Source organism: Loxodonta africana, chromosome 3 (genome assembly GCF_030014295.1).
Source record: "Loxodonta africana isolate mLoxAfr1 chromosome 3, mLoxAfr1.hap2, whole genome shotgun sequence".
NCBI classification, from domain to species: domain Eukaryota; kingdom Metazoa; phylum Chordata; class Mammalia; order Proboscidea; family Elephantidae; genus Loxodonta; species Loxodonta africana.
The window spans coordinates 68,719,678-68,791,563 of record NC_087344.1 but is presented as its reverse complement, the minus strand read 5'-3'; the positions used below and the strand labels follow the sequence as shown (position 1 = coordinate 68,791,563).

Below are 71,886 nucleotides of genomic sequence, written 5' to 3'. Positions count from 1 at the left end.
AATTTGTGCACAGAAAAAAGCCTGGAAGAAAACACTTCAATATGTAAATAGGCTTATCTCCAAGTAAGGAGATAAAGGATAAAGAAATATGGGTGGAGTGTTTCCCCCTCTTTGTTCATTTATGTGTGTTTCCTAAATTTTCCATTAGCAACATTATTACTTCTATATTAGGAAAAAATTACTAAAATGAATGTTTTAAATGGCTGTGGCAAGATCCAAGCTAGATAGGGAGCAGAGGGAGAGAAGGGGATTAGAGAGAGGGACACAGATTAATAGACATTTGCAATAGTGATAAGAGAGGAAGTGAGGTCTGAACCAGGGCACTGACTGTGGAGTGTGGAGAGAGGGTGGATTCAAGTGATTTTAAACAGGAGAATAGAAATGACCTTGTGACTGATTTGAAGTGGGTAAGGGAGCCGACTGGGATCCATCCACTCATTCCACGGATGACTATTAAGGTGCCTACTATGTGCTGGGCACTGTTATAGGAACCAGGGTTGCACAATACAGCAGTGCGCGAGACAGGTAAGTTCCTGGGCTCATAGTTCTTCCATTAAACTGCGACAAGACAGATAATAAAAAGTGCACAATATATGAGGTATTGATGAGTGTTATGGAGAAAAAGAAAGTTGGGCAAGGGAGGTAGAGAGTGCCAGAGTGAGGTGGAGGGCAGCTAGGGAAAGGCCCTCGTTTAAAAATATTTGAGCACTGTCTTAGTCATCTAGTGCTGCTGTAGCAGACTTAGCAGAAGTGGATGGGTTTAAAGAACAGAAATTTTTTTTCTCACAGCTCTGGAGGTTAAAAGTCCAATTCAGGTTCTTGGCCATGTAGATTCCTTCCTTGTTGGTAGCCTCGGTCATTCGTTGGTTCCTTGGCTTGTAGATAGATAACTCTCACACAGCATCTGTCTTCCCCCACGTGTGCATCTCTGTGTCCAATCTGCTCATTTGATAACTCAGAAGTGATTAAGTTTAGAACCCACCCTCTTCAGGTATTGTATTAGTTATCCGGTGCTGCTATAACAGAAATACCACAAGTGGATGGCTTTAACAAACAGAATTTTATTCTCCCACAGTCTGGTAGGCTAGATGTCTGAATTCAGGGTACCAGTTCCAGGGGAAGTCTTTCTCTCTCTGTTGACTCTGGTGGAATGTCCTTGTCATCAATCCTTCCCTGGTCTAGGAGCTTTTCAGTGCAGGGACCCCTGGTCCAAAGGACACACCCTGTTCCTGGCACTATTTTCCATCTCTCTGCTCGATTCTCTCTTTTATATCTCAGAAGAGATTGCCTCAAAATACAACCTAACTGACTACTCTGATGGGGATCACAATAGAGGGTTCCAGACAGAGCAGGAGAAAGATGGAGAACAAAATTCAAACTCACAAAAAAGACCACCCTTACTGGTCTGACAGAGACTGGAGGAACCCCTGAAACTATGGCCCCCGGACACCCTGCTAACTCAGAACTGAAGCCACTCCCAATGTCTACCTTCCAGCCAAAGATTAGACAGCCCTATAAAACAAAAAATAACACACTTGAGGAATGTGCCACTTAGTTCAATCAAGTATAAGAGACCAAATGGGCAAAACCTGCCAAAAAACAAAGACAAGGAAGGCAGGGTGAGACAGGAAAACCTGAAAAACGGACATGGAGAATGTAGGGTGGAAAGGGAAAGGGGAAGAGCGCTGACATATTGCAGAGATTATAACCAATGTCACAAAACAATTTGTGTATAAATTTTTGAATGAAAAATTAATTTGCACTGTAAACTTTCACCTAAAACACAATTTTAAAAAAAAGATACAACCTAATCTTGTAGATTGAACCCTGCCTCATTAACATAAATTCCTCTAATCCTGCTTCATTAACATTATAGAAGTAGGATTTACAACACATTTTACTGGGTTTTTAGGAAAATCACATTGGATGACTGAATGGTGGACAGTCACACAATACTGGGAATCACAGTCTAAACAAGTTGACACACATTTTGGAGGGACACAATTCAATCCATGACAGGTATGATCTAATTAACAAAATAAAGAAGACCCTATTTCCATGCAGGATTACATCCACAGGTACAAGGGCTGCAACTGGGGGGACACAATTCAATTCCTAACAAGCAGTGATGAAAAGGAAGTAAGAAAATGAGCCCTGTGAATAACTTGAGGAGAACCATTCCTTCCAGAGGGAATAGCCATCCCAAAAGCCCTGCAGCGAGAGCACCTTGGGTGTTCATGAAAGAGCAAGAAGGCTAGGGTGAGTGGAACAGAGAGATAGGGAAACAGTAATAGGAAATGGGAGCAGGCAAGGGGGTGGGGAGATCAGATGATGTCAGCCATTGTCAGAACTCTGACTCTTAGCCTGAGATGGGAAGCCAGCAGAGTTTCAAGTAGAGGAGTGATAGGCTTGACTTCCATTTTTAAAGGATCACTCAAGCTTCTGGGTGGGGAAAAGACCTATGCAAAGTTGGAAGCAAGGGGACCAATTAGGAGGTATTTGCAATAATCTGGGAGAGAAATGATGTGGCCTCCAGAGTGGTAGAGTCAAACTGGGCAGTGATTGGATTCTGAAAGGATTTTGAATAGTCAGCAGCATTTTCTGACTTACTGGGTGTGTGATGTGGAAGAGGTGTCAAGGGTAATCCCAAAATGTGTGGTCCAGGCAACTAGAAGAATGGAGTTGACATTTCCTGAGAAGGGGAAGTCTGCCTGAGAACCAGATTTGTGGAAGGCAAGCCAGGAGTTAGTGCTGAATATATCAAATCTGAGATATCTTTGAGACATCCATGTGGAGATGTCAAACGGACAGGTAGATATACTGGGGAGATATTCAGAGGACAGGTCATGACTGGAGATACATATTTAGGAACTGACAATACACAGATGATATTTAAAGACCAAATACTGGATAAGAAGGTCTAGGAGTGAGTATAGAAAGGGAAGGAAAACTGCTGGGTTTCAGAATTGTGTTACTGGAGGGATGGTTTTCCTTCTACGGACATGGAGGACACAGGAGGAAGAGGAGTGGGTTTTGAAGGGAAAATGTCGGGGACACACTGAGCTTAAAGTATTGTAGGACATCACAGGAGGAATGGAATGGCCTGGCAAGCAGTCAGATCTAGAGGTCATTTGCTCAGAAGAGACATCTGGGCAAGAGACAGAGACAAAGGGTAACTGAGGTCCCAATAAATTTATGTAAAACAAGAGCAAATAAATACAAACCTGAGCCCTTTTTCCAATTTCCAGATTCAGGGCAAACAGGTATGAATGCAGGTGTTCTAGAGATTAAAACAGGAATTTGAGCCCACAGGTGAAATCCTCAACTGTGTATAACATGAAGAAAACGCCCGCAGAGAAGAATTGCGTGAAGGGAAAAAGGAAGACTTTTGCCCTCCCCACTTCTGGGCACCATCTGCTTTTCCAGGGCTTCTGACTGAGGGGCCCTTGTGAGACCTGGGAATGGGTCAGGTGGGTTATACTAGGAGTTGCAGAGACAAGAATAGGACGGTGACTCTCTGGTAATCTATTACTGCATGACCAACCACCCCAACATGGTGGTATAAAACAACATTTTTATTATGCTCATGGATTCTGGGGGTCAGGAATTTGGACAGGGCACAGTGGGAACGGCTTATCTCTGCTGCATGATGTCTGAGGCCTGAGCTAGAAAGACTCCAGCGACTGAGGACTGGAATCATCTGGAGGTTCTTTCACACACATGTTCAGCTCCTGGGCTCTGATGGCTGAAGACTGGGCTTAGCTGTAGTTGAATTTTGCTGGAGGGCTTACATGTCACCTTTCAATGTGGCTTGGGCTTCTCACTCACAGCCCAGTGGTTGGGAATGTCCCAAAAGTCAGTGTCTCAGAGAACCAGGTAGAAGTTGCTTAAAGGCCTAGCCTCAGAAGTTATACAGTGTCACGTTCTCCCTCCGCCAAACTCTATTGGTTGAAGCAGTCACAGGCCCATTCAATTCAAGGGAAGAAGATATAGGTCCCATCTCTCCATGGGAGCAGCTTCAAATAATTTGCAGCCATTTTTTAAATAATAGCTTTATTGAGGTATAGTTCATGTATCATACAACTGACACGTCTAAAGTGTACAATTCAATGTTTTTAGCATATGCACTGAGTTGTGTGACCATCACCACAATCAATTTTAGAACATTTTCATCACCGCTCCCTGAAAAAAAAAAAAAAACCCTGTATGCTTTAGCTATCATCCCACCTCTCTCCCAAAGCCCTAGGCAATCACTAATCTACTTTTGCCTCTGTGGATTTGCCTTTTCTGGACATTTCATATCAATAAAAACCGAAACCAAAACCAAACCCAGTGCCATCGAGTCGATTCCTACTCATAGGGACCCTATAGGACAGAGTAGAACTGCCCCATAGAGTTTCCAAGGAGCGCCTGGTGGATTCGAACTGCCAACCCTTTGGTTAGCAGCGTAGCACTTAACCACTACGCCACCAGGGTTTCCTGTCAATAGAATCATATCATATGTGGTCTTTTGTTACTGGCTTCTTTCACTTAGCATGATGTTTTCAAGGTTCATCCATGTTGTAGCATGCATCAGTACTTAATTTCTTTTTATAACTGAATAATATTCTACTGTATGGATATATATTTTGTTTATCCATTCATCAGCTGATGGATATTTGGATTGTTTCCATCTTTTGACTCTTATTAACAATGCTGCTATGACCAAGTTTTGTGGCCAATATTTTAAACCACCACAGCTATAATCAGGCAGGGAAAGCCAGGGGTGGTGGACCTCAAACAGAATTATGACATGTCTTAGCTATGTGACCTTCAGCAAATCACCCAACATCTCTGAGCTTCACCTACAAAATAAGTGAATATTAGTGACATCAAGGATGTGAAGTGACTTTTAAATGATAAACATGGATACTTTATAAAAGTTCCCATGGGGTGGCTCATCCAAAGCTCTTCCTTCCTTGGTAACAGGTATCAAGCAGTCAGCTGCTTCATGGGGGGCTGAAACCTTCCTACCACCACAGACAAATTATAATCAGCCCACACGAATTACAAAAATTCACTGTCCTTGCCTGTAAATCCATTGTCCTTGCTTAGTGATGCAGTCCTCGTTAATGAGACAAGAGGGAGATCTGCTAGGGAGCACTGCAAATAACGGGTATCTTACCTCTTAAAAAAGAGGTGCATAAGAAGAAACTCCCTTTTTAGCAAGTGATTTTCATATCTTCTTGTGAAACTGCATAGCAGTAGGCCTGCTGTATGATAGAATGCAAAAATGGAAAGCAAATTAATGTCAACACTGAGCTGAGAGTGGAGAATATTTATCTCCGGATGACTATTTATGTAAGAAAATAAATGTTCTTGCTCTTTAATTAAGCTGTTTGTAGTTGGGTTTCCTATAACCTGCAACTGAAAACATCCATACTTAAACACATATCAGTTATTATTTATATAGTCTTATTTTACAATAAAAGACAAGGAAATAAATCAAAACAAAGGCAAACAAGTAATGAAGTGGGATTTCTGTTTCTGGGGTAATGACAAACTAAACATTCTGAATGACCTTCCTGATAGAAACAACTGGAGTTATTTCAAAATACATTTTAAATGAATGCCTTGTTTATCAGTTTACCTCTAAGTCAAGGGAGATCAACAAAAAACATTATAAATAAGTATATAATATGTCAGAAGGTGAGAATGTATAGAAAAATATAATTCAGAGAAGAGGGATCAGGAGTGCCAGGAGAAGTAAGTGTGTTACAGTTTTAAATAGGGTGATCAAGGTAGATCTTACTGAAATGGCGACATTTGATAGAAGATTTGAAAATGGTGAAGGCAATAGCCACATAGATAGATATATGAGGGAAGAATGGATCAGATAGAAGAAATAGCCAGTGCAAAGGGCCTATAGTGTAAACGTATCTGAAATGTACAATGAATAACAAGCCAGTATGACTGGAATTGAATGAGTGAAGGGGAAAGTAGAAGAGATGAGATCATTGTAGTAATGGATATAGAATTCTGGATTGGCAGTACTTTAGCAATTTGAGGCTATCACTCATCCCATTGTCCTGTGTTTTACATGGTTTCTGTTAAGAAGTCACCTCTATTAATGTGGATATTTTAAGGTAATATCAATATCCCCACCGTGGTGTAGTGGTTAGGAGCTACGGCTGCTAACCAAAAGGTCAGCAGTTCAAATTCATCAGGTGCTCCTTGGGAACCCTATGGGGCAGTTCTACTCTGTCCTGTAGGGTCGCTATGAGTCAGAATCGACTTGATGGCAAGGGGTTTAGTTTTGCCAGTTTCCTGGCTATTTTCACTTTGTCTTTGATTCTCAGAAGTTTTACTTCTGAGCTTAAATACGGGTTTCTTTCTGTTCATTCTATGTAAGTTCACGCATCCTATGACTTTAGTGTTTGTATATCTTTCTTTGGTTTTGGAAATTCTCAATCATTGCCTCTTCAAATATTGCTTCTGTCATATTTTCTCTTTTCTCTCATTCTTACTCCAATTACACATATTGTAGACATTTTCACTGTGCTTCATATGTCTCTTAAGCTCTTTTCTGTATTTTTTTTAATGCTTCGGTTTAGACAGTTCTCAGTTTACTAATTCTCTCTTCAATTGTGTCTAATCTACTGTCAAATCCATATATTGATTTCTTCATTCCAAATATTATACATTTTAATTTTAGAATTTATTTTTTATAATTGTCATAGTTTCCAGTCTTTGTTTCTCCATCTTTTCATTTAATATGTTGACCACATCAATCACTGTTATTTAAAAGTCTGACAATGCCAATATTTGGGTCTCCTATGGATCTATTTCTTTTATATGTTCTCTTGATTTTTTGGCCAATTCATGTCTTTTTGTATGTTTGGTGTGATCGTTATGGTTGCGTGTCAACTTGGCTGAGCCATGATTCTCAGTGGTTTGGCAGTTATGATGTAGTTTGGCAGTCATATAGTGATGTACATTAAAAGAAGAATGGGGTATCAGAATTGGAGGAAGACCCGTTAATAACCTATGTTATGCAGGTGACACAGCCTTGCTTGCTGAAAGTGGAGAAGACTTGAAGCACTTACTGATGAAGATCAAAGACCACAGCCTTCAGTATGGATTACACCTCAACATAAAGAAGAAGAAAACCCTCATAACTGGACCAATAAGCAACATCATGATAAACAGAGACAAGATTGAGGCTATCAAGGATTTCTTTTTACTTGGATCCACAATCAACATTCATGGAAGCAGCAGTCCAGAAATCAAAAGATGCACATTGCATTGGGCAAATCTGCTACAAAAGACCTCTTTAAATTGTTCAAAAGCAAAGATGTCACCTTTGGTGCAGACTAAGGTGCCCCTGACCCAAGCCATGATGTTTTCAATCACCTCATATACGAAAGCTGGATGATGAAGAAGGAAGACCAAAGAAGAATTGATACCTTTGAATTGTGGCATTGGTGAAGAGTATTGGATATACCATAGACTACCAAAAGAATGAACAAATCTGTCTTGGAAGAAGTATAACCAGAATTCTTCTTAGATGCAAAGGTGGCAAGACTACATCTCACATACTTTGGACATGCTATCAGAAGGGATCAGTCCCTAGAGAAGGACATCATGCTTGGTAGAGTAGAGGACCAGCGAAAAAGAGGAAGATCTTAAATTAGATGGATTGACACAGTGGCTGCAACAATAGGCTTAAATATAGCAACAATTGTTAGGATGGTACACGACTGGGCAGTGTTTTGTTCTGTTGTGCATAGGGTCACTATGAGTCAGAACTGACTCGTCAGCGCCTAACAACAATAACAATAATGATGTAATCAATTCCATGATGTGAGCTGATATAATGTGATCACCTCCATGATGGGATCTGCTGTGAGTAGCCAATCAGTTGAAAGGGAGTTTCCTTGGGGTGTGGCCTACATCCAGTATAGGTAGACTTTCTGGCAAGGCTCATGGGCTTTTGGTCACTCTGGATCCTGCAGCTGGCTCCTGTTCTTCGACCTCCAATTCTTGATACTTGAGCTAGCAGCTTACCTGCCAACTTGCCTGTCTATCTTGGAATTTGTCCATCTCCACAGTCTGTGAACAAGAGCCGGCTGTCTAACCTGCCGATCGTGGGTTTTCTAGCCCCTGCAGCTACATGGGTCAGGAGAAGCCTCCAGCCTGACCCAAGGACTTGGGACTTTCCAGCCTCTACAACTGCATAAGCCACTTCCTTGATATAAATATATATATACATATACATATTTGTATGTTTTGATGGTTTTGCTTCTTTAGAGAATATAGCCTAAGACATTTGGTAACTTTTGATTAAAATTTGACACCGTAGATTAAAAATGTAGAGATAATTTGAAGCTCTGGGTCCTGTTATCTTTCTCAAGAGAGAATACACTTTTGCTTCTCATAAGCAGTAAGGGCAGATCACCTTAATGCAGTCAGGGATTGAGCTGATTCATAGTTGATCTTCAGTCTTTATGATAACTAGTCTATGTCCAGTTCACCCAAAATTACAAGTTGTGAAAGTGCTTAAGGAAGAAGGTACACAGAATAATAGAATAGATTATGATTTGGGTTGGGAGTGGGAAGTGGATGCTGCTTTAGCTAGGATGGTCAAGGAAGGCCTCTACGAGCAGTGACACCTGAGGCCCAGCATAAATGATGAGATAGAAACAGCCATGTGAAGACATAGATTCTTCCAGACAGAGTAAACAGCAAATGTAAGTGCTCTGTGGCAAAAATGAGCTAGGCAGGATTGTTGAATACAAAGAAGGCAAGATGACATTACAGTATAGATAAGAGTCAGATATTAGAATCCCTGGCAAAGAATATGAATTGCATTCCAAGTGAAGTGGGAAATTATTGATGAAATTTAAGCAAAGGAGTGGCTTGGTCTGATTTATGCTTTTGAAAGGTCATTCTGGCTACTATGTGGAGAAATATTTATGAGGGAACAAGGACTGAAGCAGGGAGACCCGTAATAAGACTATTTGCAGTAATCCAGTTGAGATGTGATGGTGGCCTGAACAAGGGTGGCAGTGCAAATGAAGAGAAATAGTTGGAGTTGAGATATATTTTGGAGCTAGAATTGACAGAGCTTGTTTCTGGGCTGGGTATTGAGAGGTGGGTAAGAAAAGGAATTGAGCAACTGTGTGGATGGTGGAGTCATGTACCAAGATGGGGAAAAATGGGAGAAGGCATAAGTTTGGGGGATAAAGGTCGAGAGTTTCAGCCTGAAGCCATTTACATGTTTTTAAATGTTAAACTGGCTCAAGCAGAAATGGGAAATTGTTGTCTGACACCCTTGAGAAAGGCAGATGGAACTGGCCTCAGACAGCTGGATCCAGACACCGGATATCGTCATCAGAATGAACTCCTTCTTTTCTCTCTGTCTCCCTTTTTCTCTCCTCCTTCTCCTCCTCCTTCACTGGAATGATTTAAGCCTGGAAAGACTATAGTCATGTCCCACTCATTTAGGAAGTGGTCTACAGTAGAAGAAAGGACAGCCATCACACTTCTAGTGCTCTTACCCTTGGCATCTTACTGCCCCAACACTCATGCTGTGTAGGATTATCTATCCATTTATTCCTCTAGGAACCGACTGGACACCACTCAATTTAGGAGTAAGGACCAGGTGCTAGTTCCTCTGATCCTCCATCTTAGTGAAATGAAAAGTGAACCAGCTTTGGCATCAGACACCTGGATTCCAGACCTGGCACTGAAATTTAACCATGTGGCATTGGATAAGTCCCTTAAACTCTCAGAGACTTATTTTCCCCATCTATAAGCTAGTGATTTAAATATTGTTGTGTTGTTGTTATGTGCCCTTGAGTTGATTCCAACTCATAGCGACCCTGTAGAACAGAGTAGAACTGCCCCATAGGGAACTGTTGACCTTTTGGTTAACAGCCTGAGCTGTTAACCACTTCACCACCAGGGCTCCGATTTAAATATATATACTTTATTGGGTAGGTTATGAAGATTAAATAAGATCTTGAAAAGAAATGGCTGGTATAGTTTGCCTTAAATCCATGCTTTGATAAACAAGGACATAATGAAGGCCATAGCAATCCTTGAATTTCATTCTGGGGAACTGGGACCAGGGTGGGGAGGAAAGGTGAAGCTGGAAATGAGCCTGATAACAGGGATGAAAAGCCAGCTTAGGGCATGGGGCAGGGCCTCAGATGCCGCTGTTCCCTGTGCAGATTCCTTGGCCAGCCCCACCCCAAACCTGGCCTCAGCCCAAGCCTGCCCTGTAGGGGCCGTCCCTGGGGCCCCCACCCACAGCCAGGACAAGCCTTGGCCCATACCCCATTCCCATGCTGTCTGCTGGGGTTTGCTAAAGACACAAACATTCCTGAAAGACAGATAACTCCGGAAGCCACACCCACCACCCACTGCTACCTCAGGCTGGATAAGAGGGGAGCCCCAGGCCTACCCACCCCAACACATACATACTACTGGGACTGCCTGCCAGCACCCACCCCCTCAAACACACCCACTTCCCTGCCCCTTCTCCACAAAACAACATCTTTAAGGAACTCCCCAGCCCAGCCACCCTCCTGCTGGTCCTCACCCTGCCAGTCTGTGAGGTCTCTGTCATGTTCCCCACCTAGCACCAACCAGTTCCATTCTTTCCTCCCCATGAAACCTTCAGCATTGGGAAAGAGTGGTGAGGGTGAACCTAAAGGTGAGTGAGTGTTCCCATCACCCTCTGGGCATCCTCACTTCAATTATATGGATCCAAGGACTTCTAGGTACCTGGAGCCTCCGGTAGAGAACCACCGACTTTGTTGCATAGACAGGGAAACTGAGGGCCAGAAAGCAGAAGGACTCACTCAAGTTACATAATCAGGATCTGGCTGAATCGTGGAAAACCCAAACCCGTGATGCTGCAGGTCAAACTCCTTAAAGCCTGGCCTCTCACCTTCCCCAGGCCCACCCTGAGGACCAGTATTCTGATGGGCACAGGACATAGTCCAGTGATGACTTGTGGGGCCAGGGGTGGGGTGATGGTGGGGGACAAAGAGACCAGCCCTCAGCATCTGGAGGCTAACAGAGGTCTCTGCTGTGACTCCTTGGTGTGGCCTGAGCCGAGTGACTTAGCCTCTTCAGTGTCCTTATCTGTACAATGGAGATTGACAATAAAATAATTGAGGATTAAATAAATAATTTTTGTAAAGAGTTGAGCAGGAGGCTCGGCATATAGTTCACAAACTGTAAATGGAGCTGTTGTTGCCGTCATAATTAATATAAACAATGGAATGAAAGTCCGAGATCCTGCCTTACTCCTGGGACCACGTTAGAGATGACGGAAACTCCGAGACCACCCCCCCTTCCCCACTCCACCCCCACATTGTGGAGTGCCAGGACCTCACCTCCTCTTACCTGCCCACCTCTCAGGACCCAAAAGCCTACAGCCTCAGGGCCTGGCCCAGCCCCCTGCTCTCCTGCTCTGCTGCCCTCTGCCCTCTGCTGACTCAGATGATTCATCACCCCCAGGCCACAGTTGTGCCCATCAGAAACCCATTTTTCCAGTTTCCCATTCTGAGCCAGGGGCCCTTGGGGCCTGCCTTTCTCCCAGCATGAGGGAGCGGTGGGAGGCCCTGAGCCGGGGAAAAGGGCTTTCCTTGTCCCCCTCTCCGGATGTGGGATCTAGGGAGAGTTGGGGAAACTGGAGGGGGGGGGCAGGCAGGAGAGAAGCAAGAAAGGAGGCAGTCCTCTCTGTCTGTATTAGGTCCAGAGCAGCTCTGCTCTCTGGGTAGGGATAGGCCCAGATTAGTAGGGAGAAAGGGTGTGGAGAAGGGGAGAGATGAGGCCAGAACCAAGATTTCCCACTGCCGGGAGGGGCCTACAAGTCCCTCTAGCACCTCAAACTCAGCTCAGTGCAAGCAGGACACTTCTTTTCTTAGTGACCCCTAGCCATGAATCCTGAGAGGCCCCCTCAAGCATGCCTGTCCCATCGATCACCAGGTACTGGCCCTTTCTGACTTGGAAAGGTGTCCCTCCCACAGTGCCTCCTCCTCCAAGTCTTCCTCCACTGCCCTGAGCAGGTCCTCATAAGCTCTCCCCCTCCTCATTGGTCTCTTCTGCACTCTCCCTGCACACAGTCCAAAGGGGAACTTCCTTAGACATGGAACTGACCAAAGGTAGGGAGAGGCTTGGGAAGGAACGAAACAGCTGTGGCAGCAGGAGTTAATCTTCTCGCTGCTCAGCAAATAAGTGAGTGGCCGATGGGGTTGGGTGGTGGGCTGGGAAGGCCCAACTCGCTGAGCACCTAAAAAACGCCAGGCTACGATGTTCTTCAATTCACTTTACCTTCACCATACCCTGTAAGGTATTATTCTGGACCCATTTTACAGATGAAGAAATTGAGAAGAAGAGAGGTCAAGAAGGTTGTGCCCAACCTACAGCCAGGAGGTGACCTATCTGGATTTTGAACTCTAGTCTGACTTCAGAGCCTGGTTCTCTTCACTATTCAGAGCTGTCTCTAGAGACCAACTCACCAAAAAAAAAAAAAACCAAACCCACTGCCGTCAAGTTGATTCCGACTCATAGCGACCCTGTAGGACAGAGTAGAATGGGTCCCATAGAGCTTCCAAGAAGAGCCTGGTGGATTCACACTGCCCACCTTTTGGTTAGCAGCAGCAGCTCTTAACCGCTTTGCCACCAAGGTTTCCCCTCTAGAGACTTGGAGAAATCATCTGTGTTGGGACCCCTTAAGAGTCAGTGGACCAAGAGTCCCCTGTGACACTCTCTGGAAGGCTTTGTAGGGTGTGTGTCCCTGCGCACGTGTTCAGGCCTGTATATCCAGTCTGGAAGTGAATCTTGCCCACTGCTGCCCCCCACTGACCAGAGGCAGAACAGCTCCAGTCTCTTGGGAATCTGACTTCCCAGATTACATTGCCCAAATCCAGGGACCCTGAGAAACCAGATGATCTCAGGTTAAATCCCTAATATACAAAGAGCACTTAAAAAGCAACAAGAAACAAGCAAATTTTCTCAAGAGAAAAATAAACAAAGGATGTAAATAGGCCATTTCATAAAAGAAAACATCCAAATCGTCAATAAACAATGATCAATTTCACTAATAGCCAAGAAATTAAAAGTGAGACAACATGTCCACCTGCCAGATTAAAAACTAATGACTTCTGTTCTAAAGGGCGTTGGGAAACGGGCACTCACAACAATTCATCTGGACTCCCCAGTAGTGGTGATGGGGGGTGGCCCTACTAGGAAGACATGCTAGTAGCCTAGGGCACTGAGGTAGGACAGGGACACCTGGAGCTGGATCTGCTTCCTGACTTAGAGTGAAGTTGCCTGGAGCGAGTCCTGGGCAGTCAGAGTTGGAAGAACCTGCTGGTCCAACACACTTACTTTGAGGCTGGACTTGGCCAGGCTACATAGTCAGCACTAGAACCCAGGCCTTCAGACCCCAAGGCAGGGAGGGCTCTTTCCTTGCTGCTGTCAGTTCATAAGGTGGGTCTGAAGGTCAGACGTTAGGACATTTTTAGACAGCGTATTTCCACAGATATAAGGCTGCCATGGATTTGCTGAAAGAGCAATTCTCTCCAAATCAGTTATCTCATCTCTAAACTGGGAGAGTTAGATGCCTAGTATTTCTCTCTCTCTCCCTCTCTGTATCTTCTCTCTTTCTCTCTCACCTCTTCACTGAGCCAGGAAGTCACGGCTCCCCAGGAACATCTTTGTACTGAAGGGCCTGTCACTGATGCTGACCAGGAGTTGAACTGCAGAAGGAGTGGGTGTCCCCTTCTCGCCATCCCCACGGCCTCCCCTCAGTCTTCCTCACTGATTCCCTACTTCCAGTACTGCCTCAACAATTCATCTTCTACACTGCCCCAGAGAGATTCTTCCAAAATACTACTCTGACCATGTCACGTCTGCTAGGTTCCCCATCGCCCTCATTCAAGGCATTCAGTGATATTGCCCCAACCTACATTTGCAGCCTCCTGTCCACATGCACTGGGGTCACATTCCATGAGTTAGCTCCACCTTGTGCTTTTACTTTCCTGTGCATTTGCTCATCCAATTTCCTCTATTATAATCCTCCTGCCTTCACTACGTGGGCGCCTTCTGTTCATTCTTTAAAACCACTTTAAATAAATGTCCTCTCCTCCAGGAAGCCTTCCTTGACTCCCACAGGGTTTTTTAAAGTGTGTTAAACTATTCGTACTACCCGTACTGCTCGTACTTCTCATGACTTCAGTGTCTTTCTGTTTACCATACTTTTTCTTTGCTTCTTTTTTTATTATTTCTTATCTTCTTTTGAATTGATATTTTATCTCCTCCCTTTGTTTCTTCACTGCATGAAAAATAAGTATACATAATGCACACTTAACGTCTATTGTTGTTGTTCTTAGTTGCCCTCTAGTTGACTCCGACTCCTGGCGACCTTATGTATGACAAAACAAAATGTTGCCCGGTCTCGTGCCAGCTTCATGATCTTTGGTATGTTTGAGCCCACTGGTGTGGCTATTGTGCCAATCCATTTCATTCAGGGTTTCCCTTGTTTTCGCTGACCCTCTATTTTACCAAATATAATGTCCTTTTTCAAAAATTGGTCTTTCCTGCTGATGTGTCCAAAGCGAGCAAACCATATTCTTGCCATCCTTGCTTCTGTGGAGCATTCCAGTTGTATTTCTTCTAAACTTAAGTAAAACCCCTAGACTTCTCCCAATCAATGCAATGTCCGGCGTTTTCATTCTATCTTGTTTCAAAACCCTCAAAAAGTAGTAATTATTAACATGATTATCATTACTATCAATACTTACTTAGATTCAACATACACCTGCTCGCCATTACTTCTTGCCTCCCATGCTTTCTGTCTGAGATTTTTTTCTAGCAACTTTGAGGTATAATTGACATACAGTGAACTGCATGTATTTAAAGTGAACAATTTTTACAAGTTTTGACATATGTATACACCCATGAAATCGTCACCATAATCAAAATAATGAACATATCCCTCACCCCCCAAAGTTTCCTCTTGACTTGCAGTGAGATAGATCGCCTTTATATGGTCTTTCTTGCCATGCTCTTGTAACTACCACCAAATGATTGGGTGGGACCATGCAAATAAGGTGCTTGTGGCCCACCAAAGGAATTGGACAGCTCGCTAATACTGCAAATAAGGTACATGGGGCCTTTATGGGGGTGGAACCATGAAAATAAGGTGTATGGAACCCTAATGAGGAGTTGGGTAAATTTTGCCATCCTGCTAGGCTTAGAATGAACCATCCCAGAGGTGGAAATGAGGGACCTTATCACTTTCAAGAAAGAAGAGCTGGAGTGGAGCACATCCTTTGGACCCAGGTGTCCCTGCACTGAGATCCTCCTAGATGCAGAAGATAGAAAGGGAGCTGTAACACTGGAGATGGGGTAAGATGGTGAGAGGCAGCAGCAGAAAAATGGCAGCAGCAGAACCAGGAAGCCAATGAAAGACAGTTCAGTGGGCTTCCTGGACTACCTAGCAAGGCAGCTACAGTGGGTATGCCAACACATGGAACAAGAGAGCTGAGCGCTTTTGAGCCGGAGGCTTGCTGGTGGAGTGGGGTGGCTCTGAGCTCTTATTGGCAGAGCTAAAGAGCTTTGTATACTTGCCTAAGCAGGGCAGAGACTGGACCAAAGGGCCAAGAGATAGAGGCCTTCCTTTGGGCAAGGCTGAGAAGCTGTCCTGAGCAAAGAACTGCGTTACTCCTGATCCTGAATTGTAACCTGTTACTTCCCTAATAAATGCCATAACTGTGAGTATGGTCTGTGAATCCTGTGTGACCATTGCAATGGATAATCGAACCCAGCAGAGAAGCAGAGAGTGCCATGAGAGGGACAAATAGTGTCAGAATTGGTAAAAAGGTTGGAGGGTGGAGGTATGTCTGACTTCCACCGCATAACCATCAGTCTTGGGCTGTTGATGCTGGTAATGATGCCTCCACAAAGCCATTTTTGCATGACCTCTTTTAATCCCTCATCCTTCCCTCTACTCCCTGCCCCACAGGCAACCAGTGATCTGCTTTGTGTCACTATAGATTCATTTGCATTTTCTACAATTTTATATAAATGGAATCATTCAGTATGTGCTTTTTTTATCTGTCTTCCTTCACTCAACAGAGTTATTTTTAGATTTAACCTTGTTGCAGGAAACCCTGGTGGTGTAGTGGTTAAGAGCTATGGCTGCTAACCAAAAGATCAGCAGTTCAAATCTACCAGGTGCTCCTTGGAAACCCTGTGGGGAAGTTCTACTCTGCCCTGTAGGGTTGCTATGAGTCTGAATCGACTCAACAGCAGTTGGTTATTGTTGCATGTATCAATGGTTTATCCCATTGTATGAGTATACCACAATTTGTTTATACATTAACTTGTTGGTGGACATTTGGGTCATTTCCAGTTTGCGGCTATTGCAAGTAAAGCAGTGATGAACATTTGTGTATAAATCATATGGACATGGGCTTTAATTTCTCTTGGGTCAATACCTAGGAGTAGAATGGCTGAGTCATATGGTAGGTGTATGTTTAAATTTTTAAGAAACTGCGACCTGTTTTTCACAATGGCTAACACTGGGTTTGACAACCCCGCTAGCAGTGTAAGAATGGCTAACTGCTCCACATCCTCACTAACACTTGGTATGGTTTTAGATGCTGTAATAGACAGGTAGTTATGGTTTAAATTTGCATTTTATTGATGACTAGTGATGATGTGCATTTTTAAATGTGCTTATTTGCAATCTACATATCTTCTTTGATGAAATGTCTGTGCAAATCTTTCACATATTTTGGGAGAAACTGTATTTCCTTATCAAGTTTGGAGAGTTCTTTATGTATTTATCAGAAGTGTGATTTGCAAATATTTTCTCCAAGTCTCTGGTTTGTCTTTTCATTCTCTTAACAGTGGCTTTCAAAGAACAGAAGTTCTTAATCTTGATGACATCCAGTTTATGAATTTTTTCCTTACGTAGTGTCCAATTTTTTATTTCAGTGTTCTATCCAAGAAATCTTTGCTTGATCCAAGGTTATAGAGGTCTTTTCCTATATTTTCTGCTCGGATTGGAGTTTTAGTTTTAGGTTTTAAATTTAAGTCTATGGTCCATTTCCAGTTATGGCTCAAAATTGATGTGGGTTTTTAATTTTAGTTTTAGTTTTTTCCTATTGTTGTTAGGTGCCATTGAGTCAGTTCTGACTCATTGTGACCCTGTGTACAACAGAATGAAACACTGCCCAGTCCTACACCATCCTCACAATCCTTGCTGTGTTTGAGCCCATTGTTGCAGCCACTCTGTCAATCCATCTCATTGAGGGTTTTCCTCTTTTTCGCTCACCCCAAGCATGATGTCCTGCTCCAGGGACTGGTCCCTCCTGATAACATGCCCAAATTACACGAGATGAAATCTTGCCATCCTCACTTCTAAGGAGCATTCTGGCTGTACTTCTTTCAAGACAGGCTTGTTCTTTCTTCTGGTAGTCCATGGTATATTCAATATTCTTTGCCAATACCATAATTCAAATGTTTCAATTCTTTCAGTCTTCCTTATTCACTGTCCAGGTTTCCCATGCATACGAGGTAATTGAAAATACCATGGCTTGGTTCAGGCACACTTTAGTCCTCAAAGTGACATCTTTGCTTTTTGACACTTGAAAGAGGTATTTTGCAGCAGATCTGTCCAATGCAATGTGTTGTTTTGATTTCTGCTTCCATGGGCGCTGGCTCTAGATCCAAGTAAAATGAAATCCTTGACAACTTCAATATTTTCTCCACTTATCATGATATTGCTTATTGGTTCAGTTGTGAGGAGTTTTGTTTTCTTTATGTTGAGATGTAATCCATATGGAAGGCTGTGGTCTTTGATCTTCATCAATAAGTGCTTCAAGTCCTCTTCACTTTCAGCAATCAGGGTTGTGTCATCTGCATATCGCAGATTGTTAATGAGTCTTCCTCCAATTGTGATGCCACATTCTTCTTCATATAATCCAGCTTCTCAGATTATTTGCTCAGCATACAGATTGAATAAATATGGTGAAAGGATACAACCCCGACACACACCTTTCCTGATTTTAAACCACTCAGAATCCCCTTGTTCTGTTCAAACAACTGCCTCTTGGTCTATGTACAGGTTTGTCATGAACACAGTTAGGTGTTCTGGAATTCCCATTCTTCACAATGTTATCCATAATTTATTGTGATCCACAGAGTCAAATGCTTTGCATAGTCAATAAAACACAGGTAAACATCTTTCTGGTATACTCTGCTTTCAGCCAAGACCCATCTGACATCAGCAATGATATTCCTCATTCCATGTCCTTTTCTGAATCTAGCTTGAATTTTTGGCAGTTCCCTGCTGATGTACTGCTTCAACTATTTTTGAATAATCTTCAGCAAAATTTTACTTGCCTACAATGAGATACCATCTCACCCCAACAAGACTGGCACTAATTCAAAAAAGCCCACAAAATAACAAATGTCGGAGAGGTTGTGGAGAGACTGGAACTCTTATGTACTTCTAGTGGGAAGGTAAAATGGTACAGTCACTTTGGAAAAAACGATTTGGCGCTTCCTTAAAAAGCTAGAAATAGAAATACCATAGGATCCAGCAATCCCACTCCTAGGAATATACCAAAGAGAAATAAGAGCCGTCACATGAATAGACATATGCACATCCACATTCATTGTAGCACAATAGCAAAAAGTTGGAAACAACCGAAATGCCCATCAACAGATAAATGGATAAAGAAATTATGGTACATGCACACAAAGGAATACTATGCAACAATAAAGGACAGTGATGAATCTGCGTAATAGTTCACATGGATGAATCTGGAAGGCATTATGCTGAGTGAAATTAATCAGTCATGAAATGACAAATATTGTATGAGACCACTATTATAAGAACTCAGGAAAAGGTTTAAACTCAGAAAAAAACATTCTTTGACGGTTACGAGGGTTGGGAGGGAGGAGAAAGGGAAATCACTAACTGGATAGTAGACAAGGATCAACCTCAGTGAAGGGAAGGACAACACACAATACAGGGGAAGTCAGCACAGCTGGACCAAAGCAAAAGCTAAGAAGTTTCCTGGGTACATCCAAACACTGTGAGGGACAGTGTAGCTTGGGCTAGGGCCTGAGGACCATAGTTTAGGGGAACATCTAGGTCAATTAGCATAACAAAGTTTATTAAGAAAACATTCCACATCCCATTTTGGTGAGTGACATCTGGGGTCTTAAAAGCTTGCAAGCAGACATCTAAGATGTATCAGTTGGTCCCATCTCACTTGAAGCAAAGAAGAATGAAGAAAACCGAAGACACAAGGAAAATATTAGCCCGAGGACTAAACGGCCACATGAACCAGAGACTCCACCAGGCTGAAACCAGAAGAACTAGATGGTACCTGGTTACCAACAATGACTGCCCTGGCAGGGAACACAACAGAGTCCCAGACAGAGCAGGAGAAAAATGTAGAACAGAACTCAAATTCACATAAAAAGACTAGGCTCAGTGGCCTGACAGAGACTGGAGAAGCCCTCAAAACCATGGCCCCCTCATGCACTGTTAACCCAGAACTGAAATCATTCCCAAAGCCCACTCTTCAGACAAAGATTAGACAGGGCTATAAAACAAAAAATACTTCACGTGGGGAATGTCCTTCTTAGTTCAATCGGATATATGAGACCAAATGGGCAGCTCCTGTCCAAAAGCAGAATGAGAAGGCAGGAAGGGAGAGGAACTGGTCCAATACACACAGAGAACCAGGAGTGGAAAGAGGGAGTGTGTTGTCACATTGTGGGGATTGCAACTAATGTTACAAAACAACATGTGCATAAATTTTTGAATGAGAAATTAACTTGAGCTGTAAACTTTCTCCTAAAGCACAATAAAAAAAAATGTTTTTTTAAATTTTACTTGTGTATCATATTAATGATATTGTTCAATAGGTCTTTGCACATTTCATTGTAATAGCTTACTTTGCCTTCTCAAGCTGCCCTTTGAAATCTTCCGTTCAGCTCTTTTATTTCATCATTTCTTTCTTTCGCTTTAACTAGTCTACATTCAAGAGAAAGTCTCAGTTTCTTCTGATAATCATTTTGGTATTTTCTTTCTCTCCAGTCTTTTTAATGATCTTTTGCTTTCTTCATGTATGATGTCCATGATGTCATTCCAGTTTTTTCCCTACAGATATCCAATTGTTCTAGCACTATTTGTTGAAAAGATGATCCTTTCTCAGCTGAATTGCCTTCACATATTTCTAGAAAAATCAACTGACTGTGTGTGAGTCTATTTCTGAAATCTCTACTCTGTTCCATTCATCTATTTATGTTGATACCAGTGCTACATAGTCTTAATTACTGTAGCTTTATAATGTGTTTTGAAGTCAGCAAGTATAAGTACTTCAACTTTCTTCTTTTTCAAAGTCGTTTTGACTGTTTTAGGTGCTTTGCATTTTTATATAAAGTTTTTAATTAGATTGTCAATTTCTACCCCCAAAAAGTTAGCTGGTATTTTCTTTAGGAGTCCATTGAATCTATAGATGAATTCGAGGAGAACTGACATCTTAACAATATTGAATCTTCTAATCTAAGAGCATTCATTTACATTTTCTTTAATTTCTCTCAGCAAAGCTTTATAGCATTCAGTGTAAAGGTCTTGCACATATTTTATCAGATTTATCCCTAAATATTTCATACATTTTTAAAGGGTAAGACAGTACACAATACTGGGAAAGTCAGCACAACTTGAGCAAGGCAAAGTTATAGAAGCTTCACAGACACATCCAGGCTCCCTGAGGGATCGAATTAGTGGGCTGAGGGCTGTGGATCACGGTCTCAGAGGACATCTAGCTCAACTGGCATAACATAGTTTATAAAGAAAATGTTCTACACCCGACTGTGGTGAGTAGCGTCTGGGGTCTTAAAAGCCTGCAAACAGTCATCTAAGATACATCTACTGGTCCTATCCCAGCTGGAACCAAGGAAACAAAAGACACTAGGGAAAGATTAGTCCAAAGGGCTAATGGACCACAACTACTACAACCTCTACAATACTGAGCTCAGAACTACTAGATGGTGCCTGGCTACCATCACTGACTGCTCTGACAAGGATCACAATAGAGTGCCCCAGACAGAGTGGGAGAAAAACTTGGAACAAAATTCAAATTCACAAAAGAAAACCAGACTTGTTGGTCTGACAAAGAATGGAGAAACCCCAAGACTATGGCCCCCAGGCACCCTTTTAGCTCAGTACTGATATCACTCTGGAGGTTCACTCTTCAGCCAAAGATTAAACAGGTCTATGAGGCAAGCAAAACACATGTCAGGAACGTGCTTCATAGTTCAATCATGTGTACAAGACTAGCTGGGCACCCACCCCAAAAGCAAAGACAAGAAGGCATAAAGGGACAGCAAAACTTGATGAATGGAAACAGGGACACCAGGGTGGAGAAGGGGAGAGGGTTGACACATCTCGGAGTTGGCAACCAATGTCACAAAACAATTTGTGTATTGATTGTTTAATGAGAAATTATTTTGCCCCGTAAATTTTCACCTAAAGTGCAATTTTTTTAAATTTCATACATTTTTAAGCTATTGTAAATGACGTATTTAAGTTTTCCTTTCTGATTGTTGTTGTTGTTAGGTGACGTGGAGTTGGTTCTGACTCATAGCGACCCTACGTAAAACAGAACAAAACACTCCCCAGTCCTGCACCATCCTCACAATAGTTGTTGTGCTTGAGCCCATTATTGCAGCCACTGTGTCAATCCATCTCATTGAGAGTTTTCCTGTTTTTTGTTGACCTACTTTACCAAGCTTGATGCCCTTCTCCAGGGACTGAGCCCTCCTGATAACACGTCCAAAGCACAGGAGACGAAGTCTTACCATCCTCACTTCCAAGGAACACTCTGGCTGTACTTCTCCAGAGACAGGCTTGTTCTTTCTTCTGGCAGCCCATGGTATACTCAATATTCTTCACCAACACCATAATTCAAAGGCATTAATCCTTCTTTGGTCTTCCTTATTTGTTGTCCAGCTTTCGCACCCATATGAGGCAATTAAAAATATCATGGCTTGAGTCTGACTGAGACTAGAATGACCTCGGAGGTCACAGTCCCCAGACCTTCTGTTAGCCCAAGACAGGAACCATTCCTAAAGCTAACTCTTCAGACAGGCATTGGACTTGACTATGGGATAGACAATGATACTGGTAAAGAATTAGCTTCTTGGATCAAGTAGACACATGAGACTATGTTGGCATCTCCTGTCTGAAGGGGAGATGAGAGGGTAGAGAGGGTCAGAAGCTGGACGAATAGACATGAAAAGAAATAGAGGAGGGAAGGAATGTGCTGTCTCTTTAGGGGGAGAGCAATTAGGAGTATATAGTAAGGTGTTTATAAATTTTTGTATGACAGTCCAACTTGATTTGTAAACTTTCACTTAAAGGACAATAAAAATTAAAAAAAAAAATCATGGCTTGAGTCAGGTGCACTTTAGTCCTCAAAGTGACTTCTTTGCTTTTTAACGCTTAAAAGAGGCCTTTTGCAGCAGATTGGGCCAAAGCAATACGCCATTTGATTTTCTGACTGTTGCTTCCATGGGCGTTGATTGTGGATCCAAGTAAAGTGAAATCCTTGAAAACGTCAATATTTTCTCTATTTATTGTGATGTTGCTTATTGGTCCAACTGTGAGGAGTTTTGTTTTCTTTATGTCGAGGTGTAATTCGTTCTAAAGGCTGCAGTCTTTGATTTTCATCAGTAAGTGCTTCAAGTCCTCTTCACTTTCAGCAATCAAGGCTGTGTCATCTGCATATTATAGGTTGTTGATGAGTCTTCCACCAATCTGGATGTCACCTTCTTCTTCATACAGTCCAGCTTCTCAGATTATTTGTTCAGCATACAAACTGAATAAATAGGGTAAATAAGTAAGATGACATACACTTTTCCTGATTTTAAACCACTCGGTATCCCCTTGTTCTGTTCAAGTAACTGCATGTTGGTCTATGTATAGTTTTCTCATGAGCACAATTAAATGTTCTGGAATTCCCATTCTTTGCAATGTTAGCCATAATTTGATATGATCCACACAGTTGAATGCCTTTGCATAGCCAATAAAACACAGATAAACATCTTTCTAGTATTCTCTTTCAGCCAAGAATCCATCTGACATCAGCAATGATATCCCTCCTTCCATGTTCTCTTCTGAATCTGGCTTGAAATTCTGGTAGTTCCCTGTTGATGTATTGCTGCAACTGCTTTTGAATGATCTTCAGCAAAATTTTACTTGCTTGTGATATTAATGATATTGTTATATAATTTTTGCATTCTGTTGGATCACCTTTCTTTGGAATGTACACAAATATAGATCTCTTCCAGTCAGTTGGCCCAGTAGCTGTCTTTCAAATTTCTTGGCATAGATGAGTGAGCACCTCTAGCGCTCCATCCCTTTGTTTAAACATCTCACTTGGTGTTCCACCAATTCCTGGAGCCTTGTTTTACGCCAATGTCTCCAGTGTAGTTCGGACTTCTTGCTTCAATACCATCAGTTCTTGATCATATGCAACCCCTGAAATGGTTGAATATCGGCCATTTCTTTTTGGTACAGTGACTCTGTGTATTCCTTCCATATGCTTTTGATGCTTTCTGTGTCACTCAATATTTTACCCATAGAATCCTTCAAAATTGCAACTCTAGGCTAGAATTTTTTCTTCAGTTCTTTCAGCTTAAGAAATGTCAAGTGTGTTCTTCCTTTTTGGTTTTCCAAATCCAACGTTTTGCACATTTCATTATAATATTTCACTTTGTCTTCTCGTGTTGCCTTTGTTCAGCTCTTCTACTTCTTCATTTCTTCCTTTTATTTCAACTACTCTATGTTCAAGAGCAAGTTTCCGAATCTCTTCTGATATCCGTTTTGGTCTTTTCTTTCTGTCCTGTCTTTTTAATGACCTTTTACTTTCTTTGTATATTATGTCCTTGATGTCATCACACAACTCATCTGGTCTTCGGTCATTAGTGTTCAATGCATCAAATCTATACTTGAGACGATCTCCAAATTTAGGTAAGATACACTCAAGGTCATATTTTGGCTCTCATGGACTTAATTTTCTTCAGCTTCAACTTGAACTTGCATATGAGCTATTGCTGGTCTGTTCTGTAGCCAGCCCCTGGCCTTGTTCTAACTGATGATATTGAGCTTCTCCATTGTGTGTTTCCACAGACGTAGTCAGTTTGAATCCTGTGTTTTCCATCCTGTGAGGTCCATATGTATAGTCATCACTTATATTGTTGAAAAAAGATATTTGCAATGAAGAAGTCATTGTTCTTGCAAAATTCTATCATTCAGTCTCTGGTGTCATTTCTATCACCAAGGCCATATTTTCCAACTACCAATCCCTCTTCTTTGTTTCCAACTTTCCCATTCCAATAACCAGTAATTATCAATGCATCTTGATTGTACATATGATCAGTTTCAGACTGCAGAAGTTGGTAAAAATCTTCAACTTCCTCACCTTTAACATTAGTGGTTGGTGCATAAATTGGAGTAATAGCAATACTAACTGGTCTTCTTTGTAGGGGTATGGGTATTATCCTATAGCGTTGTACTTCAGAATAGATCTTGAAATGTTCTTTTTGATGATGAACACGATGCCACTCCTCTTCAATTTGTCATTCCTGGTGTAGTAGACCATGTGGTTGTCTGATTCAAAATGGCCAATACCAATCCATTTCAGTTCACTAACACCTAGGATAACAATCTTTATGTGTTCCATTTCATTTTTGATGACTTCCAATTTTTCTAGATTCATACTTCGTATGAATTGGAGACCATCTCATGTATAGATTTGAGGCATTAAACACTAATGACCGAAGACCAAATTCTGATTATTAATGGATGTTTGAAGCTGTTCTCATTTTGAGTCGTGCCGCATCAGCAAATGAAGGTCCCAAAAGCTTGATTCCATCCGCACCACTAAGGTCAGCTCTACTTTGAGGAGGCAGCTCTTCCCCCGTCGTCTTTTGAGTGCCTTCCAATCTGAGGGGCTCATATCCTGGCACTATATCAGACAATGTTCTGGTGCTATTCACGAGGTTTTCACTGGCCAATTTTTTCAGAAGTAGACTGCTAGGTCCTTCTTCCTAATCTGTCTTAGTCTGGAAGCTCCACTGAAACCTGTCCACCACGGGTAATCCTGCTGGTATTTGAAATACAGGTGGCAAAGTGTCCAGTATCACAGCAACATGCAAGCCACCACAGTGCAACAGACAGATGCATGGTGGATTGTTGATAGTATAAAGAAGCACAATAGATTCTTGCATATTAATCTTGCATCCTTTAAACCTTACTAAAATCTCTTATTCGTTCCAGTAGTGCTGGCAAAAACGTCCTGTACAATGTTGAGTAAAAGTAATGAGAGCTGACATCCTTGCCTTGATTTTGATCTTAGGGAGGAAAGCATTCTGTTTTTCACCATTAAGTAGTTAGCTTTGGTTTTTCATAGATGCCCTTTATTGCGTCGAGGAACTTTCCTACTATTCTTAATGCATTGAGAGTTTTTATTAGGAATGGATGTTTGATTTTGTCAAATGCTTTCCCTACATCTATTAAGATGATCATATGGCTTTTCTTTCTCAGTCTGTTAATATGGTGAATTATACTGGTTGCTTTTTAAATCTTAAATTAACCTCGCATTTTGTTCAAGATGCATTATCCTTTTTTATATTGTTGAATTCGATTTGCTAAAGTTTTTAAAAGAATTTTTGCATCTAGGTTCATGAGGGATATTTGTTTACAGTTTTCTTTTCTTATAATGTCTTTGCCTGACTTGGGTATAAAAGCAATGCTGGTCTCATACAATTAATTGCCAAGTATTCCCTCCTCTTCAGTTTTATGAAAGATTTCGTGTAGTATTGATGTTATTTTTTCCTTATATGTTTGGTAGAATTCCTCAGTGAAGTCACCAGGACCTGGAGTTTTCTTTGTGGGAAGGTGTTTAATAACAAATTCAATTTATTTAATAGATGTAGAGCTATTCAGGTTATTTATTTCTTCCTGAGTGAGCTTGGTAGTTTGTGTCTTACAAAGAATTTGTTTATTTCATCTCAGTGGTTAAATTTATTATTATAAAGTTGTTCATACTATTCCCATATCTGTAGAATCCACAGTGAAGTCACCTCTGTCATTCCTAATATTAATCATTTGTGTCCTCTCTTTTTTTCCCTGATTAGTCTGAATAGAGGTTCATCAGTTTTTAAACCTTCTCAACGAACCAGCTTTTGGTTTCATTTACTTTTCTCTATTGTTTTTGTTTTCTATTTCACTGAATTTTGTTCTTATATTGATCTCTTTTCTTTGGGTTTAATTTGTTCTTTTTCTAATCTCTTAAAGTGACAGCAGATGTGACTAATTTGAGACTTTTCTTCCTAATACAGGCATTTATTGCTACAAATTTCTTCTACATACTGCTTTAGCAGTATTCCACAAATTTTAATATGCTGCATTTTCATTACATTAAAAATACTTTTCAGTTTGTCTTTGGATTTCTTCTTTATCCCGTAGGTTATTTACCCACTGCCATTGAGTCAATTCCAAGTCATAGCGACACTATAGGACAGGGTAGAATTACCCCATAGGGTTTCCAAGGCTATAAATCTTTAGGGAAGCAGACTGATATATCTTTCTCCCTCAGAGGAACTGGTGGTTTCAAACAGCTGACCTTTTACTTAGCAGCTGAGAGCTTTAACCACTGCACCACCAGAAGCGTGTTAGTTTATGAATATTTGGGGATTTTCCAGATCTCTATCTACTAATTTAATTCCATTATTGTCAGAAAATACATGGCTTGAGTTCTCCTAAATTCATGGGCCAGAATATGGCTTATTTTGTTAAGTGTTCTGCGTAAGCTGAAAATTATGTGTATTCTGTTGATGACGGATGAAGTATTCTAAAATGTCTATTAGGTCAAGTTGGTTGATAGTGTTGTTCAAATCTTCTGTACCCTTATTGGTTTGTGTCTACTTTTCCTATCAGTTTTCGAGGGAGGGCATTGGCATCTTCTATAATTGTGTATTTGCCCATTTCTCCTTGCAGTTCTATCAGTTTTTGCCTCATGTATTTCAGAGCTCCGTTATCAGGTGCAGAAATGTTTAGGGTTTCTATGTCCTCCTGATTAATTGACCCCCTTTATCATTATGAAATAACCCACTTAATTCCTAAAAGTATTCTTTGCCCTGAAATCTACTTTCCTTAGAGTGGCTTTCCTTTGATTAGCATGGTATATCTTTTCCATCCTTTTACTTTTAACCTATCTGTGTCTTAATATTTGAAGTGGGTTTCTTGTAAGTAACATGTAATTGTGCCTTGCTTTTTAATCTAATCTGACAATCTCTGCTTTTCAACTGGGGTACTTAGATGTTTTTACATTTAATAGGATTACGGATGTAGTTGGATTTAAATCTACCACCTTGCTTTTTTTTTTCTTTCTGTATATGTCCCACCTGTTATTTGTTCCATTTTTTCTCTTTTTTTTTTTCTTCCTGCCTTCTTTTGGGTTGAATTTTTTTATGATAACATTTTATCTCCTTCGTTGGCATATTAGCTATAACAATTTATTGTATTTTATTAGTGGTTGCTTTAAGCATAGATAGTATACATCTTTAACTTATAGTCTATGTCATGGATTGAATTATGTCCCCCAAAAACGTATGTACCAATTTGGCTGGGCCATGAATCTCGGTATTGTATGACTTTCCTATATGTTGTAAATCCTGCCTCTGTGATGTTAATGAGGGAGGATGGGTGGCAGTTGTGTTAGAGAGGCAGGACTCAATCTACAAGATTGGATTGTGTCTTGAGGCAGTCTCTTGAGATATGAAAGAGAGAAGTAAGCAGAGAGACAGGGGGATCTCACACCACGAAGAAAGCAGTGCCAGGAGCAGAGCATGTCCTTTGGACCCGGGATCCCTGCACCTGAGAAGCTTCTTGAGCAGGGGAAGATTGAGGATAAGGACCTTCCTCCAGAGCCAACAGAGAGAGAAAGCCTTCCCCTAAGGCCATTGTTCCAGCCACTGAGTCAATCATTGAGGGTCTTCCTCTCTTTCGCTGACTCTCTACCAAGCATGAAGTCCTTCTCCAGGGACAGATCCTTCCTGACAACATGTCCAAAGTATGTAAGACGCAGTCTCGACATCTGGGAGATGTGGAGGCAATAATTGAAAGAACTGATGGAGTTTATTGGTTGTTGTTAACTACCATTGATGTGGTGAAGGAAGAAAATTATAGACTCAAACTAGCCAGCCGCTAACTCAGGGCATGGTATAAAAGCCAGAAAACCTCTATGACAGCATTTGGAAAGCCTCTAATCTCCTGCAGCTGGAGGGCAGATAGGGATGAAAATCAAGTTCAGGATCTGATGATGATAATGGGGGAAGTGTCCTACACTGCTTTAATAAAGGATAGTAGGTTCCCTCCCTTTGCCTGGGGATTATGCAGAGGCCTCACTGAAGGCAGTTACCTTGCAAGATGATACTCGTCCTCTTCACAACCTGCTTCTATCTCCTCTTTGACTTCTAGGATGATTGCTAGGGCCAAATCTCAGCACTGCACCACTGAGAAAGTACTATCTCTTCTTAGAGAAAAGGAATTTTTACTAAAAGCTCTGTAGGACCTGGTTAATATGAACCAACAGAAAATTGTCAAACATGCCTGGGAATGGATACTGAGGGTACTGAACCAGGAGGGACGAAAGGAATATAGGGCTGGATAAGAGAAGTTTGTTGATATGGAGACACACTCTTGGGCCTCTCGATTTATCATACCAGCAAGGATATCTGAAGCTGGGATGCTCCTTGAAATTTGGGGAAAAAACAATGATCAGCTTCCAATCAGGAGATAGAAACAACACCATTTACTTAAAGAGAGGGACTGTAATATAAGGTATTACTAAGCAGGTATAAAGTCATTAAGTAACTGAAAAGGTAAAAAAAAAAAAAAGTACTGAGTTATACATATTGTAGCAGGCAAATCTGCTGCAAAAGTCCTCTTTAAAGTTTTAAAAAGCAAAGATGACACTTTGATGACTAAGATGCACCAGACCCAAGCCATGGTTTTTTCAAACGTCCCATATGCATGTGAAAGCTGAACAATAAATGAAAAAGGAAGACAGAAGAATCAATGCATTCAACTTGTGGTGTTGGTGAAGAACATTGAAGATACCATGAACTGCCAGAAGAATGAACAAATCAGTCTCAGAAGAAATACAACTAGAATACTTCTTAGAAGCAAGGATGGTGAGACTTCAGCTCACTTATTTTGGACACATCATCAGCAAAGACCATCACTAGGAAAGGACATCATGTTTGGTAAAGCAGAGGATCAGCAAAAACAAGGGAAACCCTCCATGAGATATACTGATACACTAACCACAACAATGGACTCAAACACACCAATGACCACGAAGATGACACAGGACTGGAAAACAGTCTGTTCTATTATGCATAAGGTTACCACAAGTCGGAGCCAACTCTACAGCAACTCACAAAAATAATAACAAAGTTATCACAAAGGGAGCAATTACAGGAAGCAGATACCATACCCAGTGGTGGTGAAACGAGGTAAGAGGGTGAAATTATGAAAATTTAGGAGCTTAGAAGAGGGATTCCCAGGAACCGAAACTGAGACCTCTGAAGAGGGGCACCAGCTGACTGGTGCTACAAAGTGTTGGAAAAACACAATACAAATTGGATTCAGCTGCTGCTAAGAGAAGCTACTGCTGATGCCAGAGTGAAGAAGCGTTGCTAAGGTGATGCTCACAGGAACAGGAAGCCAACAGGTAACCAATAGGAAGCAAGTTTCTCCTTCGCTTTGCATTCTCCTTCATGTATTCCCTATTGGCAAAGTATAATAAGGAACAACTAACCCAGTGACCCAGTGCCTTAAGGAGCAACTAGCAAAGCTGAAATGTGAGTTTTTGCAATAGGGTGTGGAAGACTAGGTTTGCCACTAAGAGACAATCACTTAACAACTGTCAGAAAGAACAGCTACAATAAACAATGTGGAAATGGCAGAACTGCCAGAACTAGAGAAAATAATTTAAAAATTCAGAGAAGTGGGCCTGCTGGAAGAAATTTATTGCCTAAAACCAGAGAACCCACCAACTATTTTCCCAAAGGACACTCCCTTCACTGAAGCAATAACAAAGGAGCTTGTGAAGGGGGTGCTGACATCATCGAGGAGCTCAGTGGTACTGTCCATCCTAAGCAAGGTGGACCGTAGGGAAGGCTGCTATTGAACCAAACCGGACTGCCTAGTATTAATGTTGACAATAGAATTCCAGAATAGCAGAGGCCAGGTGGCAGAACTTAATCATCAGAGGCAAGGTAGATGGAATTATCATAATGGGCAGCAAAGCCGTAAAGTCAGCCAAGGGACCCTTGCCTTCAGGGATCTGTGAGATAGCTAATAGACCTTGGAGTAAGGGTGTGATCAATGGGCAACCAATAAGAGTATCGTTGATCAATATAAACAAAACAGATCATGAGTGTGTGATTTGATGGCTGATGTGAGCCATCACAATGGAAAATCACTATCACTCACCCATTTTTTTATGCTGAAGGTTGTTCCCAGATTCAGAGCCTGTTGTTCAAGGCAGAGGCTGAATTCCTTTGGGAAAGGATCCCACAATGCTATAGCAAGTATATACAGAATCGATTTCCCCCAAAGGAACCTATGGTCATCTACCAGAGTAACTGCACACTGGAGGATGAAGAATATCCAGATATTTTAATGATTTTTGGATTCAGGATCTGGGCTGACACTGAAACCAGGGGATCCAATATGCCACCATGATCCTCTGTTAGAGAAGGAGCATTTAAATGGAGTCTTGGCCAAAGCCCATCTCATAATGCATTCAGTGGGTCTGCAGACCCACCCTGTAATCATTTCCCCATCCCTAAATACCTAATTGGGATGAGTAAACATAACAGCTGGCTGAAGCCTCACATTAGTTCTTTGATCTGTAGAGAAAGATCTATGATGGTAAGGAGGCCAAGTAGATGCATCTGAAATTGCACATATATTACCTAGACAAGATAGTAAATTAGAAGCAATACTGCACACTGCAGTGATTAACAGAGATTAGTTCCACTCTCAAAGATTTAAAGAATGCAGAGGGTGGTTCCATCATATCCCCATTTAATTCACCAGGCTGGCCACTGCAAAAAAAAAAAAAAAAAAAATAGAACATGGTGGTTGATGGTGTACTACCATTAATTTAACTTAGTTGTAACCTCAATTGCAGCTGCTGTGCCAGATGTGGTATCTTTACCAAAACAGACCAAGACACCCTCTGGCACTTGGTATACAGCAATTGTTCTGGCAAACGCATTTTTCTTTTATTTTTTTCCCGATGCTTTTCAGGAAGGAGGATCAGAAGCAGTTAGCATTTACTTAGGACAGCAGTATACATTCAAGGTCTTGCCCCAGAGCTATGTTAACTTTCCTACTCTGTCACAATATCGTGCCTGATATTCCTTAGACATCAAACTGGTTCTCCATGTTTATGACATCATGTTAATTAGTTTATGACATCATGGGGAACAGGAAGTGCCAAATACTCTGGTTGCCCTCTCAGGCACATACACAAGAGGGTAGGAGATAAACAGACTCAGGAGTGTGACCCAACAGTAAAGTGTTTAGGGATTCAACAATCTAGGACATGTAAGGACAAGTAATTGTATCTTTCCAAAGCCATAGACAAGTAATTGTGTCTTTCGCCTCCTAGCACCAAGAAAGAGGCCCTCAGTAGGTTTTTCTGGAATTTGGCAACTGCATATATCTCATGTGGGAATACTACTCCAATCCATTTATTGAGTGATCCAGAAGGCTGCCATTGTTGAGTGGGCCCAGAGCAAGAAAGAGATATACAGCAGGCTCAGGCTGTGTAACAAGAAGCCCTGCCACTTGGACCATATGACTTTACAGATCCCATGGTGACAGAAGTATTTATGGTAATAAGGATACTATATGGAGCCTTTGACAAGGCCTAGTAGGAGAGTTTCAGTGCAGACATCTAGAGTTCTAGAGTAAGGACATGCTCTCTGCAGCAGATAACCATTCAACATTTGAAAAGCAATGCCTGTCATGCTGTTAGGTTCTAATAGAGGCTGAGCCATTGACCATAGGAAGTCAACAGACCATGTGACCAGAGTTGCTCATTGTAAGTCATGTGCTATCAGACATATTAAGTCATAAAGTCAGGAAGTTGCAAAAGCAATCCATTGTGGAATGGAAACGGTACACTCAGTATCAGGCCTGAGCAGGACCAAGGAGCCCAAATAAATTACATAAGTAGGCCCAGTTCCTCATGTTGAAAACTCTGTTTGCATTGGAGCCTCTCCCTTAGCTTACATCTAGAGATTCATGGGTGATTCCTTCTGACTAGCTGACAGAGGGGGAATAAGCTTGGGCCTCGTTATAAATGGGTTGGTACAAGTCAAGAATTGACACTTGCTGTACTCTGATATGGAAACCCTGGTGGTGTAGAGGTTAAGTGCTACAGCTGCTAACCAAGAGGTTGGCAGTTCGAATCCACCAGGCGCTCCTTGGAAACTCGATGGGGCAGTTCTACTCTGTCCTATAGGGTCGCTATGAGTTGGAATTGACTCGATGACAGTGGGTTTGGTTTTAGTTTTGGTACTCTGAAGAACAGTGGTGAGGGGAAATTCTCCCAGGAGGCAGAACTTCAACCAGTGCATTGAGCCATCAACTTGGTGTAGAAGGAGAAGTGGCCTGAGGTAATGATTCCTGAGCAGTGGTGAATGGCTTAGCTGGTTGATCAGGGACCTGCAAAGTACAAGATTGAAACACTGGAGTTAAAGAGATCCGAGGAAGAAGCATGCAGATTAATCTCTGGGAGAAGATACAAAATATCTTTGTCTTATGTCACTGTGTACCAGGAAGTGCCCGTCGCAAATGAGGCACTGAGCAGCTAGGTTGATGGGGTGGCTCACCCAATGGAAATGACTCCTCGGCTACCCCAGAACTTGCACAACGGGCCCATGAACGAAGAAGGCATCTCCCCCTCACCAAGGCTCATCTATTGCCACTACTAAATGTCCAATCCATCACAGCAGAGATGATGCTGAGTTCTCAATATGGTGCTATTCCTCAAGGACAGAAACCAGACACATGGTGACAGGTTGATTACCTTAGAGCCAACCACCCTGAAGGGGCCATGATTCTTCTATGGCCTCATGGGATTGATACATATTCTGGGTAAAAGTTTGCCTTCTCTGTCTACAATGTCTTGGCCAGCACCACTAGCTGACGTCTCACAGACTATGGAGAATGTGTGACAATGGGTACATGGCCATGACATCCACTGGTCCTACCATATATTGGGAAACCATGGTGGCATAGTGGTTAAGAGCTGTAGTTACTAAACAAAAGGTTAGCAGTTCAATTCCACCAGCTGCTCCTTGGAAACCCTGGGGGGCAGTTCTACTCTGTCCTATAGGGTCACTGTGAGTTAGAATCGACTCAACGGCAGTGGGTTTAGTTTTTGTTTGTTTGTTATGGTTTAGTTTTTTTTTTTTGGCTACCATATATCACCCAGACGCCAACATATTGGGAGAATGTTGGAATGGCCACTTGAAGGCACAGTGATGGTATAAGCTTGAAGATACGATTGAGATGCTGTCCTTGAGACATATGTATATACTCTGAACCAACAGCCATCATATATATGCTATATCCCTAACAGGTAGAATACATGAATCTAGGAGCCAAGGAAGTGTCTCCTCTCACCTTTATTCTCAGTGACCTGCTTGGTCAATTTGTGCTTCCCACCCACATGGCTTTAGTCTCTGTTGAACTAGAGGTTCTAGTTCCCAGAAAGTATGGAGAAAACTACTAACCAGGGAGCAGGTTTTACTGCCACCTGATAATTTTGGGCTTCTCATGCCAGTACTCCAGCAGGCAAAGGAAGATGTTACGAACTAACGTGAGTAGGTGATGTCTCCTAGTCCAGGTGAAGGGCATCTAGAATGGACGGTAGAAAAGGAAGATAATGTGCATCTGTCTTAGTCATCTAGTGCTGCTATAACAGAAATACAAGTGGAGGATGGCTTTAACAAAGAGAATTTTATTCTCTTACTGTCTAGTGGGCTACAAGTCCAAATTCAGGGTGTCAGCTCCAGGGGAAGGCTTCCTCTCTCTGTCAGCTCTGGAGGAAGGTCCTTGTCATCAGCCTCCCCTTGGTCTCTGGGAGCATCTCAGCACAAGAACCTCAGGTCCAAAGGACATGCTCTGCTCCTGGCACCACTGTCTTGGTGTATGAGGTTCCTATGTCTCTGCTTGCTTCTCTCTTTTGTATCTCAAGAGATTGGCTTAAGACACTACTTAATCTTGTAGACCTCATCAATATAACTGCTACTAATCCATCTTATCACATCATAGTGATAGGATTTACAACATATAGGGAAATCATATCAGATGACCACACGGTAGACAATCATATAATCATACAAAGGAACCATGACCTAGCCAAGTCGACAGATATTTTTGAGGGACACAATTCAATCCATGACAGCATCAGTTACAGCCTCAGGACCAACTACAGTAGTGAGGCCTGTAGCCTGTCCCACTACCCTTCCTGTTGTCTTCTTTTTCTCTTTTTTAATATATTAGGACTGGTCACCACCTTGAAGAAGCAGTGACAGAACCCAACACTTAATATGGGGTACAAGTTGATCTGAGTGGGTGCAAGGGCTGGATTGTAACAGATACTGTCAATGCCCCACCTTTGTCCCTTAACCTGTCAGTGCACTCCCAAGACTTCCAACTGCCGCTCTCTGTATTTACGACTGAGGGATCTTTTCCCCAGAACTGAAAAAAGCTGATATGCACATCACAGGTCATAACAGCGAAGGAATCAAATGCCCCTGGGGAGAAGCCTCAACACTCAAAATGGTGTATAAATACTTCAGCTCCCTTGCCCTTTGGATGCAATCATTCTGAGGCATGTTTTTTTGTACCATTTCCTAGAGTTTCCCTGCAGGATAAATCTTCAGTTTCCTTCTGTGATAGCTGACTTAATAGTACACTCTTATGAGGCTGCCTTCCTTTCCCTGTATCACTTTCCCACTTCCCTAACAGCATTACTTGTATTTCCCAAATAAACAATTTTCACTCCAACCCTTATCTCAAGGTCTGCTCCTGGAAGAACCCACGCTGAGGCACATGTGGTTCAAGGACCATGCTTTGGGAAACACTGATTCAGAGAGAAAACTAATTTATACTAAAATATCTCTCTCTTCCCTCTGCCTTCCTCCTCTCCCTCTCTCTCTCCCTCTTTCTATAGTGTGTGTGTGTGTGTGTGTGTGCATATTATAATATGTGAGAAAAGTCTATAAGGATATAAACCAAGTATTAACAATAGATCTTTCTGAGTAGCGGCATCATGAATATCTCAGATTTCCTTTTATTTTTCTCTCTTTTTTTTTTGTTTCTCTACAGCAGCAACCGTGCATTAGACGCTATTTTTAACTGGCAATTAGGAGATCATTAGTGAGTTCAGTGGAGTGGTGGGGACCAGAGCCAGGCTGCAGCGGGCTGATGAATGGCAGGGGAGGATGTGCGGACAATTCTTTCAATAAGCTGGGCTAGAGAAAGGCAAGAAATGAGATGGTAGCTAAACTGGGTGGGGGTGGAGGGGTGGGAAGGAGCTGTACAGAGTGTTGTTTTAAGAGAAACTTGAGCATGTTTATAGGCTGCAGGAAAGTAGCCAATGATGAGAAAGGAGACAAAAATACAGTCAAGAGGGGATAATTGAAGGAGTCAGGTCTCAAGGAGGCCTGAGGGGATTAGACCAGGGCCCAGGAGGAGGAATTAGTCTTGAACAGAAGGCACACTTCATCCTCTGAGACCAGAGGAAAGGGGTGAGGACAAATGAAGTTGTAGATGCATTTACTTCACCCATTTGTTTATTTTACATTCTGCCTCATTTCACAAAGGACTTAAGGCATTTCTATAGCTAAGCAGATAGGCTGACGGGAACTGGAAGTTGAGAAGAACCCCTGGAGAGGCTCTACTTTCTTGATGGAGTGGGGAGCAGGATCACCCACTGAGAAAGGAGCAGGGGTGTCTCTATGGGGCTTGAGGAGAGAAGCAATGGTTTGAAATGCTAGAAGAGAGACTGAGAGAAGGAGCTGGGCTGGGCCGTTTATAAAGACCATTGGATAGAACTGAGGGCCCAGATTTGGCCCAGCTCCAGGCTGCACAACTGTGGAATCTTCGCCAACAACATCACTACCAAACACATCCACACCTAGCAAAAGGGGGCAGACTGCTTTTGAAAGTGAAGAGGCCCTTTCCAGAACCTGTCTCTTTACCCCTCTTCACCATAGGCTTTCCCTCTGGTTTTTCAGGCCAGACCTACATGACATGTCCATTCCCAAACCATTACTGGCAGGAGGAATGGGACCATTGAGATGGGCTCGGGCCAAACAGGACTCACTCCTGGAACTGGTCTGGGATCAGCCTTCTGTTGGCCACATCAGGGAGAGGGACAACTGAACAAAATCACAGCTGCAACTGCAAGGAAAAGTCGAGGAACGGCTGTTGGATGAACAACCAACTTTTTCCTGGCAAGGATGGAGACACTGGACCAGGTGATGGTGTGATAGAGAACATGTAAACAGCAGATGACTAAAGCTTAGAACTGTTTAAGTTGTACAATAATGTTTAACTCGGGGAAGACATTTCTGGAGGAGGCAGAAACTGGGGAGCTACTCTTAATGCCTCTTCTTCCTTACCCCACATCAACCCATCAGTAAATTGTATAGCGTCTATACTTTCAATACCCTGGGCTTCTTTCCTTACCGACTGTCATGGTCCCAGTTCAGGTCTCACTTCCTACAGGGACTATGACAACACCACCCTAACTGGAGCCTACTCTCTCCTGCTGCAACCCTGGTCTTCTCTGCTGTGATTCAGCTACACACCTTTATTGTGTGCCAGGCACTTTGCATATGCAGACACATCAGAAAGGATCCCTGCTTTCACCTTGCTAGGATAATCAGCATTTCTGTGACTTCTTGAAACCCAAATCTGACCAGGTTGTTCCCCTGCTTGGAAGTCCAATGTCTTCAGGAAATTCTTAACTATGGCCCTCAAGGCCCTCCACCTGACCCCAAATCCTTCCCCACCTCACCCCCAACAGTACAGAACTACTTGCATTTCCCCCAAATGTGTCCTCTCCCTTCACACCTCTATGTGTTCACACACGCTGCCCCTCTGCCCAGAAGTCCCTTATCCCCTCTCCATCTGGCACACAAGACAAGGTCTCCTATTACTCTTTCTCCCTCCTGCTCCACCTCCCGCTCACCCCCACCCTCACATAAACATAGCACTCCAGCAGTGTTTGCAGAATGGAGGACACTCCTTGGGTCAGGCATTAGCTAGGACCAGGGCTTTCCAAACTTCTCTCCCAAGGACCCTTGAAGAAAGCAATGAGGAAATGGGATATCAGGGCCTGGGAGTGTACGGTGACTTGAACTTGCTTTAAGTAAGCATTTCTTGAGTTTTTATCTGCATGTTTTATGCAAAAATATTTTATGGAGATTACGCGACATATCCTTGTTTGTTTTAATACGAAATATTCTTTTCCCCACACCTTCAAAGCAACGATCCAGGAAGATGCTCCTTGTTTACTCCTTGTCTCCTCACACTATCAGCCCCCCACCCACCTCTGGGACCCATAAGAGACCTGGATGCAGTTCCACGCGCAGATGCGGAAGGAACAGCTGGGTTTCGGTCCCCAAGAAGGATGGTGGAGGCGGAGACAGGAGGGGGGAGGGTCCCTCGGGCTGGAGGCCCACCCCCGCCCGCTGCGGGGGCGGAGTCGCGCGGGCCCGGCCCACGGGGGCGGGGAGGGAGCCGCGGCCACCGGCTGCTCCCGCTCGGCTGGTTCCGGGTTGGGAGGCTGCGCTGGGGCCGGAGCTGTGGCAGCTGAGTCGGCCAGGGTAAGGGGCCGCTAGGGCCTGGGCCTGGGGCCAGGATCGGGTCACTGAGTGGACTCGCATCCCTCCTCTACTGTGTCCAGCACGGCCGCCGCGCGGCTCGGCCTGGCTTCCCCTTCTCCCACAACCACCCATCTCTGTTCTCTCCCCCTCCCCCCACCGCTCCCATCCTGGGATTTCAAGCCCCCCAAGGCCTCCGCCCCCCTCCTGGATCCCCTTCTCCCAGCACTCATCCCTTCGGACTGTCCCCTCCCCTAAAACCTCCTCGCCAGGAGCCCCATCTCTCAGGCATCCACGGCCCTCTCCCTCCAGCACCCATCGCTCTGGGTTACCCACTACCTCGAGCCCACCCTCCTGGACTCGGGTTCCCGGTAGCCCCTACTCCCCAAGCTCGTATCTCCGAGTCCCCCTGCCCGACAGCACCCCTTTCCACTCCCAAAAGCTCCTGCCCCAGCCTCTCTGGGCCTCTTGCCCGCACCTACCCCTACGTGCTGCCCCGTCCACGCCGCGCTCTCAGCCGCCCCCCGCCTCTCGGGCCCCCCGCTCCGCCGCCCCCGGCGCCATGGCGTGCAGCCTCAAGGACGAGCTGCTCTGCTCCATCTGCCTGAGCATCTACCAGGACCCGGTGAGCCTGGGCTGCGAGCACTACTTCTGCCGCCGCTGCATCACCGAGCACTGGGTGCGGCAGGAGGCGCAGGGCGCCCGCGACTGCCCCGAGTGCCGGCGCACGTTCGCCGAGCCCGCGCTCGCGCCCAGCCTCAAGCTGGCCAACATCGTGGAGCGCTACAGCGCCTTCCCGCTGGACGCCATCCTCAACGCGCGTCGCGCCGCGCGACCCTGCCAGGCGCACGACAAGGTCAAGCTCTTCTGCCTGACGGACCGCGCGCTGCTCTGCTTCTTCTGCGACGAGCCGGCGCTGCACGAGCAGCACCAGGTCACCGGCATCGACGATGCCTTCGAGGAGCTGCAGGTGCGCGGCCCTGGCGGCCTGGGGCGGGGGCGGGGCCGGCCCGGGAGCCGGGTCAGGGCTGGATCGCCGGCGAGACCCAGTCAGAATTGACTGGGGGCGGGGCCGACGGCCGGGTCAGGGCCCTATCAGAGTTAATAGGGGCGGGGCGGGGCGGGGCTGCGACCAGGGGGCGGGCTGCGGCTGGGGGCGGGGCACTAGAGGCGGGGCACTAGAGGCGGGGCCTTGGGCAGTCCCGGTCTGCGATAGACCTGGAGTGGGGGCGGTCAGGGGTGGTTGGGAGCGTGGAGACAAAATCAGAGCTGAATCAGGTACCCGGCTGGGGCTGCATCAGAGCTGTGCAAGAGCAGAGCCACTGTCAGGGGTCGTGGGGGCTGGACCTGGGGACAGGTGCAGCACCAGAATGGTTCAGGATAGAGTTGAGGACACCTCTGCTTTCAGAAATGGAGCTGGAAATACCGTCAGGCGAGACCAAGGGCGGGGCCGCGGTCCGACGGTGGATAGGGACTATACCAGGTAGTAGAGACCTAGCAGACTTGGAGGTAGGATGGGGCGGGGCCTCCATCAGGACCTAGAGGTCAGAATCAGTACCAGGGCAGATGACACCGGGTAAAGCCTGAGAGAGGGGTGTAAGTTAGGGTCAGGAAACTGTGCTAAGAGGGAGGGTCTGGGTGCTAAGGGCTGGGCCAAGGTATATGAGGGGGTTTTTTCTTTTGTTTTAAGGCTGAGATCAAGTGCAGAAGGTGTAAAAACGATATGGGATTTAAACCAGAAGCAACTTGAGAGCAGGGCCAGAACTTGAAGATTTAAGATTGAGGCAATAAGGCCCAGAGGTGAGGTGATTCTCTAGGAGTCTCCAGGGGCTTTTGATGACCTCCTTAGCTCTGCCACCCACATCAGGACCTTTGAGGACTAAGTGAAACACTACATGTTGAGTAACTGGAGAAAAGTCAGCATAGGATTGTAACTGGTCTCCCTTAAGCCCTCCTATTGTCACTGAAGAACTCCTACTCAGCCCTCAAACCAAACCTGTTGCTGTCAAGTCGATTCCGACTCTTAGCGACCCTGTAGGACAGAGTAGAACTGCTCCATAGAGTTTCTAAGGAGAGCCTGGTGGATTCAAACTGCTGACCATTTGGTTAACAGCCTTAGCACTTAACCACTACACCACCAAGGTTTCCACGCAACGCTCAAGGCCCTGCTTAAATGTCCTCTTTGTGAAGCTTTCCACAAGCTCCTCCGGCCAAACGGCATCAAAGCTGCATTTCCTCATATGCTTTCTATTAATAAGTATGACATTTTAAAAAGAAGTGTTCCAAGATCAGCTACATTTGGGAAATATAGTATATTGCCTGTACTCCATTAGAGGACTCTCAGCATATATTTGCATATTAAAGCATTGGAGAAATGTTCTAGCAAAGAAACTGATTTAGCTGTATTTAATACAATGGTTCTCTAGCTTATTTGAGCCTGGAATCTTTTTCTCCAGCTACACTGTTTAAATCCAGCAGCCTTGCATCCATGCCCTTCAGATACCAGCATAGAACTTAGTGCCCCGAGGACAGGGAAAGTCTCTTATTCCCCAGAGCTTGGCACAAGGCCTAGCCCATAGTACACACCAGTAAAGGTTTGTTGAATGAATAAATGAATGAATGACCCATCCTGGCCCAAGCTGGCCTGGACTGTGAACATTTGGAGGCAAAGGTTCTTGGCTCAAATATTTTATGAAAATGGAGTGGGTCAACATGGAAGGTAGTGAGTTTTCCAGTCTCCAAGATGCTTAAGCAGGAGCTAAATAACTCCTTTCTCCCGGTGTTGTAGGGCTTCCCTCCCCCTTATATCTGAATCTCTGTGAGTCTGTCTGTGCCCAGCAGACATCCATGGAGGCAGGTGTTGGTCCCAGGAGAAATGACCCCATGTTCACCATTGCCCCCTTCCTGTCTTTTTCATCCTGAAACCATGACTGATTCCCTTTCAGTCTGGCTCCCTGAGGATAGAGGACCCATCAGAGGGTGGACAATGGTCAGGGGCTCTAGATTCATCCATTTTTGCCTTGCACAAGACTGGCAGCAGCCTTCTACCCCTAGCGTCATCCCTTGTGCCAGGCACTGGTGTCCTCATCTCCCCATCTGGGAAGTCATGTAAACAGGGAGGAGGAGAGAACCTTTGACAGGTTTAAATGTAGGTTGCGAGAGTTTGAAAGGACTCTGTCTGAAAGCATTTGTCCAACTTCTTCATTATATAGATGTGGAAACTGAGATCTGGACAGGTGATGTGACTGACCAAAGCCACACTGCCAGTGACAGAGCCAGGCCTAGAAAGCACAGCCTTAACCCAGGCGAGATCTCTCCCCTGCCGTTCACCCTCTCCTCATCCTGTCTGACTTTCTAACTGGAGTGGCCTTTGCCTTCAGAGCCTTGGTTCCCCTGTCTGCAAGCCAAGAAAGCTGAGTTATTGTGTTTTGTTTTGTTTGCACTCCATTCCACATCCTGGGGAATGCAAGTGAAACTGAACATATGTTTTCTCCAAATATTATTGGAACACTTTTATTCTTAGGGGGAGAGCAAAACAGGACTGCCACTTATCCTCTAGTGCCCCAGCTCTGGGCCCAGACATACCAGGGTTCTGAACTTGCCTTTGTCACTGTCGGCGTAACTTGGCAATCACTTCATGTATGCCTTGATGTGCTCATCTCTAAAATGGGTGTCACGATGATTCCTCCCTACCAGGATTATCATGAAGCTAACCTGAGATGAACCTTCTATTTGAGGTGCCTGGCACATGATACAGACTGGGTCACCACATGTTCCTATCCTTTCTTTTTCTATCTGTGAGAGCTCAGGTGCCCAGCTGGATGGATGGATGCCCAGACTCACCTCTCTTGTCTGAGAAGGAGGCCTTGCTTTTGGGGCATCTGAGGCACAGGGCTTGGCAAGGAGATGGCTGAGAAACCTGCCTCCCTCTGGGGGAGATAAGGCTCCTGGGTGACCTTTGAGGCTCCTCCCACCGGCTTCTCCCTCTTGGTGTGGAGGCAGGGCTCATTAGGTATTTATGCACTGGGAAAGAGGCTGACCCTGCCCCTCTCACCCTCTCCTCCCCCAGCAATGGGTGGGTCTGTCCGCAGGGATCCAGGAGCCTGGACTTGGGCCTTTCTCCTGGAGAATTATAGACTCAGAGCCAGCAGGGCCTTGGGGATTGTCTGGTGCAACCCTCACTTGACAGATGGGAAAACAGCAGTCGGGGAGGGAGGGGACCTTGACCAAGGCCTCAAAAACCAGAGGCGGCTGGGCTTGGACTTGGCCTGGAGTCTGCCAACAGTTGGCCTGCAGCTTTTATATTTATTGTAAACCCTGGAGGCAGCAAAATATAAATTTTATATTTATTATAAACCTTTAAACAGAAGGGTTAAGAGCTCTGGCTTTGTACTTAGGCAGCTCCAATCCTGGTTCTGCCATTTACTGGCTATGTGACCTTGGGAAAGTCATTTACCATCTCTGACCTCAGGTCCCTCACTGGCAGCATGGGAGTAACGGGGTTAGGATTAAAAAAGATGGCATTTGTAAGAACTTAATACTGCACCTGGCACATAGTAAGCACTCAATAAATGACAACTGCAGTGTGTTACATCATACTCAGCACCAGTGACATTTTGGACCAGTTCATTGTTTGTTGTGGGGGGCTGTCCTGTGCATTGTAGGATATTTAGCAGCATCCCTAGCCTCTACTCACTAGATGCCAATAGCACTGACTGCCCTGCCCCCTCGCCCTCCCCACCCCCACCAAGTTGGGGCAACGAAAAATGTCTACAGACATTGCCAAATGTCCCCTGGGGGTCAAAATCACCCCTGGTTGAGAATCCCAGCCTAGACAAGTCCTATTTCTCTTTCAAGGCTTAGTTCAAACATTGTCTCGTCTGTGAAGCTTTCCCTGACCTGCCAGGCAGAATTGCCTGATACTTCAGACTCCAACACTGGGCCAGATCCTGGCATCATCACATATAAGCTGTGTGTCCTTGGACAAGTCACCTCACGTCTCTAAGCCCCCAAGTGCTCATCTACAAAACGGGATAATAGGACGTTCCTGGGAAGGATGTAGTAAGGGTTAGGGATGCTATGTCAGAAGTGCCTAGTACTGTGCCTGGCACACAGTAGGCACTCAGTACATGGCAGCAGGTTTTCCATTTTGTGCCAGGTGCCCTGCTGAGCACTTGGGCCTCAGAGCAAAGGGGAGGGAGGGGCACCCATCTAAGAGGGGCTTGAGGCTTCTGAGTTCTTGCCCCATGCTTGGGACTATGCTGAGCCCTTTCCTTGAAGCACCTCACCTAATCTTCATAGCACCATATCGAGTGGTTACTGTTATTTGTTCATTTTACAGATGAGGGACCAGGCTCAGAGGAATTAAGTGAGCCAGGTAAACAGCAGAGTCAGGATTTGAACCCAGTCTGATTGGGCCCCTCATAACCTCTGAGCCATCTCTGAGGGCTGGGTAGCTGTCTCTCACCCACCCTGCCTGTCTTTGTATCAGGGCTGGGCTAAGGGTACAATCTGTCTGTGCCAGCTGATGTGCCGAGGGCAGGTGGCTGGGATCATCTTGGTCTGGCTTGTTATCTGGCTCTCTGGCCTTCTCAGGTTCCAAACCCCCCAGAGAGGGGATCAGTTTCAGTCTCAGTCCCCTCCTCCAGGCCTCATGTGACCATTGGAGCCTCTCCCAAAGCCTCCTTCGTGCCAAGGAAAAGAGTGGTGCATCAGCCTGGAGCAGAGTGTGTGATCCAGAGACACAAGGCAGCCACAACAGGAAAGAGCAGGCTTCCGGGAACAGGTTCAAATCCTGCATCTGCCTTCTTCCAGCTAAGTGGCAGGCGTTGCCTTCACTGCACCTTTTTCCCAATGCGGGAAATGGAAACAAGAACAAGACTCCCCACTTTTTGCATAAAGACAGGGAGAAACTTGCTGCCTATTCAAATAGATGACAGAGGCGAAGGCACTTTATTTTGTACTGTGAGCAGGCAGGCCGCCGGGTTATCTTTGTCCCAGGGAAGCAGCTTCTGCTGTTATTTTTCCCCAGGAAAGGGCAGGATTTATGGGCAAACAGCAGCCTCCACAGGGGCGAGGCTGGTTGTGGGTTAGACCCAGGGCTGGCTGTTGTCATCTCCACTTCTCTCTTCACAGGTGTCCCTGTTCATCTAGGACACCTCGGCTGAGCACAGGCCACAGTGCAGAAACATGTGGTTGAAGTTGGGGGTCCTGGGATGTTTATTTTATACAGAGAAAAGGATCTGGTAGGGAGTGATAACAAATAATAATAATAACTCTAAGAAAAACTAAAAAATCAGAGCCAGGCACTATGTGATAGGCATTTAACCCTCATGACAGCCTTTTTTCCTTTCCCTACTTCCTGAGTGGGACTATGATCAGCACCATTTTACAGATGAACACACTGAAGCTAAGAGGCTCAGTCACTTGCCCAAGATCACACTGCAAGTAGGAGGCAGAGCTGGGATTAAAATTTGGGTGTGTCTGGCTCAGAACTCAACCTCTTCATCAACGCTGTGACTCAGGGAGCATCCAAGTGAAGAGGGACCTCAGAAACTATCCAGTTCAACCCTCTCCCCACTTTACAAATGGGGAAACTGACTTACCCAAGGTCAGACCAGAGCTCAGGTCTCCCAACTCTTAGCAGCATCATTTACCTGCCTGACCTTGAGCTCTGCTTGGATGCTGACTCTGAGCTCTGCTTGAATGCTCTGGGCAGCTGTGGGGAATCTGGAGGTGGTTTCAGTCTTGAACTCATGGATTCATCCAATAATGTATCCAGTCAATGCTCCTGCTGTGGCTACTGAGGGCCAGGCCCTGTCTTGGACCCAGGAGAGGGCCAAACTAGACCTGGCCTTAATCTAGTAGACTGCTAGGTTGCAAACAGGCTGCTCTGGCTGTAACTGAGTGTTGTCCCAGGCCTTCCTGGAGCTGAGAGTTGAGCTGAGTCCTGACAGATATGCCAAGTACTTTGGGCCAGGGAGTGGAAAGAGAAGGCATTACAAGCAGAGGGAACAAAAACATCCACAATCAGCATTTCCTGGGTGCGTATTGTGCCAGGGTCCGGGCTATGTACTTTGGCAGGCACTCTATCTTATTAATCCTCACAGCTACCCTATGGGGTGGGTCTCATTACCCCCATTTTACAGATAAGGAAACTGAGGATCAGAAACTATGCTAAAGGTCATACAACCATTAAGTGTCACTGAAACTGGAACGTGGACTCAGGTTATCTGAGCCTGACCAAGGACAGGCAAGGAGGGGAGCACATGTTTAAGTGATACATGGTGGCTGGAAGGGCAGGTGAGAACAGGAAAATGAGGCTGGACCAGCTCATGAATGGCCTTGAATGGACCCCCTGGCCCCACAAGGACCTTGGACTTGATCCTGAAGATGCGGGGGAACAGCGGAGCGTGATGGGGTCAGATCTGCAGGAAAGTGCACCCTGGAGCAGGGTGGAAGCTGGACTGGAGGGGAGAGCGTGGAGACAGGAGGGGCAGCTAGGAGTGTTGTCAGAGACTGGGAGGCTCCAAAATGGACAGGGAGGGTTAGGGCTCAAAGATATGGACGAATTCAGGTCTATCATGAGGTGCAGGGGCATCTGGGGCTTTGGGAGTATAAGAGGATTTGGGAGAAGGAAAAAGGACAGACAAGTTCAGTGACAGTGTCAAGGCTGCTGGCATCCTTGGGTCAGGGAGGGAGAGAGTAGTACAGAGACACAGAAAGGGGGAGCCTTGAGCACCCACTGTGTCCCAAACACAGTGCTGGGCCTTTCACAGATGTCATCTCTTTTAGTCCTCTTCATATCCCATGTTGTAGCCCTTAGCCCCATATTATAGATGAGGCTTGAGAAATGGGCCCCAAGGTCACACAGCCAGGATCCAAACGGAGGTTTTTCTGACTCCAGAGTTCATGCTGTCTCCCCTGGGCACCACTGCTTGATGAAGGGGTTAGGGTGCAGAAGAGTACCCAAAACCAGAGATCGTTTCTGGCAGCAGCTTTATTTCCGGGTTGGGGAGAGGGGTGGCCAGGCAGGAGAGGCCTGGGCTTGGGGGACCATCTGAGCCCTGGCTGTCTGTCCTCCCCCTGCTGCTGACCCTATCCTGGCCTCCCCAAACCAACATAAGCCCCAGAACCTCTCAGTTGGCATGTTTGCATATTATGTGTGCAGCTCTGCAGCAGCCATGACCCCGCCCCCTCTGGGGAGGGAGGGTCAGAGAGCTGTGGCTCTGCCCCTGCGGTGTGTCCCTCCCCAGGCTCCTCCACCAGCCCTGCCCCTAGCTCGGATGAGGCTTTTCAGAGTCTAACTCCAGGAGGCTGACGTTCAAGGCCTCCTCCACCTCCCACCCCTGCCCCAGCTAGCCCCAACTGGCCTTTCTGGCTTGTGACTCAGCCCACCTGTTCCACTCTCACCCTGTACTGAACTCCACTTCCTGCACACACCAGGTGGGCCCCTCCCCCAACAAGTTCCCTCCACCTGGAATGCCCTGGCCCCATTTGTCTTCCCTGAGCCTCCCAACAGAAATAAACTCTCTCCTTGAACCTCCTCCAGTTCAGAGTCCCTATTTCATATACAATTATAATCACTATTTGATGATGCCAACAACTAAGATTGACTGAGCACACCCTGCGTATCATGCCAGGTCGTGAATTAAGTCACTTATCCTCACAACAACCCTATGAAGTAGGTGCTATTATAAACCCCACTGTACAGATTTGGAAACTGAGGTGGAGGGAGATTGTCACAAACATATCCAGGTGGTGGGCAGCTGGATTTGATCCTAGGAAGTCCTTCCATGTTTATCCTGTTCCCCCTTATATTCTACCTACTCACGTTTCTGTCTACCCACTACCTGTGAGCTCCCCCAGGATAAGGACTGTGTCTTCAGCCCTCCTAGTGGCCAGTGCAAAACATGACCATTCAACCTGAGTGCTCAGAAACAGTTGCTGCATTGAATTGATTGGGAGGCAGAGTGGACTCAGAGCCTACCTCTGCCTCTTACTAGCTGTGTGAGCTTAGGCAAGCCGCATAGCCTCTCTGAGCCTCAGTCTCCCCCTTTATGAGATGGGGTAATGATGGCACCAACCTCTTGGAGTTGTTGTGAAAATTGGGTGATATGGCACCTGTGAAACTCAAAGCCAAACCACGCCCAGCTCTGGCTCCTCTGGTCCGAAGCCTCCTTGGCCTTCCTTGGGGTTAGGCCATCACTCAGGTTGATCAGCAGGTTCCCGTCTTCTGTCTGACCTCTCTCTGCTGGGAGCAGGTTTTCCAGTTTGTTCTCTTCTGTCAAGCTGTGTGGCTGTGGACCAGCCAGTCCTTTTCTTGGACCTCCGTTTCCTGTTCTGAAAATCTAGGGGGTTGGGCCAGATGATCCCTGGGGTCCCTTCCTGCTCTGTCATCTGAGGAGGCAGGGAGGAGCCTGGACACAGTGAAGGGTGTGGCTATAGAGAGGTAACTGAGAAGCCTCATTTGGGACATGGTGACCACTCCATCTCCAGAGCACCCAGTGTATGCCAGACTCTGTGCTCACTGAGGCTAAATACTCCCAGGAAGTATTATTACCCTCATTTTGCAGATGAGGGACTGAGGCACAGAAAGGTTAGGTGGCATGCCCAGGGTCACACAGCTAGTGGGTAGCAGAGCCAGCCTCCTAACCCAAGTCTGTCTGATCCCAGGCCTGGAAGGAGTCCCTTGTAGGGACAGAGCTCAGGGTGCCTCCTACATCCTGCTATATGGATTCTGGGTTTGGTTTTCCTAAGCTAGATGTTCTCTCAAGGGTCTGTACTTAGCCCACCTGGAGAGAGCGGTCTGCTTGGGGCCCTCTCTCCCCTCCCACCCTTCCACAGGTGACCACACAGGCGGACCACAGCCCAGCTTCTTCCCTGGACAGGTTCATTCGGCAAACCCTTACCAACGCTGCTCTATGCCTGGCCCTGCCCTACGTACTGAGTATGAAAATCTATCAGACATCATCCCTACCCTCATGAGAGCACTATCTAGTCGGGGGATTGACAGGTAACCTTGCAGTGAAGATGCAATGTGTGCAATGATGGTGAAAGCGTAGGGTACGGGACATGCAGAGGACTGGTTGTCTGAGGGCAGTGTAGGGAGTTTGGGATAGGGATTCTTAATGGAGGTGACATTTGTTCTGGGCCTTAAATGTTGAGTAAGAGTTCAACAAGTAGAGAAAAAACATGTTGCTGAGCATGTGCAAAAGCCTGGAGGAGAGCACTGCAAGATGGTTAGTGCATCTAGAGAGGTGCTGCCCGGTAGAACTTACTAGGATAATGGAAATGTTCTATATCTGTGCTGTCCTATACAGTAGCCACTAGTTACTAGCTACATGTGGCTCTTGAGTACTTGAAATGTGGCCAGTGCAACTGAGGAAGTGAATTTTTTATTTTGTTTAATTTTAATAGCCACATGGTGGCTAATGGCTACCGTATTAGACAGTAGGTCTGGCCAAGAGATAAGGCTGTAGAAGAAGGTCAGGGCCAGTTCTGAAGGTCCTTGAATGCCAAGCTAAGACAGTAGTCTTCTTCCCAGGCAACAGAAATCCTGCAGAGGGGTGCATGGGCAGCTCTTTCCTTTAGAAAGATCACGCTAGCTGCTGTGTGGTTCTTTCGGAGGACTGGAGGAGACTACAGGTGCAGGGAGGAGCCTGAGGCCAAAGTCCAGAAAAGAAGTGATGAAAACCCAACCAGGGGTAGTGGGTGTAGAGAGGAGAGGACAGATTCCAGAGCAGAACTTAATGGTCGATTGGACTGGCAGGGGGTGGTGTCAAGGAAGATGCCCAGAGTTCTGCCTTGGATTGCAGTGGGGGAGTGCCCGTCATTGAGATGGGGAACATAGGAGGAGGAGCAGGTTTGGTCCCTTAACACTATTCCATGGGGGCAGTGGTGGTTCAGAGGTACAATTCTTACCTTCCATGTGGGAGACCTGGGTTCGCTTCCCAGCTCATGCACCTCATGCATGGCCATCACCCATCTGTCAGTATAGGCTTGCATGTTGCTATGAGGCTGAACAGGTTTCAGCAAAGCTTCCAGACTAAGGCAGACTAGGAAGAAAGGCCTGGCAATCTACTTCTGAAAATCAGCCAGTGAAAACCTTATGGATCACAACATTCTGATCCACAACCAATCGCGGAGATGGCGCAAGCCGGGGGCATTTCATTCCATTGTGCATGGGGTCGCCATGAGTCAGGGGCTGACTCGACGTCCGCTCACAACCACTATTCCAGCATGTACTGTGATGTAAGTGTCTGCATCCTTGTCTGTCTCCACAGCTCGTCTGCATGCCGCCTGGGGCATCATCCCTCTCCCTGGCCCTGACGCAGTACCATGTGAGGCCCAAGAGGTCTCAGCACACGTTTGTGGAACGGGCGAATGAGTGTTTTGTAGCTCCCGGGCTCCAGGAGAGAGGGCAGGCCAGCTCTTGTTGTTCTCCAGCCCCGAAGGCAAGGAGGAATTTGTCCAAGTCCCTTGGGTGTCCTGAGCAACGTGAGGAACGTGGCCTCCGGGGCAGTGTTCTCAAAATAGCTGAAGAGCTGCCTGGGCGCCTGGGCCTAACATGGACTCGTGGAGACCACCAAGGGAGGGAGATGGTAGCACTTGGCTGTCCTCCTCAAACAGCTGCATCTCAGGTTCTGTCTAAGCTGGGTAGGCCCCCAGGCTGGCCAGCAAGAAGGGCCTGGGGAGCAGTTGTTCTGTACTCTTAGGTGAACAGAGTCGTCAACTCCAGTAGGCACGTGAATCCCTCTATTATGGAAGACTTTCAGCTGTTTGTCATAGAGACCTGACTTATGAACCTGCAATTAGACGGAGATATGTTTCTCATGTTAAACAAGTCTGTAGGAAAAGAATCCACATAGTGATGTGTTGGAGCCAGCTCCCACTGGCTCCTGAGAGCTGATTGTGGGCATCTCTTGCCAACTCCATGTTCAATGACCTCACATTGGTAGCTTAAAATTGGCCATTGTGGAAGCATTTACACCAAGGAAATTGGCAAATGCAACAAATGAGGGCTTTTTTTTTTTTTTTCCTCAGAGATCTGGCTTCCCAGCACATCATTGAATTCAGTGATGGTGTGGCTGCCCCACAAGCATCAGGAATCCAGGCTCTTTCTTCTTTCTGCTCCTCTTGCCCCTCTTCAGCACATGACTTCCATCTTTAAGGTTGCCTCATGTTCTGAGATGGCTGCCAGAGTTCCAGCCATTATGTCTGCACAAGCTTTCTGTTCTCACAAAACAACTGCTCCCATTTTTCTATCTTACCCCTATTTTCATGGCCAGCTCGTCCTTGTCCTTTAGCAACAGTGTTGTCACCTCAGATAAGCCTTCCCTGACCACCACCACCCCCCCTTACACTGCCTTATTTTCTCTACAGCACACACCATGATCGGTGATTATCTGGTTCTTTTATTATTTTCTTTGTTTATGGTCTGTCTTCCCCACTAGACTAGAAGATCCCTGAGGGCAAGGACTGTGTCTGTCTTGTTCACTACTGTATCCCCAGTGCCCCCATAATAGGTGCTTAATAAATATTTGTCAAATGAATGAGTGTTGAGTGAATGATGTAAAACTAGAAGAACTAGATGTTTTTGGAGGGCCCTGCCTGCTCTTACAAGATGAATGAGTGGGCAGTGTGGGGGTGAGAGTGTGAACAGGTAAGTCAGCCTCCCTGGCACCACTCACAGCCCAGGCTGACTAGGGAACCCAGGCCCTGGCCAGAGCTAAATATTTCCATGGAAACCCATTTAAAAAGCAAACTTCCTTGAACCCCATCTCAGTGCCAGGCTGTTCCTGGGTGGGGGAATATGGAGAGGGCACATTAAGGGCTCACCCTGGAGGACTCATGGACTAGTATGGGGATGGAGGAAGAACATGCTACAATGGGCTAGATGCCTGATACACACAGATGGCTGGACCCTGTGCTGGGGAGCGCCCAACTCCACATCGCATTCTTTCATTTGACAAATAAATTTACTGAGGACTTACTGTGTGCTGGGCACTATTCTAGGCACCGGGAATAGAGCAGTGGACAAGGCAGACAAGATTCCTGCCCTCATAAAATTCACATCCTAGTGGGGAAGATGAGCAATACACAAGAAGTCGAATAAGTGAGCAAGGTCCTTTCATACAGTGGCAGGTGCTATGAAGAGTGTGAAACAGTCCTCAGGCAAGACCTGTTTGAGGAGGTGGCTTCTGAACTGAGACATTAATGATACAAAGGAATCACCCGAAGATCGGAGAGCGGAGTGCACCAGGCAGGGGGAACAGCAAGTGCAGAGTCTTAGAGCTGAAACACAAGCTCGAGATGATGGAGCAACAGGAAAAAAGCCTCTTTGGGTGAATGGGTGCTGTGCGGGAGGGGAAGGTGATGGAGACAGATGGAACTAGGGCAAGGAGAGCGAGGCACTCGCTTTCAGGTGTAGGATTTACGCAGGCACCAAAAAACTTGGTAATCCAGATGAATAACATTTAATGTGTTCTTGTTTTTTTTCAATCTAAATGAATGCAAAAAAAAAAAAAAATCCAAGATAAACCAAATATCAAATTTTTAAATAAAGACAAGATCAGTGACAGTGCCATCCATACTGAGCCATGTTGGAAACTGAGGCAAAAGGAAAAATCGGGAATACTGATTCTGTCCTTATTTAAATTTCTAATATTTTGTTTATCATGGATTTTCGTTGTTGTTGTTCACCATGGGTGTCATCATTGTAGAAAACTTGTTACCTGGTGTTAAGATCATGGTCTCCAGAACCAGACTGCCTCGGCGCCAGTTCTGGCTTCACCCTTACATTCGCTTTAGGACAGGTTTCTTGGCCTCTCTGTACCTGTTCTTCCATCAGAAGATAGAGCTAATAATAGTGCCTCAGGGTTATTGAGAGGACTGAATGAATTAATACAAGCAGAGGGCTGAGAACAGTGCCTAGAGAGAGAACAATGGCAGTTAGTAGTAGCAATGAACGGTGGTTCTTTGCTTCCACCAGGATTCTAAGCAGGGATCCACGCAGCCGTATCAGGGCGGGCAGCGTATAGAGGTGGACTGGGAGAGAGAGACAGAGCTCCCAGGACAGCCAGAGAGGAGGGTGTTGCAAAACTTAAAGTGAAAGCTGGAAAGATTGGGACGAATTCTGGACATGTTTAGGAGGCCGATGCCCTAGTTCGCGGCCTGGGCCAGGTTTGGCCCTCGTCCCCATCCCGGCCTTGTGTGTGTTGCAGAGAGAGCTGAAGGAACAGCTTCAGGCCCTTCAGGACAGCGAGCGGGAGCACACGGAGGCGCTGCAGCTGCTCAAGCGCCAGGTGGCAGAGACCAAGGTGAGCCTGGTCTGGGCGCGGGGGCCGGGCCCGCGGAGGTGGGGGCGGGGCCTCGGGCCTGCGTGGGAGCGGAGCTTCGCAGACCAAACCTGGCGTGGAGGGGCGGGACGTGTGGGGTCAGCGGCCCAGGGTGTGGCTTCCCTGAAGGTAAATGGGGCCCAGCCCCAGGCAACAGAGGGTAAGGATTTGGGGCTGGTGCCTGGGTTAAGGGTGGGGACCTCCAAGGCCAAGGTGACTGGGGGTCCTTTCTCCCTTCCCACTTTGGGTGGAAGTTGGCATTGGCACTAGGGACCCTCTGGAAGCCCCCTGACCCCTGCACGGCTGGGAGTATGTACCCAGTCTCTTTTTCCAACCCCCTTATTAAACATACCCATTGCCTGAGGAGCCAACCCTGGGCATGTTACTTCGAAGTTCATCTCTCAGGCCCTTCTCCTGGCTTGTGGGGGTGCCATATCCCTTCTTTACCTCAGGCCATAGGGATATGTTGTTGTTAGGTGCAGTGGAATGGGTTTCCACTCATAGCCACCCTGTGTACAACTGAACAAAACACTGCGTGGTTCTGCACCAGCCACTGTGTCAATCCATTTCGTTGTGGGTCTTCCTCTTTTTTGCTGACCCGCTACTTTACCAAGCATGATGTCCTTCTCTGGGGACTGATGCCCCCGATAACATGTCCAAAGTATGTGAGACAAGCCTCACCAACCTCGACTCTAAGGAGCATTCTGGCTGTACTTCCGAGACAGATTTGTTTATTATTTTGGCAGGCCATGGTATATTCAATATTCTTTTCCACCACCATAATTCAAAGGTGTCAATTCTTCTTCCATCTTCCTTATTCATTGTCCAGCTTTCACATGCATATGAGGCAATTGAAAACATCATGGCTTGAGTCAGGCATACCTTGGTCTTTAAAGTGACATCTTTGATTTTGAACACTTTAAAGAGGTCTTTTGCAGCAGATTTGCCCAACTCGATACATCATTTGACTTTTTGACTGTTGCTTCCATGGGCGTTGATTGTGGATCCAAATAAAATGAAATCCTTGACAACTTCGTTGTTTTCTCCGTTTATCATGATGTTGCTTATTGATCTAGTTGGGGATATAGACTCTGAAAAGTAGGGCCAAACCCTGCAGCCTCTACTACAAAAACCCAAAACCAAAACCATTGCTATCAAGTCAATTCCGACTCATAGCGACCCCATAGGATAGAGTAGAACTGCCGCATAGGGTTTCCTAGGCTGGAATCTTTACAGAAGCAGACTACCACATCTTTCTCTTGTGAGTGGCTAATGGTTTCAAACCACCAACCTTTTGGTTAGCAGCTGAGTGCTTAACTACCACACCACCAGGCCTCCTTTTCTCTCTACTACAGTGGTTCGAAAATAAAAGCTTTTTTCCTTGACCTGAGTGGAGGGTGTGAGTTCTGATCCAGCCACTAAACTCATTATGTGACTTTGTAAATGGCATATTTTTCTGGGCCCCCAGTCTTCCCATCTGTACAATGGGGCCTCTCCTCAGCTCCTTTCAGTTTGGAAGTTTTGGATCCTAGCACACTTCTGAGGGGCCCCCTCTGAGTTTCCCCCACAGATATCTCACTAACTTGCTTTGATTTCTGCCTGGTCTTTCTAGAACAAGAACTGGGAGCCAGGGCCCAGCTGCTAAGCTGTAGGGCAATTTAAGTCTGGCTCCACTCTGTTAGCAGAGGTGTGATGCCAGCAGCAGCCAGAACAGAGCCTTAGGAATGTTCTGGGCCTCTGGAGGTCACCCTGGGGCCCGGAGAGGCCATCAGTGACCCAAATCTTTGCCCCAACTTGGCTACTGACCCGCTGTAGGGTCTCAGGAAGGTCAGGACAAATATTCCTTCAGAGAACATTCCTGAGTGCCTCTGGGCAGGACCCTTGTCGGGCAACAGATGAGAAGCAGTCCCAGGACTCCGGTTCAGTTGCTTCTGAAAGCCTCAGTTTCCCCATCTGTCTGGTGATTCCACACTTCTCAGGTGATGAGAAGCAAATGGAAGTCCGTGTCTGAATAAGAGGGAAAGATTTTGGTCTGTTTCTTCTCAGCATTCTCTTCTCCCCATCTCCCCCGCCCCCCATTGTTTTTTCTCCACTGACCTCTTCCTCCCCCGCTTTCCTGTCCATCTGTCTGCCTCTGGGGGGTCCTGTGGGGCCACCTCCCCCTCCAGCTCCCCCAGCCCCGCTTCCTGTCTGGACAGGGGTGTTTATACAAGAAATGCCTATGGATGCTTTGGAGGTCATATTTCACCTGGTGCCTGACTTGGCTTTCCTGCGGCGCCTGCCCCTCCAGTGGCCCAGCCTTGGGGCCCGTCTGATCTCCCTCCTCAGACCCTGTGTTTTCCTTGGTCAGCCCTGGTGGGGTGATGCATTCTTAGCAGAGTGTTTTTCTGAAATGGCCCCAGTTCCTCCTGTTTCCAGGGATGTGGCAAGCTGGGCTGAGGGCTGCTTTCCCAGCCATGGCAGTGAAGGGTCGGGGGTGGGGTGCAGGTGGCTCTGCCCTAGAAAGAACAAAAGTAAATGGCACACAGCAACTGACTGAGTCTTTCTCATAGGTGGGAATAGTCTACTGGGAACTATTTCCCACGTATCACAGAAACCCACAGAATGTCACCCCCACAACGGCAGGACTCCCCAGGACCTAGCACAGTGCCTGGCACACAATAAATAGTTGTTTGAATAAATGAGTGGAAAAAAATCACCTTTGGGGGTAGAAAATGTTATCCCTACTTTGCTGGTGGCAGAGAGTTTGAGGGACAAGCCTGAGACCCCAAAGCTAGTAAGTGACAAATTGGAAGCATACCATCCAGGTCTGTCAGAGCCAGTCTGTCATATTCCAGCCTCATGCTAGGCTGTCCCCCTGGAATGCCCTCAGCAAGATCTATGGCTTCGTGGCGAGCAAGCCAGATAGGTTGGGAGGACCCAACTGGGACATGCTTAGGGCTCCTGGGATGGCTGTCACTCTGAGGTTGCACTTCTGAGTTGCCCTCTCCCTGTCTCTCCCTCTTTCCACACCCATCCTTCCTTGTCCTGAGGACACTGGGCCCCCAACCTCGGAAGAGGATGGAGCCTGCACCTATCTCTGCAAAGCAGTCTTGAGCAAGACCCTTCCTTCCTTTCCTCCTTCCCTCCTTCCCCCCTCAAGCAGTTCCTGACTGCCAGATTTGTGCCAGGCCCTGTAATGGCTATGAGTGGTGCAGGTCTAAGAAGACATCATTCCCACCCAGGAGGCACTCATAAAATGTGGGACAGCATATTAGAGTGTTTGCAAAATGCTCTGGGAGCATCCAACTGCCTGAAAAAGTTAGGGTAGGAATCAAAAAGGAGGTAGCTTTTGATCTGGGTCTTGCAGGATGAGTAGGAGTTTGCGAGTTGAATAAAGGGTTTGGGGGATCATTCCAGGCAAATAGAATTACAATGCAGTGGCTCTAGGGAGGTAAGTTGGGGTCAGATTGAGAAGGGCTTTGAATGCTAGGCTAAGGCATTCAGCATTTTACTAGTCATCAAGGAGCCAAGAAAGGTTCCCAAACACAGCATCAGCTGTGACCTAGTTTGCACCAGAAGGATACTCTGGTGGTGAGTTTGTTGGCAAAGACATGGAGTTGACTTCTGAATCGAGTAAGTTGGGGAGACATCACAGCCTCCATTTCCCCACCTGTCTGGTGATTCTGATGGTGCAGTGGTTAAGCACTTGATGGCTAACCAAAAGTTCGGCTGTTTAAATCTGCCAGCTGCTGCACGGGAGAAACATATGGCAGTCTGCTTAAGCAAAGATTACAGCCTTGGAAACCCTATGGAGCAGTGCTACTCTTCCTAGAGGGTCGCTATGGGTCGGAATCAACTCGACGGCAATGGGTTTTGTTGTTTTTTGGGTTTTTTTGTTTTGTTTTGTTTTAATGGTCTGTTTCTTCTCCCCAGTGTTCTCTTCTTCTTCCAGCCCCATTGTTTTTCTCCACCAACCTCTTCCTCCCCAGCTAGTCAATGAGTCCCTCATAGGTGGGAATGTCTTCCTCAGCCCTACATCCCATGGGACCCCATGGAACCCCAGGGGGATGTGTTGAGGAGGCAGTTGGGAAGATGAGTGTACTGCTCAGGAGACATGCAGGGCTATCAAGGTGGACTCTGGTGTTTACCTTAAAGCAGTGGGTGTAGAAGATAAGGGCAGGCATGGAGGGGAGAATGGGAGGGGTGTGCCGGGCAAGCCCAAAGGAACATGGGAGGCACAGAGAGGCAGCCACAGAGGTGGGAACTGAACCAGAACTTCCTGTTAGTAGAGGGTGGCCAGTTGGCTAAACACTGCTGCAGAGTCGATGAGGCAGAACCAGACGGGGAGACCATGGGATTTAGGGGCCTTTGGCAGGAAGCTCCTGATAATGTGGGAGGACAGGCCCCATTTCACCACCAGCAATGTGCCACCCCCACCACAGGAGCCACAGGCCCCTGGGTGAGGGGCTCAGGGAGGCCAGAGCGGTCTGGCTGTGCATCCCAGCCTCTCCACCCTTCTTTGTCTGCCTGGCGCTCTGGGCGGGCATGCGCAAGGAGGCTGGCCTCCTGCCAACACTTCTTCCTGCAGGCCGGCAGTGCGGCAGGGAGGGAACAGGCCCTAATTGAGCCTTTGTCAAGCCTCCCACAGAGCACTGGGCACTGAACACAGCGGGGTCTCTGACTTTGTGAACTCCCGGCCAGAATCCCACAAAGTGAAATTGCAGAGGCAGGCCCCACACACGGCTGCAGCTGTCGTCCTGACTCTAAGCCTTTACATGTGCTGTTTCCTCTACCTGCTCTCCCAGCCCCAGCTGAGGTCTTGCACATCCTTCAGGCCCCAGCTTAGAAGCCACCTCTTAGTGAAGACTTCTGGGATATGCCCGTTAGAATGGATCCCTTTTTAATAACCAAGCTCTTTCTCTGCAACTCAAAAAGTGCTACGTGTTTTATAAATGTTCCCTTGTTTAATCTTCACCATAACCCTGAAATGTAGCTTTTGTTACCCATTTTACAGAGAAGATTACTGAGGCTCAGAGATCTTAGGCATCTAAGGTTGCCACAGCTAGAGACCCAGAGCCAAAATTCTTTTCCAGGCTATCGCCACTCTGTCCCCTCCTGGGCCTGGCAGTGCCATAGGGGCAAACAGAACCACAGAAGTCCATGTTTACCTTCTCCAGAAAGGGCCCTAACCTCCAGCTCTCCTTCCTTAGCCAGCGGTGGTCTCAGGGGTAGTGGGGTGGCACAAGTGTCCTCCAAGGTGGCCCGGTAGCTTATAAAGCTGTCTGACAGTGGTGAGCCCCCTGTCGTCTTTCCTTGAGCCCCATGGGTGATTTTTTAAAAACAAAGACTTCATTGTACCCCAGACTGAACTCAGCATCTTCTCCCTGTCCCCTACTCCTCATCCCAGCTTCCCCATCCCTCCCACCCCAAGCCAGAAACCTCAGCATCATCCTTGACACCTTTCTCTCCCGCACCCCTACAGCTGGCCAATCACCAAGAGTCTCCCTCCTGAAGTATCTTTCAAACTGTTTCCCTTTCTCTGCTAGACCTCTAATTCAAGCTTCATTATTTCACCTGGATCATCTTCTTAGTTTCCTAATGGGCCACATAGAACTATTTGCTGTCTCTGGCCACGCCATGTCCTTTCGTATTGCCGTGTTTTTTCATGCCCCATCCCCTCCACCAAATGTGCCCTTTCCCGCTCTCTCCTCTTTTCCTGACAGGGTCTCGGTTTCCTCCTCTCAGCCAGGGCTTCCCCCGCCCACTCCCCCTGCCCTAACCCCTGATGACTGTTCCCCACAGTCTTCCACCAAGAGCCTGCGGACCACCATCGGTGAGGCCTTCGAGCGGCTGCACCGGCTGCTGCGTGAGCGGCAGAAGGCCATGCTGGAGGAGCTGGAGGCAGACACGGCCCGCACGCTGACCGACATAGAGCAGAAAGTCCAGCGCTATAGCCAGCAGCTGCGCAAAGTGCAGGAGGGCGCGCAGATCCTGCAGGAGCGGCTGGCTGAAACCGACCGGCACGCCTTCCTAGCCGGGGTGGCCTCCGTGTCTGAGCGGTAAGTGCCCACCCGCCAGGGCCTTCCCCAGCAGGCATCCCCTCCCCCAGCCATGCAGGGTGGTGGGAGTGGAGGCAGATGCGCGGTTAGCAGAGGCTTCATTCATTCAAACCGTCGTCAAATATTTATGGGGCACCTGCTGTGTGCCAGAGCCTGAGCTAAAGGATTTATATATTTATATATTACATATATTTATAATCATATTGTTTATACTCCCTCTCCTCACTTATCGACATGGTTAGGTTCCAAAGACCAGGACATTATGCAAAATCGTTGTTATGCAAAAATGGAGGAGGACCACATCAGATCACAAAATGGAGGTGACTGGATTATTACATAACTGCCAAGTGACATTATTACATAACTGCCAAGCCACTTGAGAATCATGGCCCAGCCAAGCTGACACATAACCTTAACTGTCACAGCCAGTGTTACTGTTGCCTCACACATTTGTCATTAATTCACAAAATATTCGGATAGTAGATTTTTAACTATGGTCGTAAATGCGAAATGTTGGGTAAGGAGATAGTCGGTAAGTGAGGAGAAGGTGTAAATATACTATGCTATTTACATTATGCAACTATTTTTATATTAAGTGTATTACTTATGCTATATGTTATTTATTTATAATAATATTTATATTATATCTAATAAGTAATAATATTTTTATTATTATATAAAGGCTTTGTATTGTTATAGCCCTTCCAGTCCCCTGTGTGGTGCAAATGGTTAACACATTCAGCAATAAGTATGGAGACAGGAATCCACCCCCAAATGCAGCCTGCTCTCCTGCTTTCCTCCTAGGCTCAAGGGGAAGATCCACGAGACCAACCTAACATACGAAGACTTTCCAACCTCCAAGTACACGGGTCCCCTGCAGTACACCATCTGGAAGTCCCTGTTCCAAGACATCCACCCAGGTAAGACCCTGCCTGCTACTCTCTGAGAGGGCCCAGGGAGAGGCGAGGATTGCCATGGGTTGGAGCCAGGTGGGGCCTGTCCCAGCCTGTCTCAGCCCACAGCACAGGGGCAAGGCAGAGGGGTGAGAACAGCCCCTTGCTGAGTACCTACTGTGTTCCAGGACCTGTGCTGGGCACCTGCACAATCACTCAGCTCAATGAACCCTCATAAAAACCTCATGGGGTCAGCTCCATTAGTATGCCCATTCTCCCAATGAAGAGACTGAGGCCCTGGCCAGTTCATTTATTCATCCTATACATACAGTATATATCAACCACCTGCCTTATGCCAGGCACTGTTCTAACTGATGGAGAGATGGCAGTGAGCAAAACAGGCAAAAATCTCTGCCCTCATGGATCTTACATCCTAGGGCATAAGAGAGGTGTAAATAGTTTATTAGATTATGATAAAGGCTAAGGAGGGAGGTTAGGGAATGTTGAGGTAGGATAAAGACAGATAGAGGGTCCAGTTAGAAGACCTCATTGAGACTGAAGGAAGGAGAGTGAGCCATGTGGGTATCTGAAGGAAGATTGTTTCTGGCAGGGGCAAAGCCACGTGGAAGGGCCCTGAGGCAGGAGTGTGTCTGACCTGTTCAAAGAACAGTAAGAAGACCAGTGCAGCAGGAGTAGAGTGAGTGAAGGAGAGAGGGAGGGTAGGCCTCCCACCCTCAATAATAATAATAATTCAGAGAGGGAGGCCATGAGAGCCTGTAGGCCAGTGTGAGAACCTTGACTTTTACGCCGAGCAAGATAGGAGCAACTGGAAGGCTGAGGGCTGTGGCATGACATGAGCTGACTTAAGGTTTTGAAGGATCCCTCTGGCTGCTGGGTGGAGAATAGAATGAAGGAGGACAAGGGTGGAGGCTGGGAAACCAGTTAGGAAATTACTGCTACAATCCAGATGAGAGATGATGGTGGCCGGGGACAAGGGTGGTAGCAGTGGAGGTGGTGAGAAGTGTCTGGATTTAGCATATATTTTGAAGGTAGAGCCAATTAGGATTTGTTAATGGACAGGATCTCAGATGTAAGAGAAAGACAGAAGACAAAGATGACTACAGTACAAGGTTTTTAGTCTAGACGCCTGGAAGGATGGAGTTACCATTAACCAGGATGGGAAAGGCAAGGGAGGAGCAGGTTTTAGAGGTGAGGTCAAGAGTTCAGTTTTAAACCTGTGAGGTTTGTGATGACTATTAAATTTCTAAGCGCTCATGTTGAGAAGATAGTTCGAATGACAAACCTGGAGTACGACATCGTTAGCAATGAGCCTGGATGAGATCATCTAGGGAGTGAGACCCAAAAGGGAGTGAGAGTAGAGAGAAAAGAGGGTCACGCTAGCATCTGGAGCCTCAGGTCATTTCTAGAAGTCAGGGAGGGGAGGAAGACCCAGCCAAGAAGATGAGAAGGAGCAGCCAGAAAGGTAGGAGGGAAACCTGGGCATGTCCTGGAACCCAATCAGAGAAAGTCCTTCCAGGAGTGGTCAGTGATGTCAAAGGCTGCTAAGCCAAGTGCAGGAGAACCAAGAACTAACCATTCTCCAGGTTTAGCAACACGAGGTCCTTGGTGACCTTGAAAAAGGAACAGCTGTTTTGGTGGAGTGATAGGGGTGAAGAGCCTGATGGGAGCCCATCCAAGAGAGAATGGGAGGAGAGGAAGTGGAGACACCAGGTGCAGACAATGCTTTTAAGGGCAAGAGAGAAAAAATATGGCCACAGCTGTTTTTTAAAATTGAATAAATAACAGCCCATTTGTGGGCTGATGGGAAAAACTCTGTAGAGAGGGCAGAACAGAGGATAAAGGAGAGAGTTGCTACTCTGACGGCCTTGACTGCTGCCCCAGGGTGGGATCTGCTGCACCGCTGGAAGGACAAGGTCTGCTAGGAGTCCAGACACTTCATCTTCCAGTCCCAGGGAGGCAGAATCAGTGGGCATCTAAGCAGATGGGACAGTGCTGGGCTGGGAGCTGGTGGGAAATCTATTCTGATTACTTCACCTTTCCAGGGAGATGACAGTGAAAAATGTCTCCAGATACTGACAAATGTCCTCTGGAGGCAGAAGTGCCTAGTTGAGAACCACTGCCCCAGAGAAAGCTGCCTTCAGGAGAGAGGTTAAGGGAGCAGTAGTGTGTGCCCTGAACATCCTGCCGAGGACAGCAGCCCCTGGGGAGTTCAGAGAATAGCAGCCTGCTGGGCTGGGCCCCTTCCTTTGGCTGTGGGGCCTGTGAAGCCACTCTGGCTCCTCTGCCAGCACCAAGGGCCTTTATGTTCAGATGGGAGGGGAAGGTGTCCCCAGGGTCCTAGCCCATAGATTCTAGCAGTCTCCTGGTCCCCCCTCCAACTCAGGCTTCCTACTGGGTCACCTGAGAACCCTGTCTAGCACCTGCCACTCCCCTGCCACTCCCCTGCCCCACCCTCCCCCTCAGACTGACATGGGAAACTTCTCTACCTATCCAGCCTGATCACCCCAGCTCTCAGGCACAGACTTCCTCCCCAACCAAGCCAGGCAGCCCATTGTCCCAAGGACACCAGACACTGCTCCCCTTGCTCCTGCCACCTCCCACTCCTGGGCTGCCTTCTCCTCTCCCCCTGCTTACCTGAATCCAGTCATTATGAGTCCTAGTGTGTTTACTGCCTAGCTGAGTGACCCACGGCAAATCACTCACCTCTCTAAGCCTCAGCTTCCTCATCTGTAAAACAGAGATAGTTGCATTTGTCTCCCACCATAGGTGTGAGAATTAAATAAAATCATTTATTTGTAAATATTAATCCTGGAACTTAGTAAGTGCTTGATACCTGTTATTATTATCTTGATGCATCGGATGGTTCCTGGGTCTTGCTAAATAGGCTTTCTGGGGGCACATAATGGAAAGAACATGGTGTGATGAGACCCCAGCCCAGGCTCCAACTGTTTGCACCCCAGTAGCTCCTTGAGCAAGCCACTTAATTCAGAGGAAGGCTTCTTCGAGCCTCAGTTTCCTCTTCTGAAAAATTGGTACAATAATTTGTGCCTCTGGGGCTACTATGATGCTCACATGAGTAATTCAGTGGGTATGAAGGTGGCTTGGGAATGCCCAAACTGTGCTGCTGAGGGCCTGAGTGGGCGGAAGGCCTGAGGGACCAAATTCCTTAAAGGCCTAGTCAGCGGAAAGAGCTGACAGCATTTCCTGTCCTGTCAGGCCTCTGCAGGCTTGAAGCTGAGTCTTTGAGGACAAAGAAGCACAAGCCACTCCCTTGGTAATGGTAATGGCGATGGCATCTGGGGCTATGAACCAGGAGGGAGTTCTCTGCTACTGGAAGACATTTCCTGAGGCCTCAGCAGTGTCTGCTCCTTCCTGAATGCCTTTTGATGTTGTGTGTCACCTTCCCTGAGGTCAGAGGCTGGGTGTGCCCCTGCACAGACACTGGCTTCTCAGAGCGGGAAGGGCGCTGCCATCCCCTCTTCTGTGTCCCGCTGGTCTGAAGGCTTTTACTCCTGCCAACCCTGTCTCTGAAAGGCTGGAGAAGGGCGGGAAGACAGGACCCTCTGTCTGTGGTGAGGTGGCCCGCAGCCAGGGTGTCAGGCCCTGCCCCAGCCTCACCCCTGGGGTGTAAAAGCCTTCTGAGAGCCAGGCCATGCCCCCATCTAATGAGAGTGCCAGGCCCTGCCCCATGGGAGGTGGGGCCTTTTTCACTGGAAATCAGGCCCTGCCCCTAGTCCTGCCCACAATGCCAGCACAGCCCAGTTACAGCAGGTCCCGCCCCTAAAAAAAAAAACCCAAACGCATTGCCTTGAAGTCAATTCCAACTCACAGCGACCCTATAAGACAGTAGAACTGCCCCATAGGGTTTCTAAGGCTGTAAATCTTTAAGGAAGCAGAGTGCCACATCTTTCTCCCACAGAGCTGCTGCTGGGTTCAAACCCCTGACCTTTTGGTTGGTAGCCAAGTACTTAATCACTGCCTCACCAAGGCTCCTAGAACTGCCCAATGAGGGGTAGGGCCCTGCCCTCATCCAGTCCCCCAGGCTTCTGACAGTGTCATTTAACTCCCCAAGAGCTGGCGCTCAGTGCCCTCAGGGTGTCCTTCCTCCTGCAGGCTCATTTTCAGCCAGCTCAATCACTGAGCCCCTGAGAACCCACTTAGCTGCCTCCTAGAGCACCCTCCTCACTTGTCGGTGGCATCTAGAAGTGTCCTGTGTGGCCCTACATAGGCTTAAGATTCTGAGGCGGCTCCAGAGTTCCTGCTTGCTAGTCTCCCCTGATCCTCTGCCCTGAGCCATAATTTCACCTGTTTCTGGTCTCTTCAAATCATCCTGGACATCTTGGCCATGGGCCTGCTCTGCCCCTCTTCATCAGGAGCCTCTGATATAGACACCCGAGTATAACCCACCTCCCACCGTAGCCGCATAAGGGTGGTCCTGTCTGTATCTAATTACGTGCTTCAGTCTTCCTCACGCACACCTCTCATATTCCATCAACACCCTACCTCCCACCCCACTGTGGGAGTTCTCCATATTCCAAGGGGCAGGAGATTTCTGACTCCGACAGGCTGTCCTGTAATCAGTCAGACTATAGGGCGAGACGTTCCTCCATTAGCCTAGTGCCTTTCTTCTCATGGTTCCCCCTCCTCTATGTCCCTGGACAGAGAATTGTGTTTCGTTGACCCCTCTATTCATAGAGCTAATTGTTTCTGCACAGCCCTCCAAGTTCTAAGAACAGGAAAGAGGAGGTAAAATGCAAAACTAAATTGACTCAGTTTGCTAAGGGGTGTATGAACAGGGGCACAGTTCAGAGACTGGTTGTTTTTCCCTGTTGGAGACAGTCGCCATCATTGAAGCATCTTGTTTCCATGTATGTATGCAGCCAACAGGGGTGATTGAAGTACGGGGTAATTCTCCAGGTACATGTAACCATGGCTTTGCTCTACCAGGTAAGGGAGAACCAGAGAGCGCGTTTCAGAGGGAACTGGTGGCAGGATTCCTTCCCCCCACTTTTCCTCCCCTTGTCTTGCTCTGGTGCCTGGAAATGGTCAGCCAGGCTAACGAGAGCCAATCCCAGGTTCCCCCTTCTCCTTCTGGCTGGTCATCAGCTCCCTCAGAGGGGAAAGAATAAACAGAGGCAGTGACAACGGCTCGTGAGACTTTGGGAGCCAGACCTGCTAAGCCTGCGTGGCCAGCCCAGAGCCAGGTGGCTCAGCCTGTATCTTCCCAAAGAGCAAAACAAACAGGGTCAATTTAATTTGGCAAGACTTTCCAGTAACCTGTCCCATGGCAGGTACTCTGCTAGGCACTGGACACATGAGGGAGGACCCAGCTGGACAATACATGGTTCCTGCCCTTCCGGTATCACGGTAGTTAAGAGCTATGGCTACTGACCAAAAAAGGTCAGCAGTTCAAATCCATCAGCTACTCCTTGGAAACCTTATGGGGCAGTTCTGCTCTGTCCTATAGGGTCACTATAATTTGATGGCAACGGGTTTGGTTTTTTGTGGTTTGCCCTTCTGGTGCAAATGAGGGGACACGGAAGGCTATACCCCATATCAGGAGAGGAGCAAAAGCAAAGTTAAGGAGTTTCAAAGAGAGAGCTGGATCTGAGGGTGGACTCAGAGGATGGACCATTTGAAGTGAGCTTCATGGGGTAATTACAACAAGCAGAGAGGAGATGGGAGGGAATAGCCTGAGCAAAGGCACTGGACCCGAGAGGAAGGTGGAGAGTGAGAGATCGGCTAGAAGACAGGGCTGTGAACAAGGAGCCATCGCCCCTGCTCCCTGGAGCCAGGTTTACATCTGGAAGGACTTCAGCCATCACTCTTCCACCTGGAGGGCAGGGTTGTGTTCAGGGTCAAACAGCAAGTCAGTGGCCTCCTGAGGACCAGAACCCTGCCTTCAGAAAGGCACCACATAGTGGGTCCACAGCCTTCTCTCCACTCATCATCTCTTCCTTCCCCACAGTGCCAGCCGCCCTGACCCTGGACCCAGGCACCGCCCACCAGCGCCTGATCCTGTCTGATGACTGTACCATCGTGGCCTATGGCAACCTGCACCCACAGCCACTACAGGACTCGCCAAAGCGCTTCGACGTTGAGGTGTCGGTGCTGGGCTCCGAGGCCTTCAGCAGCGGCGTCCACTACTGGGAGGTGGTGGTGGCAGAGAAGACCCAGTGGGTGATTGGGCTGGCCCACGAGGCTGCAAGCCGCAAGGGCAGCATCCAGATCCAGCCTAGCCGTGGCTTCTACTGCATCGTCATGCACGACGGCAACCAGTATAGTGCCTGCACAGAGCCCTGGACGAGGCTCAATGTCCGCGACAAGCTCGACAAGGTGGGCGTCTTCCTGGACTACGACCAAGGCCTCCTCATCTTCTACAATGCTGATGACATGTCCTGGCTCTACACCTTCCGCGAGAAGTTTCCAGGCAAGCTCTGCTCCTACTTCAGCCCCGGCCAGAGCCATGCCAATGGCAAGAACGTGCAGCCACTGCGGATCAACACCATCCGCATCTAGCATGGACCGAGTAAGGCCACAGCCTCCCAGGGCCACAGCCACCAGTAAGAGCCCTGCCCAGGAGACAGAAGGCCTGGAGTCCAGCCTGGTTTGGCCATGCTGAGACCTCAGGCCAGTTTACCCTTCAGTCTCCATTTGCCTGTCTGGAAAGTGGAGGTTACACTCCATGATTCCTAAGCTCTCTTCCAGCACTCATGTTCTGTAACTGTGACCTTGACGGGGAGGCAGCATTATCCAAGGATGTGACATCCTCCTTCTCTGGTCAACCGATGCCCAACCCTCATCCCCGTTGTCTCAGGGGCAGGGAGCTCTCCCTATGTCTCCCTCCTGCCCAGGTGCCCTGGACTCAGGATATGTCAAGGTGGTGCCAGCAGATGGCAGCTCGAAACAGTCACAGAACCCTCATATGCTCTGTGGCCTAAGACTTGCTGGCGATGGACCTCGCCAAGCTGGTGATGGGCCATTTTACCCTTGACCCCAGCCCAGAGTAGCTGGTTCTAGGGCTTTCTGAGAACCACCCTCCCCTGTCATCCCCATACCATGAGCTACATGGTTCCTACTTTTCCCGCCGACCTGCAGGTCAGAGATGATGCTATGAGAGGGTGCTAACCTGCAGAAGGCACCCAGTGGTTGGGCACACATGTGACAGTCACTGCGCCACCACCTTCCTGCCCACAGGCCAAAGGACAGGTTGATAGCACACCCTGAGGCTGACGCACAGCTCATTTGCCCAAGGGCACTTGCAGAACAAGCATCACTGGATGATCAAAGTCCCTCTCGACAAGGGTCCAGCCAGCCCTCACCAGCCAGGCCTCCGTGACAAGGCTAGGGTGTGGGGAGGCTGTTGGGAGCAGTTGTTTTAGTCAAGACCTGATCAGTGGGAGGGGCTGTTAGCTGGGATCCCTCCTCAGACTTGATATATGTTTCAGCTAAAATTCTGTTGAAGACAACAGGAGCCCCTTTAGCTAGTTTAAACAGACAAAGGATTTATTACCAGGTCCCTGGAGACTTGAAAGATCATTGGAAGGGCTGGAGGAGCAGGCTCATTGGTGAATTTCCAGCAACGACTCCCAGCCCCCAGATTCCTCATGTCTCTATTGTGACCAGGAAAGTTGCCCTGGTCTGCAGGAAGCCACGGAATCAGGAAGCCACTGTCTGCAGAACTGTGCCTCCTCTGCCACCATTCACACCAGCAAATGGATGTTCTGAGACCTGCCTCTCTCCCACTGAACTCAGTTCTCAAATCCAAATCTCTGCAGGGATTCTGTTTAGGGAAACCTAAGTCAGATTCAGAACCTTAGCTGCAAGGGAGTCTGGGAAATGTAGCTTTTATCTTTCCAGTCTCAGCAGTATAAAAGGCAAGCTAAAGAAGGTTAGAATGGATGTTGAGCAAGCTCATCCTTGGTTTTTGCTGCAGTATCCAACCATGAAGAACCCAGGAAAGACTGGAGTTCACCTCTAGTCTTTGGTTTTGAGGCAACAGAGCCTCAAGGTGTCCTGTTCTATGGCTCTTGCCCACGGACAGGCACTGAGGAATGAGCCTGCAGAACCAAGCCAAAATGTCTCCTCAGCCTTGGCCTTTCTTTCTAGTCCTGGAGTCTAGATTCTGCACTTGGGGTCTCTGGCCAGATCAACTCCAAGGGAATAACTGTTCCTGGGGAGCCCCCACCTCACAACTGCTGTCCACTGGGGCCTCCCCTGGGCAGGAAGAATCCTCACCCCACCACTTTAGCTACCAGATCTCTGGGTCACTCCCAACAGTATTTTTATTTAAAATGTTACCCATTTTGTGAGTTATAATGAATTTTTATTAAATTAAAGTTATAGAATGTCAGTGGTCAGTTCCGTTCATTTTGACAGACACAAAGGTGTGCCTACTTTGTCCGGGGCAGCGTACATACATGAGCATGGCTAATTCACAAAGTAACCCAGGTAGATGGTATTGTGCCCATTTTACAGAGAAGGAGAAACAAGGTTCAGAGAGAGGACATGACTTGTCTACAGTTCTGGATCCCACACTGGTAAGCGATGGAGCTTGGATTAGAACTGAGTTCTGAGGCACCACTCACATCACAACCCTGTCTGAAATTTACCAGCCAGGGAAGACTATCAGTTTTTTGCCTGGGGGAAGGTGGTGATAGTCTCTGGAGCAGGCCAGTTGCAAGAACCTGGGCTCTGGAGCCACAAAGACCTGGGCTCAAATCCAGGCTTCACCACTATGTGGGTTTAGAAAAAAAAGACTTGCCCTTTCTAGGTATCAGTTTTCACATCTGGAAAATGGGGATAATAACACCAACCTATGATTTGTTGGTAATCTGTAAAGTGCACTGCGCTTAGACAGGCCCTCCCTCTCCCTCCAGCTACCTCCCCGAATCATGCCTGGAGCTGTGTGTGTTTTCTGAACCTCTGGGCTGGCTCTGACCCTAAGAAGTTTATCTTGTGCCCTGTGAGGGGTATAGGGCCATCTAGGCCAGGAGACCTATCACAATGGTTATCTACAACTGATCACGGGAGTGGCACAGGACCAAGCAGCACTTGGGTCCACTGTGTAGCGGTCGCCATGAGTTGAGGGTCCACTGTGCAGGGGTCGCCATGAGTTGAGGGTCCGCTGTGCAGGGGTCGCCATGAGTTGAGGGTCCGCTGTGCAGGGGTCGCCATGAGTTGAGGGTCCGCTGTGCAGGGGTCGCCATGAGTTGAGGGTCCGCTGTGCAGGGGTCGCCATGAGTTGAGGGTCCGCTGTGCAGGGGTCGCCATGAGTTGAGGGTCCGCTGTGCAGGGGTCGCCATGAGTTGAGGGTCCGCTGTGCAGGGGTCGCCATGAGTTGAGGGTCCGCTGTGCAGGGGTCGCCATGAGTTGAGGGTCCGCTGTGCAGGGGTCGCCATGAGTTGAGGGTCCGCTGTGCAGGGGTCGCCATGAGTTGAGGGCCTACTCAATGGCAGCCAACGAGAGGGTGCTGTGGTGGTTCAGTGATAGAATTCTCACCTTCCATGCCGGAGACTTGGGTTTGATTCCCAACCGATGCACCACCAATCTGTCAGTGAAGGCTTGCATGTTGCTATGATGTTGAACATGCAGAGCTTCCAGATTAAGACAGATTAGGAAGAAAGACCTGGTTATCTACTTCCAACAATCAGCCAATGAAAACTCTGTGGATCACAAGGGTCCAATTCGCAACTGATCATGGGGGTAGTTCAGGACCGGGCAACGTTTTTATTCCATTGTGCACGGGGTCACCAGGAGTTCGGGGCTGACTCCACAGCAGCTAACAACAACAGGCCAGGAGGGCCCCTCGGTCTGCTATGTGGAATGAGGTCCATCCCACCTGTGACCGATGGGGTGGCAGCCTGGCCAGACCCAGGCAAGGCCCAGCATGTGGATACACAGGCTGTGCACACTGTAAACGGAAGAGCCATCAGTGTCCCTGTAGTGCGGGGCAGCATCCATGAAAGCAGCGGTCCTGAGCCTATCTTGGCTCTCCCCTGACTCACCTCGTACCCTGAAGGTCCATTCCTCAGTTTCTTCATCTGCAGAGTGAGGGAGGTTAGACTTGGTGCTCTCTCCGGCACCACGTGGGTCTTCCTCTATGGCCTGGAAAAAAAAGGTGGAGGTGGGGAGAAAAGAGAGGAACAACCCCAGGCATTGACTTGTTTGAGGCTCTAGGAAGATGGGGCAGGAGGGATCTCTGATTGCCTGATGAAGAACACCCCGGGTTACAGAGAAGTGATGGGGGTGATTCTGAGACTAGAGTATCTTCAAGCTCCTCCTGTGCTCTCAGATCCCTGCAACTCCCCCCGACCCCCTCCCAAAGCCATGCCCCTCCAGTCTCAGGAGTACAAAAGACACACTGGAAGGAAGTTAGAATGGATGTCGAGTAAGCTCAGCAGACTGTCTATTCCTTCTGGGAGGTGAGCCCCCAAGTCCTTCCTTCCCTCTCCCCTCTCCACCTCAGTGCCAGGTCCAAGAAGTGATGGCTAGAGGTAACCCTATGGGTATAACTTGCATACCCATCTGGGGCCTCTAGGAAATCAGGATTCCTCCAAGAGGTATGTTTGTGTAAATGTCCAGAGAATCCCTGAAGGAAAAATCTGGGGTTGGAAGGCTGATGCCAGAAACCCCACATTTAACTCAGCAAAGAGGAGAGACAAAAGCAGCCTAGCCTCAGGGAGGAGAGAAGGGTCAGCAGGGATCTTTCTCAGGCCGGAAAGAACTGATAGAAAGACGATAACTCCATGCAGGATCCCTGTTTGTTGTCAGCAGAAGCGTTAGCGCTTTTTACACCTTATCTAACAATCTCGGTATTGGAGTAGGGAAAACATCGCTTCCCAGAGGACCCACAGCCAGTACTCAGCAAGGCTGGGAATCAGCCTTCTCAGCACCTAACAAGGCCATTAGTTCCCTGTCCTCTCTGGAATGGCAGCCGGGACAGAAAACAACAGAGAGAAGGGCTCCCGGCAGCACAGAGCTGGGCTCAGATGCCGGAGAGGCCATCCCGGGAGGCTGGGAGGCTGACTGCTCACACCTGGGCAGCAGTCCTGCTTCCCCCATCCGGCCTGCCTCTCCTGCCTTCATCACTGCAAGTGAACCGTGCCAAATGAAAGTGAACCACCAAGGGGTCAGACGCAAAGGCCCACGTCAGGGGCTTTTCATGGGGTACCGAACCGAGCCGAACCCGTTGCCATCAAGTCAATTCCAACTCATAGCGACCCTGTAGAACAGAGTAGAACTGCCCCGTAGAGTTTACAAGGAGCGCCTGGTGGATTTGAACTGCCGACCTTTTGGCGTGCAGCCGTACTACTTGCAACTACGCCACCAGGGTTTCCTTACATGGGCTGGGGGTGGAGTTATTCTCCTTATTCTGGGACACTGATGATTCTACCCAGTCTCCCCTGGGGAATCCTAAACCACATAAGGGAAGAGGGCGTGAGAGGTAGGGCAGGAAGACATAGATATGGTCAGATATAGTCAGGAGGCACAGCCTCAAAAAAATGGCGGGTGGGGAGGAGAGTTTTATTTTGAAATGTGCTCATTTTTCTTTGTTTTCCTTTTCTAGCTTCAAAATTATTTGAGGTTTTTTTTTTTTTTAACCCTAGATAGAGTAGATCAGTCTTTTATCTAATTTCAAGATTTTGACAGTTATTGTATCTTAGATGAAGGTTTACAGAGCAAACTAGTTTCTCATTAAACAATACACGTTATTTTGTGACACTGGTTACCAACCCCACGACATGTCAACACTCTCCTCTTCTCGACTTCACGTTCCCCGTTACCAGCTTTTCTGTCTCCTCCTGCCTTCTTGTCTTTGCCCGTGGGCTGGTGTGCCTATTAAGTCTTGTTCTGTTTTATGGGCCTGTCTAATCTTTGGCTGAAGGGTGAACTTCAGGAGTGAGTTCATTACTGAGCTATAAGCGTGTACGGGCACCATACTATTGGGGTTTCTCCATTCTCTGTCAGACCAGTAAGTCTGGTCTCTTTTTGTGTGTGTGTGTGTGAGTTAGAATTTTGTTCTACATTTTTCTCCAGCTCTGTCCAGGACCCTTGAATGTAATCCCTGTCAGGGCAATCAAAGAGGGTAGCAAGGCACCATCTAGTTGTGCTGGACTCAGTCTGGTGGAGGCTGTCGTAGTTGTGACCCATTAGTCCTTTGGACTAATCTTTCCCTTGTGTCTTTGGTTTTCTTCATTCTTCCTTGCTCCAGGCAGGGTGAGACCAGTGGAGTGTCTTAGATGGCCACTCAAAAGCTTTTAAAACCCTCAGGCAGTATTCACCAAAGTAGCGTGAATTCTGTCATATTTCTGACCATTACAAAATCCCCCCTACCTCGTCTCAGGAATTTGATGAAGTAAGGAAGGGTCAAATCTTTGGACCAGAAGCTTGAGAGCCTCCCAACCCGGGCGGAGGGGTGGGGGGCACTTCTCAGGAGGCTGGAGATGAGGCACAGAGCCCCAGGTCCTGGTGGGCTCCCCAAAACTGTGGACCTCAATGTGACCAAATCTGAGTGCTGAGGGGCCTGGGGGATTCTTCCGCACACTCCTAAGGCCCAGAGAGGGCTAGTTT

General features: G+C 46.9%; 1 protein-coding gene across 1 annotated transcript; it reads left to right on the top strand.

Moving 5' to 3' along the window:
• Positions 1-37,981: 37,981 nt before the first annotated feature.
• On the top strand, positions 37,982-68,353 carry TRIM62 (tripartite motif containing 62). The gene is made up of 5 exons (XM_064281667.1): positions 37,982-38,989; positions 52,245-52,340; positions 58,143-58,399; positions 59,204-59,319; positions 65,282-68,353. The coding sequence occupies exons 1-5, from the start codon at positions 38,582-38,584 to the stop codon at positions 65,830-65,832; spliced, it is 1,428 nt and encodes a 475-aa protein (XP_064137737.1). The 5' UTR covers positions 37,982-38,581; the 3' UTR covers positions 65,833-68,353.
• Positions 68,354-71,886: the final 3,533 nt, after the last annotated feature.

Coding starts and splice junctions, on each gene's coding strand:
- TRIM62 (XM_064281667.1), top strand. CDS start 38,582: ATGGCGTGCAGCCTCAAGGACGAGCTGCTCTGCTCCATCTGCCTGAGC. Junction 38,990..52,244: donor ATGCCTTCGAGGAGCTGCAG/GTGCGCGGCCCT, acceptor TGTGTGTTGCAG/AGAGAGCTGAAGGAACAGCT. Junction 52,341..58,142: donor GCCAGGTGGCAGAGACCAAG/GTGAGCCTGGTC, acceptor TGTTCCCCACAG/TCTTCCACCAAGAGCCTGCG.